Source organism: Thermobia domestica, chromosome 11 (genome assembly GCF_964235325.1).
Source record: "Thermobia domestica chromosome 11, izTheDome1.hap1.1, whole genome shotgun sequence".
NCBI lineage: Eukaryota > Metazoa > Arthropoda > Insecta > Zygentoma > Lepismatidae > Thermobia > Thermobia domestica.
Genome location: NC_137464.1, coordinates 79,691,641 through 79,750,983, shown reverse-complemented (window position 1 = coordinate 79,750,983; position 59,343 = coordinate 79,691,641). Strand labels below are relative to the sequence as shown.

At 36.0% G+C, this 59,343-nt stretch overlaps 1 protein-coding gene across 2 annotated transcripts; it reads left to right on the top strand.

The window, feature by feature from the left end:
• The first annotated feature begins 5,020 nt into the window (after positions 1 to 5,020).
• Positions 5,021 to 56,410, top strand: Fntb (Farnesyl transferase beta subunit). Of its 2 annotated transcripts, XM_081730666.1 has the most exons (10): positions 5,021 to 5,177; positions 14,807 to 14,950; positions 24,859 to 24,971; positions 27,588 to 27,713; positions 32,126 to 32,296; positions 36,403 to 36,532; positions 40,365 to 40,497; positions 42,258 to 42,369; positions 49,649 to 49,757; positions 56,189 to 56,410. In XM_081730666.1, exons 1-10 carry the CDS (start codon positions 5,091 to 5,093, stop codon positions 56,297 to 56,299), a joined length of 1,236 nt encoding a protein of 411 aa, XP_081586792.1. In that variant the 5' UTR covers positions 5,021 to 5,090; the 3' UTR covers positions 56,300 to 56,410. The 2 variants fall into 2 exon arrangements, with proteins under 2 accessions (XP_081586792.1, XP_081586793.1); XM_081730667.1 differs by lacking the exon at positions 56,189 to 56,410 and having other exon boundaries at positions 42,258 to 42,381; positions 49,649 to 49,758.
• Positions 56,411 to 59,343: the final 2,933 nt, after the last annotated feature.

Below are 59,343 nucleotides of genomic sequence, written 5' to 3'. Positions count from 1 at the left end.
TCATCTGCGATCGTGGAATTCAATTTATGTCTCAGATGTGGAAAGACTATTGTGATAAGCATGGTATTACTCATAAACGTGCTTGTAGTTATGCGCCAAACTCGAATGTCATAACAGAGGAGAGCCATAAAGTGTTAGATAGATTATTTCGGTTATAGTGTCACGATGATCAAGCAAATTGGATCCCGTACTTGACGAAAGTACATCTCATAAATAATTCCTATTGTACCAGTATTCAATGTGCTCCGGCATAACGTTTCCTCCGCCATTCTGTGACGGAAACATTTCTCAATTCTTTTCCGTGGAAAAAAGTTTGGAGAAAATAGATAATGATAAGAGATATAGTAGTGTTTGGTGGGAAGAAGAAAGTTGATAGTAATCGGAAAACAGGTCTTGTATTACGTGAAGGAACTTTAATTATGTTGAAAACTCATTCACTATAATCCGTTTTAAAACATGAAACCGCAAAATCGATATAAGTTTATACTGGTCCATTTTTAGTACATGAGATCTAGAGAAACTGTGTTGTTTTACACACCCTAAAATGTGATACTGCTGGAACACATAATTTCCAAAATTTAAAGTTATTTAACTGTACACAAGAAAATCTTGAACAATTACTTAAAGATTATCCAAAGTAATCGCATTAGTGGGTTTCCCAACAAAATTAGAATAAGTTTAGTATGTATGTATGTATGTTATGTAAGATGTTTGATAGTTTACTCTCTTTGTTAATAATTTAGTAGAGATCATTTGGTTAATCATCAGCATCAAATTTTTTCTTTTGTTAGGCCCGAGAACTGTAAATGTTGAGAAGAAATTTTTTCATACCCTCTCCCTTTTCCCACTTTTTCATATAGATTTTTCAGTACTTGTGTACTTAAGGATTTTAAGTTTACATAAAATTGTAATTTTAAACAGTCCATAATCCTGAATAATATATTTAATAAAGTTTAAATAGGTTATGAACTAAAAATAAAGGGCGGTATTCAGAGAGAATTCCTTAATCGAAGGTTAGTCTCAGACTAGTTAGTTATCATACTCACTCTTTACTAAGGAAGGTGCACGTTACGGTATTCAGAGTCTACTTTGAGTACAACTAAAATGATTACTTGGGTATGATTAACTTATATAACCCCAGGTGAGAAAAGTAAATGTGGCTACTACGGAAGGGTAGATGAGCGCATGCGTAGTCTGTAAAAATTAAAATATATGAAATACGAAATGTTGTGTCGCATGCTAAACCGTGAGTAAAAGATTAGCCTCTGCTCTAGATTAATTAATCACATTTGATTAACTTCGTCAAATACTACTTCCTAATCAGAGACTCTGAATACAATTTTGATAACCATCCGTTAGTCAGCCCCGTAGTATGGCGTTAATCAGACGTCAAAACTACTCTGCATAAGGTCCAAAATGTTTTTTAACGGACTATTGAATTTTATTGCATTTAAGCATCAGCGCTTTGCCAAGAAACAGAAATCTCGGTTAATAGCTAAACGAAGAAAGGATGTTGCATCAAATTTTCTTTAATTTTGGGAAACAATGGCTGATTTTATAATTTACAGTATTTTTTACATTTATCAAGCTGAAATAACCAATAGAAAATTTTAACAGTGATTTTTCTTGCGTTGTTTTTTGTTTCTCTTGTCGCACCTGGCAAAGGTGGATGGAAAAGTTGTGACTGGATCAAATTACAGCTTCCAGATATCTAGGAGCTGGAAGGATGAGTTGAAGAAGCGTCTCTTTTTCTGGTGTCGTTTTTGGGTGATAATGAACTACGAGCTTGTCGTAAAAATTTAAGGTTTTAAAGTTTTTGAATAACTACTGCATTGAAAAAATATAAAATTAACATGACTATATAAATATTCAGACTGTAAGAAAGGGAATAGAAGCATTGGGAATATTTTTCAGCCAATAGAATTAAAGAATATTGATACTTCGTTGGTTGAATTAATAGGTAGCCTTCTTGCGAAATTTAGTGAATACAAATAATAATTGCTTGAATATAAGATCTTCTAGTACATTTTCTATCGTTCACAGCTGATTTCTCTATATTAAAATATTTTTTTTGGTTTGAATTAAAATTTAAGATGGTAGAGGGTAGTATTTGCGTGAGGTGTGACAATGTAGCTATGTGAGGCTAAACAAGTTGTAAGTGCTGAAGAATGTAAAAGGTAGTTCGCTATATTATCTTTTTCCACACTAATGTAATTGGTCAATGTGTGTGGACATGCCTATCAATTGGACACGCCAAGTTATATGAAAATGCAAAGTCTAAACTGATTAGATAACCAATTGACAAAGTGCGGCAGCTAAAGGCTCACGTGTTGTGATGAATAAAATTTGGACAAAAAATACTCTGACTAATATTCAATACAGCAAAGTTCTCTTTAGAGCATAAAAGGAAAATTAATAATTACACCAAATACAAATAAATTTCGGTAGAGCAGGAAATGATTGATAAACTTTATTTATCTGAACAAAATGAATAAAACTCTCAGGGTCTGCTTGTGGTTTTAACTCCATCAGTCTTACCAGAATTGGCATATGCAATTATCATTCACAGATATATCAGAATTAAGTTCTGCGTCGAATCTGCCCCTTACGCGATGCTGTAAAAGAAGAAACATGACATGCATATATCAGCACATACCTGTGATATCTCCTGGGATGTTTATGTAAGAAGAAAGTATTCATTTGCAGGGGATTAAACTTTTAATAAACACCATCAAAACAAATCACGAAGCACATGAACAAATACTGATGATATATTTTTATTTACACTCAATCACCATCGAAAAAAAAAATATTTTTTCAAATATTTTCTTAATTTCTGATCTCAAAAGTTAATAGTCACCAGTAGACCCAACTCTTTGAAGACACTTGAGGACTCTATGGGTCATCCTGCAGCTTTAAATGCATTAAATAAGATTAGAATGATTATTTTAGGCAATAATCTTGGCGTACTGGAAACTAATAAAAATACAAATGCTGTAGAAAATTAAGAATTTATTTCAAGCAAATTTCTTTAAAAATGTGGTGTATGTACAGATGAAATGCTGCAGATAATGACCAAAGACAAAGATGTTCTTAAGTGAAGTGTGCAACATTGAGACAAAATCAGCAATGGAAGATGGACTGGCGTATAGTATAGTAGGGTGACTTAAAAAAAAAGTAATCAATGCAATAAAAATGATTCCGCTCATCACTCTTCACTATCATGTATTCAAAATAGAGGTGTAGCCATGGGGTGTTCAATTGGGGCCAACCCCCCCCAGAAGATTCTCTGGACCCTTGAAATGACCAGCTTTTAAAATATCAACTTAATATTACCTTGCTTCAGTCATTTAAAAATAACAAAGTTTACTTACAATTAATAATCGGTATATTATTTACCGATCCTTACTGATTGAAAAGTAATATGGTATCTCTTCCGTGTAAGAAATGACCAAATGAACAGCCAGGGGCGGATCCAGGCCCGCTTCTGGGGGGCGGGGTATTTTCATACTGCTACTTTTAAGGGCTCCAAACTTTGGGATGGGTTTTATTTATATATATAAAATAAGGTTTCCTCTTCTGGGGGGCAATCGCCCCCCTGGATCCGCCCCTGTGCACAGCTTGCTAGCACATCTGCTACAATCGATTGATCTAGTGCTCCTGTGCAGACCATGTTCAATATGAAGGATGAAAAAATTTTATATAGGCCTATTTTAAAATAATTGTCAATCTATACCAATACGAGAATTTGTATGTTTTTTAGTCACGAATAATAAATAAATATTTTTGTCATGAAATCTTAAAGAAATTAAGTGAAATTTGATAGAAAATCAGTCTTATGTAGATTGGTTCTGTGTGCAAAGTCTTAAATTGTAAAATTTATGCACGACATAACGTTTGGTCCAGAGCTGTAGCTCTAGGTTAAGCATAATAAAAACTACCTGGTACATAATATTTATGAAAAATAAACAAAATCAAAAGGTAAAAAATAGTTTTTTTCAGTTTTCCGGAAGGAATCCAAAAATTTCCGGTTTTTTCAGGCTTCAATATCATAACACTTTTTTGCCTTTGTAAATTGTAGCTGCCCTCCCCTCAAAAATGACGGGCCACTCCTATATAAACCTGCTGGCTACACCCATGATTAAAAGATTGTCTCATAGCCATCTCACACAGCCCTCTTAAGAATGTCTTACGTGTGTAAGATATGGAAAAACAGTTTTCATTGTACCATGGAAAAACAGTACGTAAGGGAAAAGATACCATGAAATGTCTGAAAGGAATTACTTGTGGGAGTAATGCTAACGCGAATTCTGAAATAGTGACTACATTTGTGCGAATTAAAACATTTGCCAGAATTAAGTTTTTCAATATTTTGGCAAAACGGAAAACGGTTATGGCTTCTGTTTAAAAAAAAAAGAAAAAAAGAAACTCCCAGGACAAACGAAAGAAAAAGATCAGCAAATTTGCCCAGTAAGGTAAGGTTTCTAACAATAGAATATTATCGTAAAACACAATTATTATAAATTCTTTTTTCGATCAATTTTCTGTGTAGGAAATTACAGATACTTAAGTTTGATTCTGCATGCAGCAACAAAAAAGTATTTTACTATGTAACGTTAATTCAGTATAGGATTTCTCATGCTAAGACCCTCTTCCTTATTCTTAAGCGGGAAAAGAGCAGACGACAAATTTTTTGCGTGCTTCACGGGTCTATGGGTGACGTCATTCCGGGACAGCCTATGACCGTGCAGCATGGATAAGAGGCAACCTGTTCTCTAGTAACCTTGAATCAAGTTCTTGATTCAAAACTGAAAATTACCACGTTGTTCTTCATGTGATAACGTGTTGGAGCAGATTTTGGTCTTATTCCGTATCATTATTTTCAATAATTGGGGAGCGTAACGTAACGGAAAAGATGTAAAAAAATAACTTGCTATGGCTATTATTGAACCGCGCGCAGATTTTATGTTGTCTTGACAAAAATCGTTACGAAATGGGGCCGCTATGTCAGTACGATTTTTTTAAGTAATACCTGTACAGAAAATGATCATAACTGGCTGGCATCACTGGAAAACTGGCGCAGAAATAACATGGCTGCTAAAGTTAGGAATAATGAGGAACTGAAGAGAGAACGAATGAAAGATGAAAATTTATCAACAGTTACATCAGAAGAACAGGTGAGAAACATTTTACAGAATAAATATAATACTCCCTTATAATTAGCCATTACGACGTATTTCTCCTGATTAACTCAATAAACTGAGAAAATTGAAGGGGTTGGGAGATATCAGCGAAATCTAAAAGTTTATTTACAAAATATTTTTCAGTGGGAATACTTAAGATTGACAACGCAGCAAAATTAGTATTTTTGATATATAAACCCTTCTATCCCATTGAATTATCATTTAAGTTGATTGTGGCAAAGTTGAAAACTTGTTAATCACAGCGAATAAATAGACTGACCTGTCAGGGGAGCCGTATTAAAATGAGTATAGCTGACGGGCGTAGTTTCGTTCATATAGAACTACACCCATTACTAGTCAATAAAGGTTGTATGAAGACAAATTTCATACGTCTCAAAATACAGAGTCACATAAAACGGATATCAGCGTACTGTCATCTCGTAGGTAAATGCAAAGGTTGGTGTGTTGTAATTGAATGTTAGAATTTATTATCGGTGCAGATTTTTTGTACGAATCCATACAGAAATTCATTGTATTTATACACTTCGGCAAGTCTTTATTTTGGGCAAGGCAGTGACAGGAACCAATTCATCTGAAACGGTTCCAACAGTTACAGTTCCCAAGAACGAAAGACAGAAAACAACGTGCCCTGCGGGGCTCTTAACGTGCCTTCACTCGCTCACGCTCGCTCGGCAATACTATATGAATCGAACTGCAACGACATCTAGTAAGTAAATATCAAAACTGCATCCATGTGAATTAGGAACAGCAAGGAACCAGTGACAAAATTTGAATAATAGTAAGAGTGACAGAAGAAATCTACTCTGTTTTTTAAACGATCAGTTTTTTGAGTGCAGACTTGCATTTCACTGTGAAAATTCAATATAAGATTGCTTCAGTGTACGTACACAGTAAGAACTATTGTGCAAAAGATACAAACCAGCTTGTATTAGGTGGCCACTGAAAAGCACAAATGCTATCTAACCGATTCAATTCAGGAGTGCAGCGGGGATTCCGAGACTTAAGTATGGGATAAGTCTGTAGGAAGCAGGCGCGTCAGCGACGGTGAGTGAACATATAAACGTGGAGAGCGCAAAACACTGTATATGGCATAAAAAAAACTTGACCTTACGTGTCTGATTTAGATTATGTATTTGTACGTTACTAAGGACGTTACAGGTGATATTCTTTCAGGGTGGATTGATTGATTTAAATCACATGATTTTTTAATTAAAAATCGGTGATTTAAATCGAATTCCGAAATAAATTAATTTAAAATCAAAATAAATAAAATCGCATTTTTGTTCTGTTATTTCGATTATGGAAGATAATAGGCCTACATAATCAGGGTTGGCATAAACCATGGTTTTTATTGAAAAAAACAAATAAAACAGTTTTTTTTTTAATTTAACCTTTTGTTTTTTGTTTAAACCAGGTTTTTTTGGTTTAAATAATTTGCTCTATGTATTTATATCACATATGGACAGAAATAAGCTTGTTTCGCCTTGGTGTTAGTGTGCAACAACCGGGTTATGCTGGAAGGGGCCACATAAGCGTAAAGCGGAATTCAAACCGCTTCTCGGTTTACATCCAAGAGAAATTGTCCTCCATTTGAACTCGAAACGGGACTAATTGGCCACAAATGCGATGTGTTTGCCGACTCACTCACGAAGGACTCCTGATAAAAATACGTTGACTGATCTTTACATATTTGTTAATATAATCGTCAATAGTCATTAGGACAGAAGGACAAAAAGATAAACAATTGCACAAGTGTAACCATAATACAGAATTACACATGGACAATTTCAAAGTACTACAGAGTACAGAAGAACTAATTTAGTCCAAGTCAGTTCACTACGACTTTTATGAGTCCAAGTTAAAGAAATATAATGACTTACTTTGCATATCAGTAAGAAAAGTGAATAAAGATACGAATTATTTGAGTTTACTTTGGCTCTGACCCATTTATACATAAATAGTTACCAAAGATTCTTGTTATTTCAATAATTGCCTCTCGTGGGGTTTGTATGACCCCCTCCCGAAAAAAGTACGGCATTTCGATGTATTTTATCAATAGTAAACGTTATTAAAACGAAACAATGTTTAGAATTTTCCTTTGGTTGCATAACAATAATAACAAACCATAAAAAAATCACAAAAGAAACATCCATAAAGTTACATAAAAAAAAGTTGCTTTTGTAGCATAATCCCTTTGAGTAAAGAATGGGGAATTTAGGTCTGAATATAGTACGAATAATATATGGGAGTGAAACGTGATAACCCACAAATGTGTATTCATCAAGATTTTACGAATAATTACACTTTTACGAACATTTTTCGTTTTTTGGTTTAAAACTTTTTTTTTTTGAAAAAAAAAAAAAAAACAGCTGGTTTAAACCAGCCAACCCTGTACATAATTATAATACAATGAGACTCAAATGTATGTGCAGCACAGTATGAAAACGAGTGTCATGCAGACGATGACTAGTCAAAATCCCGTTTTGAACGGGTGACAGGGTAATCGCACTTTCTCCTCTTCGTGTCTTAGGATTTTTAAATCGTTAAGTATTTTGCCGGGGAAAGCCTTATCGACATTTAAGACGAAATTTCTTATGTGTTCGTGTTGTTTGTTCGCAGATAATAGGGCCGTATTTAGAGAGGTCCGATCTCCTCTCCGAAATTTAAAATTATTTTAGACTTATAACTTTAGGTTAAGTTTATGTATTTTATGTGCATGTCGTGCCGCAAGCTAGTCCCAATTTTTTTAAAAATATGCCCCTACAAAATATCAGTAACCTTTGAAAGAAAAAACGTGGTGATAAATGTTGTACTTTTTTCTTAATTCTTAAGAAACATTGTTTTCGGCGTAAGTAGCCGTGTTAGCCTGTCACTTATAAGGATGTCCTTCGGCGATCAGACTAGCCAAGGAAACAAAAAGAAGGAATCGGCCTGGGACCTAGGCCTATATGTTAGATATCATCACTGCATTTTCCTGGTATCAATGAGGAAAACTTCATTCAGGATGGCTAGCCTTTAAAAGCTTTTACGCTTCGACCGAGTGTTCCCATCGGAAATCGGACCCGAGACCGCTTGCACCAAAGACGAGAGCGTTAGTGACTATGCTAAGGGGGTCATTGTAACACATTACTAACGTCAATTTCAGAAATCAAGAGTGCACTTTGTGCAGAACGTTCATAAGAACCGATTCACCTGAAACGATTTCTTGAAACAGTTAAAAGATCAGTTCCCAAAAACGATTCCATCAATCGGAGCAATCGAAAAATAAATTTTAGACAAGTTTTGGAGATCATCTAATGAGAAATCGTAATCCTAGTGTGCACCAGTAATGCACACATAATGTAAAATTAATACACTGAGTGCATCACAACAGCGACAACTAGTTTGCGATTGCTAACCAAATGATCTACCATACTCACTAAGAATTTACTCTTCAATTGTTACGAATAATGCAAATATCCTTGGGAACTGATACTTAACTATTCCGAGAAATCAATTCAGGTGAAACGGTGAACTATCAATTTTGGGATTTAAATGCCCCCCTCCCCTTCCCCCCCGCTCAAGAACCAGTGAATAAAACATCCAAACCAACAGTAAATAATAAAGTCCGTACTGTAACTCTAACGTAAGAAGGAAACTAATAAATAAAGTAACACTTACCACTAATTACAAATCAATGAAGCACGACGAAGAAACATGAAATACATCTCACCAATAGAAAAAGCGCAAACCTTCTCTTCCATAGATAGTAAGAGAAATGACTTCGGCGCATTCGACCAACATTGAATTTCCGTCTGCCGAACAAACTCTCGTCCACTTCAACTGTCAGTCCAGGATCTCCGATAAGGTCACTAGAATTTTTAACGATTATTTCAAAACACACCTCTCTGCAGAAACACAACCAAACCGAAACAGTGTGCCTACTGAGTTTCGAAGAAATTCCAGAACATTCGTTGATAAGAAAATCAATTAGTAACAAATTTCGCAAACACATTCGACACACTCGACCACATTCAGTACAATTCAACTTATAATATTCAAACAGAGAGTATGATCAGTCAGGAAATACACAACACCCAATGAGCGACATCAACACAATCAAACAAACACAGCACAGGACACGGTATCAGCGCCACCAACCGACAAAAATTAAAACAATATTATCAGGAGGAGCAACAACACCGATTTCGTTACCTGTTATTTGTATTATATTCCTCCAATGCCACATCCAGTAACAAAATTACTTCTTTTGCATAAAGTGCACTCTTGCCGCGTCCTTTCTCTCCGGCACTTCTATGGTTGCGCGTCATGAGTTAGCACACTAGAGTGAAGCCGCGCTAAGAAGGGCTCTGATAACTCTCCCGTGCAATCTAGCGTGGTTGTCACGTTCCTGTAACAGTATAATACAACAACGAGCATTTTTGGTGGAAGAAGAATCACCTATGTATTACATCAAAAATATTATTTAACAGTATGCGTGACGAAATAATAGGTCTTCCATGGACATTATTATGGTTATTATTATATTATCAGTCAAAAGAAACAAACAGAAAGTATTGCGTTAAGATAGTTTACAAAATCATAAAGAAAACAGTCGTTACTTGTAAACACATAATGGTATATATGTTTAATGTCGTTTACTGTAGAAATCCTACTTTGCAGTAATCCGTCAATGCCTGTACATCAGATCTTCCGTGTCTCTATGAATTATCACTCATAGTTTCATCATCTGTTGCGTCTTCGTCACTGCTGTTATTGCTGTCTTGCAGCAAGATCACCAGGTCTTCTACAGTGTTTTCAAGTAAACCTTCCTCCTCGTCGGAGTTCAAAATTATTTGCCAAGTATGATCCACGGCTTTTTTCCACTTTGATAGAGTAATTTCTTTATTCGCTTCCAATATTAAACAGCGAACACTTTGCATGATGAGTGTCTTGTTTCCCGCAACATAACCCTTTAATTGTGCCCAAATCAACTCAGTTGGTTTGTAATGGCAATGATAAGGGGGCAACCTGATAACTTTATGTCCTGCTGTCTTGGCTAATTCATCGATCTCAAAACTTTCCATCGTGTCTTTGTAACGTCGAACAATCTGGAGTAATTCAGCTATGCTCATTAAAGAACAAAAACCAAGATTTCGATTTTCTTCAAGCCATTTTAACACCGCTTCTTTCGTTGTAGACGTGTTAGGCGCTTTATTTACTTTTGCATTGTGAAACGATGGATTGTCCAAAACAATAGTGGAGCGAGGAAAAATATTCGCGAGAAGAGAGTCCTGAAACCACGACTTAAATTTTTCGAATGTCATTTTCTCGTGGTAGTCCATTGTTTTTTCTCGACTGGAAAAGAAGCATGCAATGTGCAAAAAAACCTATTGACCCTGCATGTAAAAGGATGAGGCCTTTTCCTATTGAGGTTTTAGAAGTCCCATGAATTGAGTTGTCTGTCCAACCCCTAGACCTAACGTGTCCTGCAATTACCCATGTTTCATCAACCCCACACTATTTCCTCAACAGGAATACGAGTTATTTGCCTTAAAAACCGAACGCGATGCACCGCTACATCTTCTCTCTCAAGAACAGTTCTGCCGGAAATTTTTTTCCAAGTGAAGCCTAAGTTGGGCAAAATTTTGCTCAGATTACTTTTCCCTCCCTTGAACAGTCTACTTTCTTTCAAAGACACCAGAAGTTTTTTTCTTGTTGGGTATTCTTTCCTCTTATAATAATCGTGGATATGACGCCGAATAGAACCTTTGTCAAAATCATCCAAATTTGTGACTACATGGCCTATTACGCTTTTTTCCCTGGGGTAGATAGTTTCCATCGGTTCAGCGAAGTCTTTCGGACACTTGTCTTTTGTGATTCTTTTCGCAGTTACAGGGCTAATGTGTAAAGCTGAAGCTACTCTTTCAATCACTTTATTCAATGGCAATAAAGGACCGTTGTTGTTACGTTCTTTTTTCGAAATATTCCCTAAGATTAAACACAAATTCTCGTGCCTGACTTGTCAAGGGCACCCCCTTTCCACACTTCTTACGCGCTTCAGCCATTGTGTTCGTAAACACAAGCACACACACACATACACACGCTAGATTCATACGTTAGGTCTATATGAATAATACGAATACAATCTGTGCTCCACTAATAAATAAAAATAATAACCATTACATCACGAAAATAACAACAATTATAATGCACTGAGATGATAGCAGCACTAAAAGTCAAAACAACCTGATAAGAGAAAAACTTTCAGAGTAATGAACAGGTATAAATGCAACAACATTGTTCCGTTACCATGGAGACAACCTAGTGTTTCCAAATGTATGTTTGTGGGTCTAAACCTATCCTCCCCTTCACATATTGATTTAATAAAATAAAAGTCCTCTACGAAAAGACAAACAGCTGGATCTTGTTCGTTACTTTCCAACTATTCAATTTCTAAATCAGTTCTGATGAAAAACTCACTATAACGGTCTCTGTAATATATAGACTGTGTATATTTTTCGGATGTCAACAGCGGAATCCAATATTTCCTACAAAGACCATTAGAAATTCTATAAATATCAGCTTGACATTCCAAATCACGTGTCATTGACCTTGCTCTATAGAAGAGCCATGTACACATTTGTCCTCATCGCTTTCAATTCCACGAAAACCTACTCCCTGCGGCGACAGGGAGGTGGAGCGGTTGTTGTTCCATGTAACCCCCCTTTTATTTCCGTAGTAATCTTGTGAAAAGGACAGAGTTGTATAAATAAGTTGAAAAAAAAAAGTATTCATTACTGTAGCAATAACGTTAGGTCTAGTGGAATTACGTTGTGCTGGAACGTTGAGAAGTAAAGTAAGATTATTAAAAAAAAAAAAAAAATAGTTTGTGAATATTTCAACTTATCAATCACTGATAAAGTAATTCGATTCCTTCATCGTTCTGTCAAGTGTTCACTTTGATTCTTGTTGCAATGACAGTTCGCAACACTGTCCTCAGCTTACACGATGTTTGATCTGTCAGAGCTCAGATTATGATGGCCTTAGAATTACTCCAGATACGTGTTATGATGAGTGACAACCGTACTTTTGGGCCGTGCATTTGCCTACGTCTGTTGAGTTTATGCGTGTTGACGATACCATCTCTTCCAAACGTAGCGTCCTCAGTGAACACTACTGTTACGTGAAACAGCATGATGGTAATGGTCTGCTGAATGATCCACTGGCAGAATGGTTCACGTGGTTGAAATCCGCTTCTTTCAATCCTTATATCCTTTGCAGGTGGTATAGGTACAAGGCATTTTCGTGTAAAGCACGCCACACAGTCATGTGACATGCATTTCACCGCTAAATTTCCTCTTACTCGTATCTGGTTTATTGTCCACAGCTTCTAACATATATTCATCCATAACAAGATTTCGTACACGACGGGGTCGACCAGCATCCACATCGACAGGTATTACGATTCATGTTTCACACACGTGCCGATAAATCACTGCAAACATCCTGTATGTTGGCGTCAGTTAGGAAAACACTCCTGATAGAGTCGTGCTGCTTCACGCCCATTGCCATCTGCACGACCATATATAAATAGCTTGTCGGCCTATTCGCGTTTTGAATAACGCGCCATGTATTAGTCGAGCACTCTCATTTTCCCTATTCAACATTCGTAGCACAGTGACCCACTCCTGTAGTGTAGCGTCTTTGAACACTATCGTCATCTGTGTGTGTGAACTGAACAACTATGTATTGAACACCAGCGTCACCTCTAGGCTTTCTAGACCATCTTTAATGGTTTTCGATATTTACTGCTTCGAACGTATTGTTCTCGCGCTTTCGACCCTTGCTAACTCTGCCAATATGCCCAATGTGCTATATGTTTATAGGACTTTTTTTTTATCTCTGTGTCAGGAATCATTTTTCCATGTTCGTTACATTTGTTAAATTACACCCTGTATATTTAATCACCCATGACAGGTTTTGTATCGAATTTCAACATATTACCTCCATACACTGTGTCTGCCATTTCCATTATAAAGCAAGTGTTGACTCCTAAGCTATTTATTTATTTATTTATTTAACATAAATACTACGTTTATGAATGAAATATTAACTACCATGCAGACATAATGGAGCAGCAACTCGTAGTGAACTTCCGTTCATACATTCAATTGTTACACGTGCATCAAGGAGAGAAAATCATCAATAGTGTCAGTAAACCAGTTTTTCTTTGGATTGTTCGTGCTTCGAGACTTGACCAAAACTTATTGAATGACAGTTGTGGGACTGAAAAACTTAAAATTATGAGGGTACAATCCCATAGATTTTCATTTACAATCCATAAATTTTCATTTATCTTCCTACAGGGTATAGCTGTGGGACATTAAACTTACGATTTCATTCCCATGGCGCAATCTTGGACTAAATTGATAGGTGTTCTATTGAGTGATCGTGGCATCCCAAAGAATTGTAATTCTGAGAGTGTATCACGTTTTCTAAACTGAGACCCAACACTTATTCATTAGTTTGGTCTAGTTTATTTTGATGTCTGTTTACCTTTCTGGAAAGGAAAAATATTCACAGTAAGAATTAACGACCGAATTCGCCTAAGACGATCCTCTAACCACTGGGATACAAGATAGCTTTTTTATAAGTTCTGGTAAAACTGATTTTATTTGATTTTAGTCTTCAAAAAGGCACTGGTGAATGTCCCATTTGGCATTGTTCATTTTGATTATTTTCAGTAGATATTTATAAGTGTTTAATTTTATTGACATTCCTCTTTAACCTAAAGGCATGTACACTCATGTCCAAAATTATTGTCGCATGTCTTTAAATATGTTGTAGGAATATAACTTGATAACGAATTCGCCCGGTATTTCTTATAATGTTTGTATGTGTATAATCGGCAAAGACATGTTTGTAGCAAATGTCGTGTCAAAAGAGCAGTAAATAAGAATAATAAAACGAAAATAAAACTTTCTTTGTCCATTTAACATTTTGTTTTAATCATTCTAATTTTCGTATTTATAATTCTTTTCCTATGATATTTACCACAAATATGCATGTCCCGATTATACACATATCAGTATTAAAACTATCCTGCAATTTCATTATCAAATTATATTCATACAAGAAAACAGTTATAGATATGCGACAATCATTTTGGACATGAGTATACATTAGATATTAAATTGAAGATGTCATAAAAAGGTACTAAGTATATAAATTGAGAACATTTTATATCACATAATCAAGCCGGGTAATTTATTTGTGATAAGAATAGTGAAGTGTGTATAAAATGAAACTGTTAATAGATATTAAAATTAACCTCCTTTAATGGTCCTATTAGCAACATATCGTATGTTTTTTATTAAAATTTTCTTTAAAATCCGTTTAATGAGTTCGAGCGTAAAAGGTAGTAAGAAACTGTAAGGTAGGGAGAAAAGAATGAAAATATATAAGGATAAAATAGTGAGATACATATTTGTTTGCAATACTTTTAAACTCACATAAAATGTTATCGTAAATTTATCGATTCTCAGCGTTTCTATTAGAATAATGAGTAATTATGAGCGTTTGTTTGTTCCTTCTAATCAGTACTTCTTTCTACGAAACAGGTAAATGTGGAAGAATCTGTAGAGGAACTGTTTAACTTGTTTGCTAGAAGAGCTGAAGTTGACCCTGAAGCTCCCTTACTATATAGGTTCCGCCATGCTTCTTTTCTGAAGAAAGCCTTAACATACCTTTCAACACGGTACGAGGTAAGAACTTGCAATATCGATTACCGTTTTATATATAATTTAATGAGTTTTAAGATAGAATTTAAAGGACTGGTAAAGAAAATATCCAAAAATAATAACGAACAATTACACTCAATTTATAGATAATAGAAGTTTTTGTGGGTATAGGACAAATCTGCCAATGACCAAATGCGCCAATCGTAAAAATGGACAAATCTGCCAATTGACAAATCTACCAATTACCAAGTGCGCCAAACGCGAAAATGACCAAATGCGCCACACGCGAAAATGATCAAATGCGCCAATTGTGAAAATGGACAAATCAGCCAATTGACAAATCTGCCATTACCAAATGCGCCAAACGCGAAAATGACCAAATGCGCCAATCGTGAGAATGGACAAATCTGCCAATGGACAAATCCACCAATGGAGAAATCTGCCAATGGATGTCACCGAACTATCATTTTATTTTAGATGTATTCTTCAATCATAATCCCACAATAGTACAAAAAAGAAGAAGAATTATTTATGAAAGAAAGTGGAAAAGGGTACTTTAATTTTAATGTGTGTTACTTTTATAAATTCGCAATTATGTTTGAAAATGAATGTTTACTTATGTTGGTTGTTGGAGTTTAGTATCCCATTGCTGTACTTAGGTTATATGAGACGTGACGTAACCTGCCCTCTCACGTAATTTGAATTTTAATGCCCTTTCACTGGGAATCGAACCCGAAAAGACTAATGTTTGTTGTAATTATTGGATAGCCAACAAATAATTTTCAGATCAAGTTTCTCTTTATGTAGTTAATACATTTAATGTGGATTAAATATGATCCAAGATTAATTGATATAAAAGGAAAATTAGTATAATTGGGTTCACTTTGCATCTATTAGTAAATACACAATAGTAACTAGTGTTTTGTAACTTGTATGCGTAGTGCATAAAATAATTTTGTGATCCTGATAACAGGTTCCTAAAGTGAAAAATATTAACTGTTAACAATCGGATTGTACCTTTTGTTGCTTGATTTCTCTTAACACTGACACACATATTTCGAAGAATGATACACATAGTCGTAACAGTTTTCCAATGACGAGACATATATCATTCCATTGATAATATTGAGGTAAACAAAATGTCATACGTGCGTGTAAAAACCCATGTAAACTTTTCTAGAACATGTAGTAAAATATCCTAATCGTAGATATGAAACTGAATTATATCGTCATTAACCATGCGCGCTGATTTTGGGGATTGGCCTCCCTGGATATCTTTATTCGAATTTGTGACAAGGAAATACACATATTTCAGTGCCTCCCCAAAGTTATACAGAAGTCGTCGTCGCTGTCATTAAAATCTTTATTACACCAATTCTAAGACTACATTACTCAGTTAATGAGATATAGTCCAGAATGCTGATTGATTTTCTTCCTTTAAAAATAGCATTGTCAAACACATTACATATGTATAAATCGATAAATCACATCGAACCAAATAAAATGAGATGCTTGAGTACAAGTTTACATGTTTATATATATATATAAAATATACTGCACTAACAACTGTTATCTTTCGTTGCCAATAATCAGTGACAGCTTTCATTCATTGTCCTGGCAATAGCGAACTAGCAGCTTGCTTGTCTTTTCGTAAGGTGACACACATATACTTTTTCGAACATGCTAGTTGTGGTCGTATTTAATAAGAATCAAGTTAATTAAAAAGTCTTAGTAATAAGACTTTCAAATTGGTTAAAATGAATCCGAACCTGTTTTCGGGACGGGTAATTTGAATAGGGACATCAAAATATAAGCCATCACTTTAGAATCTTTTAAAAGAAAATTACAAAAGTGTTTACTTAAAATATTTTCTTTATTTTTTATTTACAAGGCTATGAAAAAATATTTCACATTCTTTCAAATATTCACAACTTTCACAATTACAAATTAGAATTTCTCACTAAGTACAAGATCGTACAAAAAATAAATACCAAAATTTATAGTTGTAAAACAATTTCTTCTGTTATAACTTTCAGTTTTAAATTTCACGACTGTAAATCAGGTCAAGAGGACAAAAGTTACTTGTAATATGAGCAAAGTTCCTACAATCTAAGAACTCAGCAAATCTGACTCTCAGTGAATTATATGGAAAAAAAATATTCAGAACTTTCTAAATATAGTACTCAAAAAAGATCTCAAGATACGTGTTTGTAAACAAGTCATGATTATACTAACTACTGCTTACTTATTAACGATGTTATTATTGCTATAATAATTGCGTTTCTTCTCACTTTCCTTATCCATTTTCTGTTAAAGATTGTAGCTTCTTGTTGAAGACTTTTTATTATTAACTTATTACCAACTGCATTCTTCTATTTATAATAGGGAATACATATATTGGTTTATTTCGAAAATGTAAAAAAGAAGCTGACATCCGTTTAATGAATTAGGTCAGCCATAGACAGGGCTGCTCGTAGATTTCATGGTTTTCCACACAAATTCTATGCGAGATCCAACCAAACTTGTGAAATCTCCATCCCCGTAAAGGTCGTCAGCACAGTTGCAATTTCGTTTCTGTTGAAATAGTCAAGTAACAATATTTATATGGTTCAAGTCCTTTTGTATTATTTCTTCCACTACTTTTAAATTTGAAAATTGAAAGAGCTTTTGTGTAAAGTGTATCCCTCTCATAGTGGACTACTTACATGATGATGCACCACAGGCACTTCGTCGGTAACTTCAAACTTGAAATACTCATAACCGAATAAACAAAACAAAGAAAAGAAATAAACTGGCTCCCCAAAAATCCGTTTTATTTGTCTCTGTTACCCCCTTTGCGGTCATATTAGTAAAGAAACACAGTTTGTCTTTTACAAGATAATATTTCCTCGACATACATTTACATTATTTTTAAGATTAAATAATATACAATAAGCCAATATATTATTCACACATTTATCTTCATATTCTCTTGTATTTCTTTCATTATAATATATTCATGGGCATGTTCAGTTTGATCTTTTGGAACAAATGCTGTAACTTCAATAAAAGTATCACAAATTGCCTACTTATAATACAGTATATATCTTCTATATATATAAAAGAGAACGCACAAAATCCTTTGTCCGCTCATCACGCTAATACGGCTGAACCGATTTCTTTCATTTTTGGGGGGTTGTTAGGATTTGGACCCTAGATGGTTTTTATCATATCACTTTAATTTTCAATTACCAGTGTCTTGAGATAATTGACCAATCAGGTGTCAATACGTACAAAAAATCCTTTGTCCGCTCATCACGCTAATACGGCTGAACCGATTTCTTTCATTTTTGGGGGGTTGTTAGGATGTGGACCCTAGATGGTTTTTATCATATCACTTTAATTTTCAATTACCAGTGTCTTGAGATAATTGACCATTCAGGTGTCCATACGTACAAATCCTTTGTTATTAGTTCATCATAGGTATAAAAATAAACGTATTTATATGCAACCCGCATGACCCTGTGACTCGGCGGGTTAACATAACTGACAGGCGCTATAAATCACTTGAAAGCGAAAAAGTAAAAATTATCTAAGTAACAAAGTTTATTGCGTTCCGGGGTGACCGCAGCGAAGCGGGGTGAACGCTGCTAGTAAAGTATATATATTCTCTTATTATTTGTATTATTCTTTTACATACAATTTTCACTTTATGGTTTTCAATGAATAAGTTAGGCTCTCTAAAATAACGATGTGTATGACATGTTCCTTTTTCTGTACTTATAAATTTATTTACAAAAACATTTCGGCTCATATTTCTTTGATTTACATAACTACTGTAGTTATATATTTTTCATTAGTCATTTCGATAACCTGAGAATAGATATAAACTATAAATTTACAAAGTAAGTAGTCGTAACTTCGAAATCAACATGTATTATTCTTCCATTTCTCATTCAGTCACCTTCTTTTAGATAAAAAATGTACTTTTTTTTTATTATTATTACAAACATAATATAGAGTCACAATGACAATTTAACACACAAATCCCCAGAGTATCACAGGTGTCACATTGATTTCCTGTTGACCTTATCAAGTTAGTTTCAAATGTTTTACGCAAATAAATACCCATTGTACTTTACAAGCCACACATAAACCTTTGAAGCAAGCTTTGTTTCGTTCCTCTTCTTCAGGTTTTAGCAATTTTATTCAACTTTTTTGTCAGTAGCTGTATGTGGCTCATGGAGTACTCGAGCGCCTTTCAGCTTCCGGATATATTTTATTTATTCCTATGATAAGTAAGTATTCAATTCCCTAATAATTTATTTTCCTTGTATCTAAAAGGGTCAATAATTACTCTGGTAAAATAATAATTGTTCACGCACTAAATTAAAGTTATAAACTACGTCTGTTCCTCGCTGAGTCACAGGTGTCACATTGGTTTTCAATTCATTGAAAAACATTCTTTTGGACATTTCTGTTATCTAAGACCCTCATTGAGCTCCCTCGTGGCTAAGCGGTTCGCGTACGCGCCTTTGGTGTGGAAGACTCGGGTTCGATTCCCGGCGGGAGCTCATGTGGTTCGGATTCCACGTTAATCAGTAGGTCCATTTTCACGATTGGCGCATTTGGTCAGTTTCGCGTTTTGCAGATTTGGTAATTGGCTGATTTGTCCATTCTCACGATTGGTGCATTTGGTCATTTTCGCGTTTGGCAGATTTGGTAATTGGCGGATTTGTCAATTAACATGTTTGTCCATTGGCAGATTTGTCCATTCTCGCGATTGGCGCATTTAGTCATTTTCAGAATTGTCACATTTGGTCATTTTCGCGTTTGGCGCATTTGGTAATTGGCAGATTTGTTATTTGGCGGATTTGTCCGGGTCCCGTTTTTGTTTTGTCACGTACTTTCAGATGGCAGACGTAATAGTTGAGATGAATATATTTGCACGTTCTATTTCGTAATTTTATAATCTACTTATAAATTTAACATGGTATTGATAATTATTTCTGTTGTATATACCTATTTAATACTGTGTAATTGATCGCATTCCTAATTTTCAGAAGGGTTTATTGTCAAGTTAAATAAATTAGATGAAATTAGATGAAATTAGAATAAATTAGAATTGAAAGAACTAATAGTAAGCTTTTTTTTTTTTTAATTCTTGTTGTGAACTGTAGTGGTGGATAAGGTAGTGAACCATCAATAATGATAAACCACAAATAAATTAAGTGTTAGTTGGATGACGCTCATACTGTTTAAATATTGTATTTGAATGATATTTCAAAATTCAATGGAGATTTCGTGATCCGTGTTGAGAGATCTGGTGGTCATTGGTTTTAACTCAACTTACTAGCTGAACCTGCGCTCTCTACACAGCGCATCATTCGCATATGAGCATAAGTCTCCTTCTCATTCCTCACAGCATATGCATGTCCCTTTACAGACACAAGTGAAAGTCGCCTTGATAAAAAATCGGCAAGGGGTGGTATCATAAAAGGGAGATTTTTTCGATTATATTTTCTCAATATCTCGCACCGTTTGCAAGATTTGAGCCTACTTCCGGTTGGAGTTTCTAATTCATGTATGACCAGTGTTTTCTTTCTTCTTGCATGCAGTATGTAATAAGCAAATACATCACATATACAATTAATTATAATGTCAGTTATATATGGTGTTCATTGGACAAAACACTCAAAAAATAAAGATTTATCTTAGACTCGAGAAATGCTTATACTTCCTTTTTCATTATTATTTGGCCATGAAACATACGCCTGAGACATACACAACCCCAATATACAACAATGTGGTGTTGGAATGTAAAACGCGTAGGATATGATGCTTTAGCTTTTTTTTTTTTCAACGCTTCCAGTGTACCCTAAAAATGTAATAAAGAAATAATGCCCATGTCTTTTTTAAATGTTCAATTAGAACTGGACAATCTACGCAAAATTTGTAATCGATCAGTGAAAACGTCATTTTTCTAGAGCCTGTAGTTTCCGAGATCTCATTGTCGAAAGGGTTGGCCGCAAACATATAAATTTCCAGAAACATATAGTTTAAAAGAACTTTAAAGATGACAGCATAGTTCATTTGCATTCATTTTGGAGAAGGCTTATTAAAATACAAAGGTTTTGAACACTAACTTCATATCATAAACTTTATGAAGAAGATATAGTTAACTAATTTAGACTATTTAAAGTATGTAAAATTTAAATACAAGTGTCATAAATAGGGGCCGTGGTGGCCCAGCGGTAGAGCGTTTAGTTCTGATGCGTGGGGCCCCTGGTTCGGTTCAGGTTCGTACCAAGTGGACTTTTGTGAAGGACAAATATCGTATGCGTGAGTTTTCTCGGAATTCTCCCGTTTCTTGTACTTTATTCATTCCACCATTGGATTCATTTCTCATCATCACCGTTTTCTTTAGCTTAACCGGCATAACTGTGGAAAGATTTCATTTCAGATGTCATAAATAGAAATCCATATCTCAGAAATGCAATTTTCAAAACAATTTAAAACCTTTTCAGCATAATACACTGGAGATCTGCTAAAAATAATTGAAACACTTTCCTATTGCAAAAGAAAGTGATTAGAATAATTTTTGGATTACTCACAAAATCGACATGTAAAAAGCTTTTCATAGAAGCAAAAATTTTAACACTCCCCAGCTTATACATCTATAAATCTATTCTTTTTACTGTGAAAAAAGACATATTTTTATCTTTAACAAAAATGTTCATAGCTATAATACAAAACAAGGTAGTGACATATTTGTGGTGCGTCAAAATATGCGTCAATATAAGTAAAACCCTGTACATGAATTGTGTCAGGTTGTATAGTAAACTTCCTCTGTAGTTGAAATTATGACCAATGTTTCCATTCTTGGTAAGACGTTATATAATTTACTTGCTGAAAAGTGCTATTATACCATTAAAGAATATTTAAATGATTCATTAAGTAAAGAGTTGGTAACAGATACTTACTCGTGAGTACATGCCTGGTGTGGTACATACTGTTACCTAATTATGATGTAAATTGTCATGTTTTTATACTTGATATATCCTATTATATGGTTTTGTATTTTAGAAAGATGCATGATGTATACCTCTGGTACTTGACAATATTGTATGTATTTTTTTTTCTGACAACTGTAATGCTTACATGAGAATTTCTCCTGTTTTGTAAGCTAATGAAACAGGCAAATAAATAAAATAAAATGAAAATGGAATTTTCTGGTTTTACGTCCCACAATTTCGGCCTTTAAGCTAAAGAGGAATAATGAATAATGGAAGTTAATGATTATGAAATAATTAGTGGAATGAGAATGTGGGAGATAACAGGAAATCTTGAGAAAACCCACGGAAATGATGTTATCCACCGCAAACTCAAGTGATCTGGAGACTCCGCGCACCAGTGATGAACAGTTTACCACTGAGCTATCGTGCCCCTAAAACATTTATATATAGAGCCATAGTAGCTCAGTGACAGAACACTGATATCTAATACGAGGGTTTCTAGTTTAATTGCTAACCATGTAAATTTGTAGTGGGGAATATAGTATCTGATTTTTTCACAGGTTCTCCGTTTCCTTCCACATTCTCATTCCCTTTTATTAATTACCTGCCTTCTTTTGTTCTGAAAGGCATAATTGTGAACTTTAAACTAAAGATATTCATTTTATTTTAGAACATATATGGCCAACTGAATAATCTGACTTGATTTTCAGTGTAGTGTCCCTTTCAGCAGCGAGGCTGTAAGAGTGGGATCTGGACCACATGAGCTTCCTCTGGGAATCGAACCTAAAGACGCGTACACTGACCACTTAACAACGAGAGAACTCACCAAGTGACTAATGTGTGTGATTCCTTGTTCAATAGGGACTAATAGTGGTTCGAATCCATTTTTGTGCAGTAGTGTCTCAAGTACTCTCACTGCTGACAAGAGATTAAAAAGTAGCTAATTAGAGATGTTAAAGACAGTGATATAACCATGTCAGGTCTGTTAGAACATTTATTGAACAAAAACACGAAATTGGTAAGGTTAGTGCTACACGCAATTTAAATGCAGTCAGGAAGGAATACGTTTAAATCATTTTACGCTAGAGCTAATTCAAAAATTAACTTGTGATACCAAGGCTAGAATTACAGCAATGAAGGTGATACAACATTCTGTATGAATGTTAAACGTGTGCTACAGGAACTGAACATTTCATACAAACCAGACGAGTGGAGATTCTTAATAGACGCATCTGTAACAAATCTTGAAGCTGGCACGTCACATAATTGTAACAAAGATCTTCCATTCCTGTTGCTTATGCAACTCTAAATAAAGAAAATTGTACCATGTATTTATTCTAAATGGTATAAACTACAATAAACATGAATGACTGTACATAGAAATTTCAAAGTTACTGCGATTTTGCTCGATTTGCGATGAAGGTATACAAAGTAATATTAAATCTGCGAGTGGCACAACCAGCAGGAGATATACATTACAAGCAAAAGGACTGGCCGTGACAACGTGCTTAATTGCTTACAAAAAAAATGTTCCTTGCAATCTTCTAGTAGCTCTTGCAAGATTGTACTACTACCGTTGCACACAAAGGTAGGGCTTATAAAAGCATACGTCAAGACTGTGTTCAAGAATGAATCTGCATTTCATTATTTATGCTTAAAGTTTCCATGTCTAAATTCTGCAATCAGACAAAAGATATTCATTGGTGCATATTTACTCCTGTTTTTGGGAGACCAATAATCTGACAAAGTTAGTTTTTTTTTTTTTTTTTTTTTTTTTTTTTTTTACAATTCGATTCCTGAAAATGCTTGTTATCATCAGATGCAGCACCCAAAGAAACCGAGAAAAACAAATTTTTATCGGCAGACCGTAAACAGGGCCGGGGATAAAGGAATCCAAAGTTCGAATACAGGACGCAGAAAGTGCATATAAACATCATGTAATTTTGAAACAAGTGGAGGAATTGAGATCAAATTTGAGGTGTAAGTATCGAATGTGAAGCTCTTCGGAATAGGTATATTGCGCATCATCTGAAAATTGTGCTTAGTGACGAACAACTGGAGCGTTCCATCAGGACATTTTAATAATTGAACACCGATAGAAAGGAAAATGGAATGTTAATATGTTAGGAGATTTTTACTGGAAATGAAATGAAATGAAATCTTTAAGTTTTACGTCCCACGGTTATGCCGGTTAGGCTAAAGGAGACGGTGATGATGAGAGATGAGTGAAATGGTGGAATGAAGAAAGTGGGAGGAAACGGGAGAACTCCGAGAAAACCCACGAGCACGGTGTTTGTCCACCACAAAGTTCACTTGGCGGAGGCTGGGATCGAATCCGGGACCTCAAGCACCAGAGGTGAACGCTCTACCACTGAGCCACCGCGCCCCCCGAGATTTTTACTGGATGCGTTAGAGAGACGCACAGGACGTTTTCCATAACCAACAGACGAAATAAGTACGCATATATACCAGATAAGTTCATCCCACGTTATTCCTACTATTTGGAGATCCATTAATATATGCAAAACATGGAAGTCTGTTTATTAGGAAATTTGAGCTAGGAGAAACAGTTCTCCGTGATTTTCGTTTTCAACGCCGGAAAATCTATGAAGAACAACTAGTTTTGTCTGTGAAAATGTCGTTGTTGAACAGTGTTTCTTTTCGGGGTGAAGCCTCTCGCTTGTAGAAGTGTTGACATAACTTCCTTTGAGGTTCCACTAGTGAGATATGCTGGAAACACACAAAAGAAAATTTATTAGTTAACTATGTACGATTCCCAAGTTTACACTTCAACATACAGTGCAATTAAAAAATATTACTTTATTTATTCTGCAGGAAATAAAGAAATATGGACCACCCTGTACATACATTATATATATATATATATAAATTATGAACATAGTAAGTAACGTTTTTTTTTTAATTATATACTTTCAGTGTCTTGATGCTAGTCGGCCGTGGTTATGTTATTGGATACTTCATTCCTTAGATCTCTTGGATGAAAATCTGCTGCCAGAAGATTCCTCGAAAATAGCACAGTTCTTAGCAAGGTATATAATAAGCTATATCAGTGAAATAACCTTATAATTGGGACCAGGTAGCGTGGTTGACCTCTCTAAGGTATTAGGGCGGCGATTTTGATTAGCGCGTAGGGTATGAGTATTATGTATTGTTCTTTCACCATTGTTTCATTATCGTCATTCATTTCTCATCGTTTCCGTTAGAGTGCAAAAATCTGGGACGTCAAACTCATTTAACTCTGGGTTATAGCCTATTATTGTTTTAATTTTATCAATTCATGCGATGTATCTAATCTAGCGTTTAAATTTAGGACGTTAAATTTAAAATATGATGGAAGTAAAACAACGATGGTAGAGAAATACAGAATTAATGGTATGAATCCTACATTAAGGCAAAATATCCTAATGATCATAGTAAACAGTAATTTCTAAATATCTAGCAAGTAAAGTACCAATGATGGAATAATATATTATGATTAACTTTACTGGTAGAGGCAGAAACTCGATCCCACTAGCTCAAGTATCTTCCCATTTACCTCACGATTTTTGATGTAAATTTAGTTCGAATCTACAAGTATTCTTTGTTATAGTCACCTCTCTCAATCTTTTCATGCCAGAGATGCCCATGGTACTTATCCAGGTTTTACAGTTTTCTTAGAAGCTGTGATGCAAGTTAATCATATAAGCACGCGAAGTATATTTTGGTAGTAATTTTATTTAGTACTTTTACATAAATGGGCGTTGTTTGCAGCCTGAGTTAATACACTAATTAATGTGCTTATGTTTGGGTCACTAACGGACTTTACGGAGCTAATCTTATTTTTACATATAGCTTTATTTTCAACAGTGAGGAGACATCCTGGTGAAAGTTAGGAGTTAGATTTTTAGCTAATTTTGAGACCTGAGGAAAGTTAAATATCACACCACTTTTGTCTGAAATTTTGAAAGAAACATTTGTTTTGGGTTGTGTCTTAACTACCTAATTAATTAACTTCTCACGTTGGTGTTGGAGCTTGTAAATTTGAACTTAAGAATGAACAGGTTCGGTTTATTTCTTTTTAAAATTCTCAGGCAGCCTGTAATGGTAATATGTAGCATTTGTGATTCTAATTTTTTCGATTGTGGAATTTGGATTCTTTTTTAAATCTGACTGATAGTGAAGTCAACTTCGTTATCTTTAGGATTAAGGACCGCAGCCTCTTGAGTACCTGGTGAGTTGTATACTGATATGAATTTCAGTTCCAGCAAAGATTACAAGGATATCAGTCCAGCCATAGTGTCTTTCCACAGGATGAAATGTGGGGAACATATATTTAAAGGAACCCGGTAGACTGACACAGGCATGATCTGTGTCTTCTCGTAAATGTGATTTCTATGAAGTTTCTATGATCATAAGTTGACTGACAGAATGGAAACTTAACACAGGTCTCCACTTTACAATATGCAAACTCTTTCGCTACCGAATTCGCTTCCTGACCAGTCGCGCACTTTCACCTAGTCGTTTAGACCACATGTCCTGTACCACAAATTCTTATGTTTTAAGAAACCAGTGTTACCGTAGTGAACACCTCTGATAGTAGAATTCTGCCAAAATCTGAATATTTATTCAAGTTTAGCATCCCTTTCCAGAAGGCTATATGAGACCTGGACCTACAGTTTAATGTGGGATTGGAATCACCATAACTCAGTCAAAGTTTTTTAATGCTCCCACCGGAAATTCAACTCACGATCACGTGTGTCAAAGGTAATATTCATGAAAAAGAAATTTATTTTCTCTTATTGGTGAAATATCGATTTTTGTGTTACACCGGTAACTTTCTATCATCTCGTATAGTCCTGTACAGTCATAAATTAACGAGCTTATATTATGGAGACATATATATATATGAACTTCAGTTTTTATGAGATGTAATAAAATAATGATTTCAGAAAGATGAATATGAATTATCGTAAAAATATTGTAAATAAGATAAAAATTGTGAAATGCATAAATGCAGAATATCTGTGGCTTTTTGCCTAAATTATGTGTAAAAATAATTTTCTAACAGAGAACCACAGCCGTTTGATAGAAATCAGCACGAACATGGCAACTCTTTATTGCTGTCTTCTACCTGTCTTATATTTTCAAAAAGATAATGAAATAAAGGAAGTACGATGAAAGTAGTATGTTTGCTTTTCATTCCCTTAAAAGTCTTTTCCAAAATTGACCTGGGAAATTGTTCTTCCCTATCGCATCGTTCAACATGGCGCAGTTTTTTTTGTTTGTTTGTTTGTTTGTTTGTTGTGTGTGTGTGTGTGTTTTCGTTTTGCTTATCTAATTGTGATGCATGTACTGTTTATAATCGTAGATCTCAATCTATCTTTTCACTTCAGTTTTGTAATTATATTTTCCGTTATCTTCTTTGAATCACCGAAGAGGGAATAGCCATCATAACCTTGCTCTACTAGCTTAGTGGACCAACTAATTATTGTGTTAGAGGAAATGAGCTACAAGCCTGCTTTTGGACAATACTACAGCAAGTCATGTTCTTGTTTAATTATCCGCAGAATTTCTATAGAGCGAGAAGCATGGTAGTCTATTTTTCTAGTACATTTATGTATAATGTTCAGCGGATAATTATATTAATATCACATTTTATTTTTCAGATGTCAGAATCCAGAAGGAGGCTTCGGTGGTGGACCAGGCCAGTATTCACATTTGGCACCTACTTATGCAGCTGTGAATGCACTTTGTATCTTAGGGACAGAAGAGGCATACAGTGTTATTAATAGGTAACTGAATGAGAAAAAAAAAAGTAAATGTCTTCCATCTACTGCTAATGTAAATAATATATGTAATTACTATTAGTGAAATGTTATGTATAATCGCAAGGAAATAATCTCGAATAGTATATAGTAGTTTCCCAATTTAATTAACTATGATTTTATTCTATGAAAGAGTTTATGTGTAAGAGGAATACTAAGTGCAACGAACACTTTAGAAAGTTATAAGATAACAGAAGTTCATAGAGCAGTTGAGCCATTTCATGTGAGATTAACCAAATTTTCAAGAAAGAAAAAAAAAAAAAAAAAAAAAACACCTCGTCGTCTCAGAATTGGATGAAATATGGTGTACATGTAGGCATCTATGAGAGATAATCATGCAACAAATTTTAGGCCTATACCCCCTGTAGTTTCAGAGTACAGGGTGGTAAAAAATGAACAAATTTTGTTTTTCGTAGAACCTTCTTAGCTTCAATTGGTCATGTCTCCCGTAAATATTGAGCTAGAGAGAAAAATATTATACTATTTTGAAGAGGAAAGAATAAGCTACAAGATATGTCAGAACATTTATTTGGAAATCAAACATTTTCCGGGAAATCCCGAAAAATTTTGAATCAGTAATATCTCAGAAACGCCCATTTGATTTCCTTGAAAGTGAGTACCAAAGTAGTCCCATATGTCTAGCATAAGTGTGCCAAATGTCAACTTTGTCTAAGAATGGGCCTGGAGTCTACAATGATTTTCGTGTGACCATGTTGGGAGAGACACGTGAGGTGCCAATGTAGTAATTTGGTGAAGTAAGGTGTACCTGACCTAGCAGTAATGTTTTTCTGGTGCAATCTGTAATTCAATAATCCTGTTGGGATCTTTGAAACATTCCATTATCAATCGTAGTACATTGCATTGACCTAAATTTGTGAACATTCTAGAAGGTTCTAGAACCGTCTGGAACATGCTAGAACGTTTTAGAATCATCTGCAACATTCTAGAAAGTTTTAGAACTGTCTGGAACATTATGGAAGGTTCGTTAACTGTATAAAAACGGAGGACATTGACATTGGATGCCAGTAAGCTCTTAGCTCTAGACTTAACAAGTCTAGATGCAAGTATCTGTATAGTGTTCAAGCATAGCTAGTGAGATCACAGTGATTATACAGCAGATTACCGAATATCAGTAGTGGATGGTCCCGTGATCCAGGTACAGCATTATGTATAACTGTGTGCATTTTAAAGCTGTATTGCTGCTTAGGTGATTCTACTATGCCAGCATTGCCACGCCTCTACTGTGCCAATCCATTTGGCAGTCGTAGCAGTAAGGTGAGGATTACACTTCGCTCGATGCAAACGTGGATGGCATGACTGGCTCTACAACTCAAAGCTCAGAGTCTGAGGAATGTGTGCAACAAGTGCAGGAAGGAGCTAAGTAGGCGCCGCTCCAGAGCAGCTGACGTACGTAATGGAATGTTCCAAAGATCCCACAGAATTATTGAATTACAGATTGCAGCAGAAAAAACATTACTGCTAGATCAGTTACACCTTACTTCACTAGTACTGGCAAATTGGCAAGTTGCCATATTGACATCCCATGTGTCTCTCCCGACATGGTCACACGAAAATCATTGTAGACTCTAGGCCCATTCTTGGCCTAAGTTGACATTTGGCGCATTTATGCCAGACATATGGAACTACCTTGGTACCCAATTTCAAGGAAATCAAAGGGGCAGTTTCTAAGATATCACTGATCCAAAATTTTCCCGGAAAATATTTGATTTTCAAATAAATGTTCTGACATATCTTGTAGCGTATTCTTTCCTCTTCAAAATGGTATAATATTTTTCTCTCTAGCTTAATATTTACGGGAGATACGACCAATTGACGCTAACAAGGTTCTTAAAAAAAAAAAAAAAACTCTAAATTGTCCATTTTTTACCACCCTGTACTCTGAAACTATATGGGGTACAGGCCAAAATTTGGTGCATGACCATCTCTCATAGGGGCCTACATGTACATCAAGTTTCATCGACGCCGTGATGTTTTGGGCTTGGTTGATTTCACATGGAATGACGCAGTTTTGGTACTAGTGCATTGTTTAATATGTGTCATCTAAGTAAGATGTAACTTGCGTGTTAGGTAAGACTAATACACTCTTAAGTAATTGAATTAGAGGTACTTGGCTAGTATCGTGTAGCACCTCCTTTGCCTAGATGGTGCTGATTCGGCGTGGCATGGACTCTACAGGACACTAGAAGCGTTGAGAGAACCATACTAAACCGTGATCGCTGCACAGCCTCCCATAATCTACGAAGATTGGTCGGAGCATGTTCTAGAGTACGCACACCCCTTTTCAACAACATTCCAGATCTACTCAATGGAATTGAGATCGGGTGCAAGATCTTCACTCCGTGGAGTGCTCATCGAACCAATAAATCACAGTTCGGAAGTGATGACCTATAACATTGTCTTGCTGTATGTACAGGTCACCTGTAAGGTGCTATAGGCGAACACAAGGGTAAACATGATCTGCTAGCAAGTTCCTGTAACTTGCACCGGTGAGATATTTTGTCAGATGTACCAGGGATCCCATTTCATCTTTCTCCATACGAGGATACCACCTCCACTGGCTTGAACTGTATTCTGCTAACAAGAGGGATCCAGTGCCTTATGTGACTGACGACGCACTAGTACCCAGCCATCGGCATGTACCAACTGGTCCCGCAACTCATCTGTCCAAGCGAACTTTCCCATGCCTCGAGCGTTCGTACCTTGACGGATGCTGAGTAGAGGTCTCATCGTGTGACTTGCTTCTGTACGCCATAACGAGAAGTTTGTTCTAGATGGTGTTGCTGCTTACACATCGTTGTTGTTCAGCATTGAATTCATGAGTGATCTCTTTCTCTGTGACCCTTGTATCCTTTCGGATCATCCGAGCTAGCTGACGGCGACTCCTGTCATCAACGTGTCGTACACCACGACACTTAATAGTGGCAGCGGTAGTTTTGCCAGAATCTACGCACTTACAGTACACTCTTGATACAGTGGCCCTTGGAAAGCTCAATGCCAGCATTGCATTGTCGATGACGTGGTTTTGACAGTGGCCGCAATCAAATGCACTGAGGTGTCGTAGTCAACTGTTGCTCATACAGCCCGTACTAAGACCTAACGTCGTCACTGTTACATGCCGCACACTCCTATTACATTCGCGGGGCCGAGCTCAGAGCAATTTCGTCAAAACGACAACTCAATTGCTCATGAGTGTATATCATCATACTCGTTTTTGAAAATGTAGTTCTGGGATGATTCTTTTATTAACAAATACTAACTCTCACGTTACTAATTTCTAATTGGGCTACTCTTGTCAGAAATGTTAAGTTGGAAGTAGCAAGATAAACTTAACTGTTTCCATTGGATAATTTTATAATTTCCTTGTCAATCAAATATAAAGAGTGTCAAAACACGAATCATACTGCAGTTTTATTTGTTAATGCTACATTATGATCAGACATTAATTTTCTTTTGATAAATTATGAAACTATTTAGTACAGATGATTTTCCCTTGTAAGTTTTGGTACTGTGAAGTTTATGTGTGTGCATGTGTGTCATACGGTGAAATTAAAATGGTATTTACCTTCTTCATAACAACCGTGTACAGTCATGTTCAAGAAATACTGGCCAAACGCCTTCATTTAAAACCAAAGTATTCTTAATCGTTCGAAATTTTCAAGCTTCAATCAAAGTTCTGTAGTAGCTAAAGAAGATACGAAAGCTCAGCACAGCAGCATTCACACTGGCAGCAGGTCCAAGAACATTGGATTAATAGTAGACGCCAGCAAAACTTCAAGATCATCGAGATACACCTTTGCTTCATTCATTCCCTCGTATGAGCAAGAGTACAGATGTTTTTGAAGAATGCATTTTTACATAGTGTGGATAATTGACAAAAATAACAGGGAAATATACACCTTTCAATTGATACCTCTCTATCCCTAGGCGGGATATTTTAATACAACGTAGCAAACAAATAATTGCTTTGTTTCGAACCTATCTACAAGTTCAAATACAACACTTGAAAAAAGAGATAGGCATTCGTTTTAAATAAAATCACACACATCATAAAAAAGTGTCTGTCTTAGTGTTTCAACAAATAAGGATGGGGTGAATTCGCGTTACTTTTCTAAAATTAATGACAGATACATAGCTTATTTAGAAAGTACTAGGTACAGTAATTATTTCTCTGCCGATTATGTATAGAATTAATAATGAGTGGTTATACAAATTTACACATTTAAAATAAATAGAAATGTAAGTCAATTAGACAATTTATATTCCAAGACATAAAGTTTAGAGGGTACTTGAATTTTAAATTACATCGATCCTTGCATATATATTGCATCACAATGTACAGTAAATATTTTTGGTTACAGGGAGGCATTGCAGAATTTTTTATGGTCATTACGAACGCCAGAAGGAGCCTTCCAAATGCATGTAGGTGGAGAAGTTGATCTCCGTGGAGTGTATTGTGCGTTAGCGGTTGCAAGGCTTACGAACATTTATACAGATGAAATGTTCGAGAAGTCAGCTGAGTGGATCGTCAGGTAAAAAATAGGAGCTGCATTAGTTGTTTTGATATATTAGCGTAAAACAAGTGTTTTTAAGATAGGAAATAAACTTCTTATCTGACAAAATCGGTGAGAGCCAGGACTGAAACTTCATGTGTATCCTTGTTGTAGCGAGATAATAGGTCTCTGATTTAATGGAAGATCACATCAAAGAATGTGCTTTTCCTTGCATGCAGTTAATTTCTTGTAGAAAACGAGAACATAAAAGAAATACAAATGATAAAATTGATGAAGAAATAAAATTTGTTCTGGTAGCTGTTGGCATAAAATCTTAGCATTCCGCAGAGATTGCTGCAAAGGACGTCCAGAAAGTAAGTCGTTTGCAATTTATGTCGTAAGTGTGGTGCAGTCATAAGAGAGTGTGTGTGTGTGTAATGAATAGTTTGACCCGTTTGCAAATCAGATATTTTCGTTTTAGAGTAGATAGAAGTGCAGACGCTTCGTAGTGACTTGCGACAATGTTCAAGAAAATCGAAACACTCGCCACATGTGAAATGCACTGTCATACGATTTATTTGAGTTAACGGAATATGTCAGCAGCTGGAACTCACTATCGAATTGGTGATGTGTATGGTGAGTAGGTCGTTAGTGCTTCAATGGTATGGAGGCGAGAGCTGTAGTTTAACGAAGCACGAAACGATATACGTACATGATGAGGAACATTTTCAGAGTTTGCTTGCGAAAGAGTTCCTCATCACCCGAATATCCCAGATGTGTCACCCCCTTCTAATTTTAATCTTTTTTGCACCTGAAAGCTCTCATGATGCTGCGACTAACGTGTTCTTACTGTTAGGTTATAATCACAATTGAAATCAGTTTTCGTTATTTCCTCAGTGCACTTCGGTTTTGTCCCATTACATTGTGTGTTTCTTAATTGTCCATCGGAACTTCTTTTCTGGACGATCCCTGTATAATGTAAAGGATTAGTTAACCTTTTCGCTGCGGAATCATATTTTCGGGTGATTCTTGTTTTTTTTTTTTTTATTTTTTTTTTTAATCCGGCAAAAATGAAAATTCTTATCATCTGACACATCTGAGTCAGAATATAGCAAAATTACACCTATCTTACTATCTTTTTTTTCCCGCACGGTATTGTTTTTTTGCTTTAACTTGCTAGCGTCAGACCCGCAAACAGCCTCAATAGAATGAAGCAAGGCTTTCGTAATCATTTGTGTTTTATTGCTTTAGTTCAATGAAGTCACCGCCAGTTGGCATCACCATGCAACACATTATCGCAACCAAATATTCCATATACAATGAGCGGCTGAAGACGAATATCCTAGCGAAATATAAATAAAAGTTGATTTTGTAGACTGAAGTTGAATTTCGCAGCAAGAGGGTTAAAGGAAACTTCGCGGACATCGTAAAATCTTAGGTCAGTAATTTTCACCATTGATAATACTCTGTACCCAGCAGCTTTTTTCTGGCGTCTGTTCAAGAATTCACATACTCTATTTTACTCTTATTTTTTTGAACTTTGCATTTCACGGTTGTGCCGTTTAAGTTAAAGGAAATTATAAAGTGCCAGTATACATCTGTATGCCCTGAGTAAATCACTGCACAGGATACGGATTGTGTAATGTCCTTTCATCATTCACTTCATTATCATCATTCATTACTCATCGTCTCCTTTAACCTAAATGTTAAAACCATTGGGTAAAAAATAACTCTCAAACGTTTGTTTCAAAAACTTTCGGAAGACATAAAATTGAATGGAGACAAATTAAGAGTGCAGTCTAGATACGTAGAATCTCACAATGGAATTTACAGAACCTTGCTTGCCTACTATAGGATCTACTTGATCATGAAAGAGATCATATCTCTCGTTTTTCGTAATCTGGTCTTAGCCTTTGTTTGCTGAGGTTTGCGCCTCTTCCGAGGCTATGAGACGTGTAAGTTTAAAGACCTACAGTTTAAGGTAGAATCCGAACCACCGTAATGCGTTCAGATTTTAATGGTCATCCGCCGGGAATCGAACCCGGGACCACGTGCACCAAGCTGTCACTAGTTTAGCGAGTATGGCCTGTTCTTTGCTGTTCTTGATTGGCAGTAACTTCATATGTTTCTACTGGATGCTTGCATGACACGTTTCTGGGCCATTGTGATGACGACGACCTCGTCCTCTGTCAATACTCTCCTACTCGACAGTTATTCAGATGCTGTTAATCAAACGTACACATGTCGTGTGTTATATCCCTCACTAAAGTTTCGTGGTACCCATGATTAGCTCATCTACTCCAGGTAGCAAGACCCCACCTATTAACTATGTTTTGTGGGAGAAATGTATTGCTAGTGATGGACAGTATCAATAGATAAATGCATTCCATTCCATTCCTATGTGCATTTATGGTATCCTTACATAAAACCAGTTCTATAAGGCAATTCCTCATGTAATGAATATCCTTTCTTCCTGCTTCATCCCCTCCCTTGCACGTCAACGAAAACGCTTATTGTAATTTTACGTTTATTTCTGTGTGATAGTGTTTTTCATCTGAAATGTATTCATTTTCATGTTTGTGTCTGTTTGGGAAATCCTTTGTACCAACTATATATACAAACATTAGGAGACAGATGAAATGTATGGCTGTCCAGAGAGCGAACTGGGTAGCGTAATGATTAACGCATCATCACGGTAAACTGGAAACCCATTTCGATTCGGGTTCAGTAGCGCATTTTTAAAAATCTTTGTATATCGCTGAATTCGCACCTGTAGAGGAATTAGTGTGATATAAAATGTGTTGTTTCTCCATTTGACATAACTAAGATGTGCCATAAGTTTCCTGCCATGCCAGAACATGAACTTTGGTCACCTCTGGGAACGTTAGTGGTTAACAGGAGTAGCAACCAATATGCCAGTGTACAGAGGAATTTATCTCCTTGTATATATTCATTAGTGACCGTTTTTATTCTCGTGGTAGGTGGTCTTCTCATCTGAAATATCGAATAGCAAAGAACACTTATTCGTGAGCTCCTAATGTATGAGTTTCAACTGAGATACACAACCCTTAAAGCAGCACGAAACGTCTGTATGGTGAAAAGGGAACATGCAATGAGTTAGGGGACAGCAAAAATATTGTTCAAAGAACTCAAATAGGGTGATTATGACTTGCCAGAAAAAGACAGTGCAGGAAGATCCCCCACCTTCAACATGGAGACTGTACGCCAAGCCGTAGAGGCAGATCCGAGCACCATCCCCGTATGTTAATTGCCGAGGTGTGTACCTCAAAATCAACCATACAAAGGATATTGGCCACCGTTGACAAGGTGTACAGACGAAGTCGAATTGTCTCCAACGATCTCATTCCTGAGCAGGTACTACGAAGGTTGGAAGTGTGGAAAACACTGAACTGTTGAACAATTCTGTAGATCGTTGTTTCGTGATGTCAGACGAAAATTGAATTTACTGTCGGATTTCAGACATTAGTAATCAATATTTGGACCCAGACCAGGACGCACCACCCCTCGTGAAACAGGGGCTCTTTGAACACAGTCATGCTTTTAGAATATGATGGAATTTTAAAGGTTTCGTGCACTGGGAACTTGTTCCTTATGCTGTGAATGCTGAGCTGTACTGTGAGCAACTGGAACGAAAGTATCAAACTGTATCATAAAATTATCCCCACCAAATCAACCACAAGCATCTGTTGATGCAGCAGGACAATGCTTCCTGCCGTAGATCTCGTGGCACTGAAGAAAAATTCTGTAACTGTGAAGTTGTAGGACTGTTACCACATCCAGGGTACAGTCCTACCGTAGTACTTTCAGATTACCATTTGTTCCATGCAATGGGACACTTCCTTCGTGGTAAAACGTTCATCAATGAGGATGATGTGCGGTGTGGAGTGCAAATGATTATCAACTAGAAGTTCAAGGAGTGGTATACACAGGACATTCGCAGTTTGGCGAAAATGTGAGTATCCACTGTAAAATATAATCGTTCGCATTTTGCAAAGTCAAGTCCCATCTATACCTTTCTCTTGTCTTTTCATTTTCCACCTAGTGTGTGACAGGAAACTTATGGAACACTCTGGTAATATATCGTGTCTATTTTATTCTAACTAAGTATCGAATGGTATTTTCAGCTGTCAGACGTATGAAGGTGGCTTCTCAGGTGTTCCTGGTATGGAAGCTCATGGAGGATATGCCTTTTGTGGTCTTGCAGCATTATCTTTGTTGGGACGAGAGTCCTTATGTGATATTAAATCATTGCTCGTAAGTTTTTTGTTTATTTATTTCTTTATTTAAAGTTACTTTACAAACGAAAAGGAAACAAATAGAAAACTGAATACAATAAGAGAAAATATTTTGCTAAAGTAAAACATTCATCTCACAGCAGTTCATATATTTTATTGTACTATGCCGCTTTCGTCTATGAGTCAAGTAAAGATAAAGTTATGTAGTTGTGAGATCCAACTTATGACTTAACTTTCAGAAAGAGAAAGGAGGGAATATGATCAAATGCACCGAAAATGAACTTGTTAACTTTCCTCATTTCCATGAGTTAATGATTCAAAGATAATTTCGAATGCATAGTCGTTATAGAACATAAATGGATAAATTGAGTTGAGATCCATCTCCCTGTGAAAATCGAAATATCAAATGTTAAATTTGAAAAAAGGAAAATTTCTGTGTAGTCTCCAATATGAGTGAAATATTAAGATATTTTTCTCACAAATGAAAATAGAAAAAGATCTTCCACATAAGACATTAGGGAACAAATAAAATCTATCACTTTTTTATTAACGTAGAAATAAGTCATTCCGCCTCTAAAAGGTTGGCCACTGAACTGTGAGAAATTATGTGAGCCAATTCGATATATTATTCTAGGTCCTACCTACTATACTTATTCTTAATAATTCAATTATAATAATCAGTTTCATATTTTCCAATGCTTATTGATTTCTCTACTTCTTTTAATACTTTATTTTATTTTTATTCGTTGTTGGTGTTCAATTTTGTTTAATTTTCAAAATTAACTTTATTTAAATGTTGTAAGCTCTTCAACATTAAAACATAAATAATAAATTAAAACAATGTGTTCTATGATTCAAGTTGATTAAGTATTTAGTTCAGAAACAAATGGTTGAGTGTAGCATAAACATGTTTTCCATGGAATTTTTGAAACTTGAATTTATAACTCCGGTGGGATATAAAATGGGACATTATATACTATGTCCCACCGGAGGTATCGTACATCAAACATTGCAAAAGTTAGAAAATTTCAAATTTTAAAAATCAAAAATTATAGGAAAAATTGTATCAGGGTACTTTAGCTATAGTAACCATAGTACCATATGGAATTATAATAAAAAAAAATCAACTCTAATATTTCACCTCTTCAATACAAACCTCAGCTTAAAAGTAGAATTTGTTAAATTTCCATACTAAAATACCATTTCACCTATTAGGGTTGTTCAATTAGGCTTTTCATGCTGAGACAAAATTAAAGAGGAGAAAGTGGTGAAGAAAATGATACTTGCTGCAATGTTTTTGAATAGCCCAGTCCTAAGATATACAAATCAATGCTAACGTCTGCAAAGTCACTTATTGGCACGCAGTGCTTAACAAAAATGACCGCTACTTACAAATTGGCTGGGAATAAAACTTCTAAATATTTGACGACGAAAGTGCAAAACCTCGTAACTCATCAAAACCGAGCTTTTCAGAAGCGCAATAAAACTGTTCTGCTTTTACCACATCTTATATGCGATACGAGGTTTTTAAAAGCGAGTTTTTCACGTTTTTATTGGGTTTTCGTTTACGAGCTTTTGCACTTTCGCCGTCGATATATATATATATATATAATGCTCTTGTACAACGAATTTAGCATTATGGCGCTAAATTCGTTGTACAAATCAGGGGAGTGATTCCTGAGAGTAAAACAAACAAAAAAGTTCCTATAAACATAGGGCGAAAACCCCATCGTTTACGTGTTACAGGCTGTCGAAATCATGAAAAAATGAATTCTAAAGGTCCGTAGCTCCAAAACTATGGGACCTACTGTAGTCGGCTCAAGACTTCACTTAGGAACTAGTATGTGCTATATCCAAAAATACATGTTTTAGAATCCTAAGGTACTCACGCAACAATTTTTATGGAGGTAGTCGGAGAGTACTTTATATTATAGGCCCGTAGTCAAACTCCCTCTATAAAAATTGTTGTGCAAGCACCTCAGGATTCTGTCAATTGTTCCAAGGAACCAAAGAGAAGAGTAAATACTGGTCTGAAACGAACGGGACGTACAATTGTACATACGCGAAATCACACCGTGTAAGTGGCGACAACAAGGGCGTCAGCAAGAGACCACAACGAGGGGAGTGTACATACTGTACCAGTGAGCAGAGGTACATTTGCTGCTGTTGAATGAAGCTCTAAATAGGAAACCAATGATATACGCAATATTTGAAGAGAGTGGTTTCCGAATGGCTGCGACAGAAGCGCAGTGGATGGGGAGAACTATGATGAGGGACAATGTACGATGCTATAACAAAACGGAAGAAGGTACTATTGATTGTAACGAAGAAAGACGAACCGAATGTGCTGTTGCCAAAGCATGAAACGAAAGCTTAGGCGCTGCAATCAAGCCATTGGAGAAAGATGAATAAAGAGCTAAAGAATCAGCTTACCTTCTGCGGAGTAAGTCGACGCCCCCTGGCTTTCACAAATGTTCAAAGTGATGTCCCCGAACAGCAATACAGCGATGTATTCACTGTACGTAATTGTGAGCAACAGCTTCCAACTCGGCCACGTTGATGGTCCGAAATGCGGTTGTAATGGGTCTTGCATATTCCAAATTGTAGTTGGTCGGTTGACATACACAAGATCCTTAATTCGACCCCAGAAAAAATAGTCCATACAGGTAAGGTCGGGCGACCGCGGAGGAAACTGTGGATTGGAACCTCTTCCGATCCAGCGTTGCGGAAATAGAACATTTAGCTCTTCCCTACACATGACAGCATTATGGGCTGGACACCCATCTAATTGAAACTACAGCGTCTGAAGTATATGGAGCGGTACGTTTTCCAATAGCGGCTGTAGATGGTGTTGCAAGAAATCACGAAACATTGCACCTGTTAAATGACCAGCAGAAAACCATGGCCCAATTACCTGAGTCCCTACAATGCCACCCCACACATTAATGCGCCATCGGTGTTCCCGATTGACTTTTCTCATCCAGTGAGGGTTCTCCGCTGCCCAGTAATGTGCATTGTGGAGATTCAAATTGCCATCACTGCAGAATGTCGCTTCATCAGTGCATAAGAAGAAGTGAATGAAATTCGGATGTTCTCTCAAGCGATTGATCACCCAGTTGCAGAACAGAAGCCGTAAATTACAGTCCGCATCACTTAGTTCTTGATGCAGAGAGAGTTTGTACGGGTGAAAATGTGATTTCCAAAGAATACGCAGGACGCTACCTTCACTGATACCACGATCTCGTGCGATCTGCCGCGAAGATACATGAGGATTTACTGCAACAGCGGCAAGTACATCAATGGCAACGTCTTCATTTTGTACGACTCTTCTCCGGACACCATAGCGTCCACGCATGTTGCCTGTCTGCCGCAATCGTGCTGCCAATCTCCGCAGCAGATTATGGGAAATAGCTTGTCGCTGTGGATAGCGTTCAGCGTATAATCGAGCTGCAGCCCTATAATTTTCCCGGCATTCCCCTAAAGTCATGAGCATTTGGAATGCCTCCAAATTCGTATACCGCATGAATGTTATTTACTACCGACACTTCCTACTACAATCACTCAAACATCAACACAATCAAAGAGAAAATGAAATTAAATCTTTAAGTTTTACGTCCCAGTTGAGTTGATTTTAGTTTAGCGTCCCGTTCAACAGCGAGGCTATATGAGACGTGGACCTACTGATTAACGTGGAATCCGAACCACATGAGCTCCCGAAGTTTTACGTCCCAGGTTATGCCGGTTTCCCACTGATATAAACTTAGGCGAAGCGTTTCTATGATATTTTTGTAAATACATGTTACTAATGGAAAATGAATATATATATATATAATGTATTTTGTGTTTTCCAGAGGTGGTTAGTAAATCGGCAGATGCGGTTCGAGGGTGGTTTCCAAGGTAGAACAAATAAATTGGTAGATGGCTGCTATTCATTTTGGCAGGGTGGTGCCTTTCCATTGCTTCATACAATATTGACACAGCAAGGTACGTTTATACAATAATGCTTGTAATTCTGCCGACAAGTCTAACGTGGGCTAGTAGCTCTAAATCCAACAGCATTGAGCGATATTGAGTAAATTTGTGTCTGGTCAGATTTTTGAAAATGATTTCCAGGGATTTGTGGTTACACGAGGCAAATGATAAAATGATGACTTAAGTATGTCCTGTACCGTTTCCTTAACTGTCTAAATTTCATTTCCTGTTGATCATTCACAAGTCTTAAAAAGATATACTTATTCCACATTGTATACACAAGTGGGTACTTTACTTTTTATGTGCAAATGGGGAAAAAGAAGAAAATATTGCAACAAAATACAACTTCTGACAATGAAGTTCAGTGAATGATGGAGCTTGTATTTAAATGAATGGTGCGATTTTAAAAATTAATAACATATCTATTTATTACCTAACATGGGTAAAACCTACACCGTAAGCAGTGATAACTTCCTAGTTCAAAAGGGTATAATAATAATAATAATAATAATAATAATAATAATAATAATAATAATAATAATAATAATAATAATAATAATCGGAACAGTTCATGACTCATATTAACAAAAGAGAAACGATTCTGTAGGCTTTTTACGATTAGAAAAACTTTAGACAACAACAAACCAGCGTGTACATATTGTACATGGTGTCGTCTATTTCTTTTATGTACCTAATTATATTGTTCTCTTAATTTTTGAGATCCATTTACCAAACGTAATGCTCACCTCCAAATTTCTCCAAGCACTTCTTAATGGCTACACGTTCGTATATGCTTCCACATAACAATAGTTATTTTCCAAGTATTCTTTGTTATCGTGAGAAAATACCTTTCGTATATAAGGTTCTTCTGGTATTCAAGATGAAAGTCACGTTTTGAGATACAGGAAGACATGATTATCATAGTTGCAAATCGAAATTATAGGTCGTCAAAAAAAAAAAAAAAAATCCTCATTCGACCATGTGTATTAGCCGGAGAGAGGAGGCAATTGTGTGTGGTGTAGCATTGAAAACAACAATTCCTGTTTTGAGCATTCCACTTCTCCGTTCGATATGATACGTCATAATTCTGAAAGTGTATACAAAATAATTGTTTACTTTGTTCCAGTTTCATTCCCATTCTAGCCGGCATAATCGTGGGACGTAAAATCCAAAGATTTCAAAAGCATTCCAGAAAATTTTACACTGTTTTGTAATTATTATTATTATTATTATTATTATTATTATTATTATTATTATTATTATTATTTATTATACATGATTAAGCTTGTCGAATGCAAGTTTAGTAAGACATGAGTCTGTAAAGACAATGTTACGGAGAAAATGAATATTGTAAGAAATTTCGAGGTTGCAACTGCTTCATAAAATCGGATAGTTCGGGGAAGTGGTTATGAATGTATTGCGGAAAATATGGAATCAGTGATGATAACAGCATTTCATAGGACTTCTAATGTGATATATTTCAATAAAATGTACAATTTTAGTTGAAAATCGTAGGATAAGTAAGCAGAATATTTTTTTTGCCAGAATAAACATTTTAAGTAGAAATGTAGCAAGAAATAAGCATTTTGCTTAGAAATCTGGGCTGTAATTACTGTTGTGTACGTCTGTTCCATTCGCTCTGTTAGTAGTTGTTATCATTGCGTTAGATTACATTTTTTTTTAAATCAACTAATAGAGGTATAGTGCACACGATAAGAGCGTTTTTTTTTCTTTTTTTCCCTTCTTTCAATCACTTTTCATGTTTGTTTCAGACATGAGTAATATGAGTATGGAGAGGTGGCTCTTTCAACAGGAAGCACTTCAGGAATATATTTTAATTTGTTGTCAGAATGAGTATGGAGGACTCATTGATAAACCTGGCAAGTAAGTCTCATTGTAAGTAGAACCCTTTGTACTTCAGGTGTTCGTACAGAGAAAGTACGGACGATATTTCAACAATTTTGGGAGTTATTACAATAGGATAAGTGTTGCACTAAACTATTTAGCTTAAGTAAAAGTTTGGATAGCGTTAATTTCACCTGATACCTGAGGAAATTATATCTTAGAGATAGTATGTTTGTAAGTACATAAAGTAATAAATAAATCAAGATCGGTATAATAAACATATATACACTGTCTCGTAGAATGTAGCTACTGTACTTAATTCCACTATCGAGAAAACCCATACACATCAACAATCATCCTTTCTCTTGCAATATACAAGGTACAGCAGAAATATCTGTGATGGTTTTGCAATTGAAGTAACTTTTGTATTTTCGAAAGCAAAAGCATTTTGTGATTGAATTCAGCATATGTTGCCATTATTATTCACACTAGAAAAAAGTTTTAGGAAAGAACGTGTTGCATATGTCCTATTTTTATTTTCATTCATACATTGTTGAAGACTTGCTCTGAAATTAATCATGACATCATGATGTATGTTTAGTGATAGTGCCAAAAATTCACGTTAGAGAGAAAGTTTCAGTTCAGGGAGCGTAGCATCAAGTTCGGTAGGCACAAGGTCACTACGCTACTCGTCAGTCATTTCAGTAACCATGAAGCAGTGGGGTATGGCACATCGCGCCTTTACCGTGAAAACATTTTTCAAAAACAATGATTCCGTTATGTGTATACAACAAGCATTCCGTCGTCATTTAAATATCGGTCGTCATGGTCGAGTACCTTCTCGCAACACAATTTTGATACGAGTGGTTAACTTTAGAGAAACCGCACAAGCAACGAAACGATAACAACCAGGAAGACTATGATCTGTGAGAACACCAGAACACGTCGAAGCATACAACATGCCATTGAAGCTAGTCCTTGCCGTCAGTTCGCGATATTCCACTACTTTCAGACTGAACCTGTCGACGAATTCTACACTTGGATTTGCGTTTTCACCTGTTCAAATTAGTGCGTACACAGGGGTTAAAACTTCGTGATCGTGTGAACTCACGTGCTCTTGCAGAACGGATGTTGAAAACAATGACGGATAACACTATCTTAATCATGTCTGATGAGGCCCATTTCTCTTGGGTTTCATCAATAAACAGAACTGGCGGTATTGGTCTGTAGCGAACTCACGAGAAATTCATGAGCGCCCACTTCCTGACGAGTAACAGTATAACGTGGAGTCATTGGGCTGTTTTCTTTGAACAGGATGGTCAGTGACGGTGACTTCTGATATATATGTTTTGATGTTATGAAACTTCCTCAGATTTTAACTTCGAAGAGTGCAATTGAATAATGTCCAAGTGTGATTTCAGCAGGACGGAGCAACCGTTCATACGCCACGAGTTTTCATAGCTGTGCTTACAAACATGTTTCCACAACGCCAGATTTCACTGCGTGGAGATATCCTCTGGCCGGCACGATCTCACGATATATCTGCGTGTGACTATTTTCTGTAGAGTCGTCGGAAGTCGAGAGCTTTCATTGATAAATCTTTGGACTCGGGGTGGACATGACACGTGAAGTTAGGGCAATACCGATGAACATGCTTCGCAATGTCGTGACAAATATAAGAATAACTCTTCAGCAATGTGTGAATGAAACTGACAATGCTGGATATTCGCAAGATTATATTTTCTAAACCTTTATTTTTTTTTGTGGGAATAATAATGAGAAATTATGCTGAATTCATTGAACAAATGAACACACTTTTATTTTCGAAAATACAAAAGTTATTCTAATTGTAAAACCGTCAGGTGTTCGCGCCACACCCTGGATATTCTCCATTTACACGTAGCCAAACACAAGGCCATCCAAACTCAATCTTTGTCCGATCTTCCTGTGTTTATAGCTTTAAAATCATCCATCCATATTTCTCGTCACTCTTTAGTAAGATATAGGAACAATTCCCATTTCGTCTGCTAACCATCACCTGCAACTTTCTTCCTTCATGGTCTTCCCTACCCCTTTTTTCTTCCTGTAGCCTCACGTAGCGTAGTCGCTAACGCTGTCGCCTTCGGTGCGAGCGGTTCCGGATTCGATTCCCGGTGGGGACACTCTGTCGAAAAAGTTTAAAACGCTTTCTCAGTCCAGCCACCCTGAATGAGATTTTCCTGGGCTTTCATCATTCACACCAGGCAAATGCCGGGATGGTACCTAACTTATAAGACCCAGGCCGCTTCCTTCCTTCCCCAATCCTTTCTTCCTTCCCTTTCTCCGGATAGTGTGCTCGCCGAGAGACGTCATCCCTCAGACGTGACGGGCCAAATGGTCTTAGAAGCCGAAAGTCCAGAAATCTAAAATCCTAAATTATTTTTTTCTTCCTTTCCGTATCAACGATAATAGTGACGGCAAAGGAACTTCTTCGTATTATTATCTTTTTCTAACTTTCTTTATCCATACTTTCTTAATTTCTTTGTTTACTAGTCTTCCATCTATCTTTCGTGCTACTTGCACATTCTTTACAGTTTCTGATTACAGAAGCTATATTTACTTATTTCTTTTCAGTGGCTTTCTGCAAGTTTCCCGCTTTCTGTAATACTCTTGATACCGTCTGATACTTCGACTTGGTCACATGTTCTTCCGTCGTAACATTCTACCATGGTACTCAATATGGATGACAGTGACACAGACATAATGTAAGACTTCTTTGTCTGCTTTCGTCTTTTACACCTTAATAACGATATATTCTTCTTTTAAAGATAAGTGCCTTTATTTGGTTGGGGGGACTAAAATCAAAATTCATGTTAAATAAAAGTTGAGGTAATGTTATTTTCTTATGGTTTTGTGTGGGCAGTTCAGATTGTTTCTGAACGTACTCTGCGAAGAAATCATAGTCCGTTTGGAAGGAATTTTAATTCAAATTTGAATTGCCAACATAGATTACTTTAGGAGAACTACATTATCTGTTTTCAGTTCTTTGGAACATTGAGTTTTTGTTATGTGCCGCGGTTTCTTCAGTGTACTTATGTTCATAATTATTTGTATTTCACCTATATACCTATGGTAATCATAAATGATTCGTCGGCTTCGAAAGAACTGTATTAAAAATTTATATATAACACATACAATAACTAATCATACATGAGAATGTACAGAATCTGCTCCGTTTCATACATACTGTTATAAATGTTTGATGCAACCCTTTTCACCTCATGATAAACATCCATGTGTAGTCTAGTTCACCCACACGTGCACTAGCATATCCCTACTAAGGTCGTAAATGCAGCTGTAATGTGATCCTGAAAGTTGTTGATAGTGTGAGCACATGTATATGCCCCCAAAGGAAAAGCTATCTATGGAATGCATGCTATATGGTAGCAACGGAAAATCTACAGAACTTCAAAACACAATGCTTTCTGGTGCAGAGATACCATTTTGGAAACTAGTCTTTTGCTACCATCTGTTGCCACAAGCCAATATCACGAATATGAGAAATTAAACTTTCTGTTCCTTTCTAATTGATTAAACGAATGTGTCCTTTCATTTAATTTCTCAAACGTTGTAGTAATAGTCATGGACATATTTCACTTTGAAACTTGGTGAATCATTTATAGTCGACCTGTTTTATTTACATGGTAATCATACAATCTGCCAAAATAATGCCAACAAAGACGAACATCAATTTAGTTCAACGGCTTTCCAGAAGACTTAACAATGCAAGAATTTATTTGAATTTCACTTTCACATCAAGCAATCATAAGTCAGTGCAATATTACAGTTACTAGGACTTGGAAGAAAAGTAAAAGTACAGCTTTAACCATACAGCTTATTAAGTATATATTTGAAGTATGGATACACAGATCTTTGATTAACAAAAAAATAGCTGCTTACCAATGAATCCTCCCTTGGAAAGCCTAAGCACTTTTTAGACGTTTTGGAACTCACAGCAGGTTCCTTCCTCAGTGGCAAGGTGAAAGGGATTAAAACGGAAAGGAGATTTCCCAAAAATTTTCCCATATTTTTATTCACTTTTTATCTAGACTTAAATTTTGCCTCTTGACCACACAAACACTACACATTCTGCACTATAACACTATACTAACACTAAAACACTAAACAGATAAAGTTTTTAGCTCCTGGCTTCATCAGAGCTGATTTTTTAAATTTGATACCAAATTTCTTTAATTTTATTTTTATATTTAGTGTGTCACACAAAATTTATCTTTTTCTTTCTTCTTGTCTTTCTTTCCAAACGTTTTCTAAAACATGCCTAGCCAGAGTACTAAATTTTTCTAGTTTTTGTTCTTCTTCTATTATCGTTTTTATGCTATCTTGTTTTAATTCATTCCTTATTTCTTTTATTGTATCGTTTGTTACATATCTGTCGCAATACCAGAAAACATGCTCCGGAGTGTGAAGTTCGCCACAAAAGCATTTATCGTCGTTTCTTAAGTTTAATCTTTTAAAATGTGTTTTAAATGGTCCATCACCTCTCGACTTATATTTCCCATCCTTTCTCTTGTTTTGAAATCTGGTATGATATTTCTAGTCCTGGAACCTTTCCTGGAATTTTTCCATTCTTCTTCCGATTTTGTTCGGATGATTCTTTCAGTATCTTCATCGAAGTTTGGTATTTCTCCTGTGATTTCTACTATCTTCGTCATTTCTTTATTTTGGATCCAGGTCTTGATACACTTTCTTAATATTTGGAGATGTATCGGTTCTTCATATGTAAATAATTGCAGTACTTCGGCTGGGATTGTCTTCATTATGTCATTTACCCTTATTAAAATTAGTCTCTGCACTCTTGTCATTGTTTCTTTTAGTTTAATATTCATAAAAAATCGGTGTCCCCATATGCCCACGCAGTACTGCAAGATTGCCATTAAAATTGTCTTGTTATATAGCTTCCAATCTAAAGTACTTTGTTGCAACTGTTAGTAATTCGTTGGCTACCTTTTTTGCTTTTTCTGTTATTTCTGTTATATGTTTATGAAAGTTTAATTTTTTATCGATCCATACTCCAAGATACTTGAATTTATTTACGTGTTCAATTTTTGTATCATTAATTTTTATTATTGGATCCCTCTTTAAAATTTGACCAAAGACAGTATATTTAGTTTTAGTTGCTGATAAATTTAACTTATTTTCTTTGCACCAATTATCTAATTCTGTTAATACTATTTTCCCTTTTCTTTCTATTTCATTTGGGGATGATGCTGAAAATACAACTGCTAGATCGTCAGCATAACCCACAACACTGATTGTTTCTTGTATATTATTTAGGTGATTTAAACATAGCTCTAGTGTAACATCCCACATTAAGGGCCCGAGTATCGAACCTTGTGGGCAGCCTTTTGTGCTTATTGTTTTAATGGTTTCTTCCGGTTCGTGTAACTTGAGTCTACACGAGTCATGATGTTTCAAGAAATACACAACCGAGTTAACAAATTCACGTTACCCAATCATTGTCTAATTCTTTCCTTCCTTCCCAAGTTCCAGTAAGCATGGAATTTAAAACCGATTCTATATTTTGATTTCATATATTTGACAAGCAATCACACATGCAGCAATATTGTACAGTTCAGTGGTTGACTGTTATGCTATGAGTGTATCAAACCTCAAAATTCTGGCAAGAGTGACAGAGATCAATAAATATAAATTTACACAATGACACTTATATTTAATACTAGACGCCAACATTTTGCTGTGGAATTCAGTTTAATGCAATAACATAAATGACAAAAAGTAGCCTAGCTGTAGTTATAATAATGGTCTGGATCCTACCAACGGGCTTAAGAATGATGTGTGACAGATCTGAATGAGCAATTGACACAACTAATGCATAGAATACTCATGGCGCTAACTGTTCAGGATAGGTTACTTGTTCACTGCTTAATAATAGCATACAAAATTTTTAACGCAACCAAAATGTAAATCATATTCGTTTTGAAGTTATTTATATATTTTTACACTAAATTTCATATAATAAACAGTTATATTTGAACTAAGCAACTTTTCACTTAAATTTCGTTATGAATAATAATAATTATAATAAAAAGGCTTGGAAAAATAATAAGTATTTTCTCTTTAAAATATCATGGTGAAGCTGTAATTTTTGTTTTATTTATTTATTTTTACAGACTTCCTTTAAGGCGGCTAATTATTTCTATGTACCATTGTTTGACTAAAATCATCACGTAATATGTTATATTAACAGAAAGTCGTGCACACATATTTCACGATATACCAGAACCTTGCCTCAGTTTTTAGTCATTAGGATAATTTGTTAAAAGCCCTGAAAGTCTAAAAACAAACACTGGATATCTCAAATTTGCTGCTACCATAAAGTATTGTTGTATTGGAACCTGCCCTGACTCGATCCTCAGACTATCGTCTACACGGACCTATATCATTATATCCGGAAGACCAAGAGAGGACAGTAACCGTCTCTTCACTTATATCAGACCATCACTGGAAGACGCAAATGCATGTATTTCTTGTTTACTAAGATAATACAATAAACATTAGAAACACTTCCCTTTTCTTCTGCTACCGCCTCGGTAGCTTTTCTTAAGCAACAAATTTTCTGTTGACCCAGTTTCTCTTTCCTCAGGACCTCATGATAACAGCTACAACCAGAAAGCAGGAAGAAGCCGAAGCATTAGGCGCCATATGAAAACGTAGTACACCGAGATCAATTATCTCACTTTAGGGCCATAGCCAGTGCCGGATTCTCATTTGTAAGATCTTAGAGAGAGACTAGAAGCAAATTCTTACTTTGAGACTCAAATCTTGGGACTCATAGACTTTGATGTAATCCAAATAGCCAGTACTCCAATGTCGATCACAGGAGACTAATGAGACAGATCTCATTGTCAGGTGTCAAAGCATTTCTCAACCCACTTACCATCTAGTCTCTATCTTTATCTGTTTTCGTATTTAATTTTGGTTTCTGCAACATTTCTATCGCTTTTATTTAAATACTTTATTATGCGACATCCCTCACATTTAAGTTAAGTCTCTGAATTAGTACAGTTAATGACTGTCTGTCAATCTTTCGCATCCCTCTCTTAGAGTAAGGTGTATCTTTGATTCGATCTCCGTATCCAGTATTGGAATATCAGTATGGTATTGGCTGATTTTTAGTACTGGAAAAGTATTATAAACCCGGACGTGACAAAAATTAATTTGTGTTAATAAGAATCATAATTGTTAGATCGTAGATATCACGCTGCCTAATATATCCGTGATTTTCCCTTTCTTTCAGACAGAGAGATATCTACCACACGTGTTATACTTTAAGTGGCCTGTCAGTTGCTCAACATTTTGCTGGGGGTGGTAAGACAACTATTGTTGGAAGCCCAGAAAATGAACTGGTACGTATATCTTCCTCCTTTGTTCTATTGATTATTTTTATTGTATAATAATATAGTGGTGTGAAATATCAGGTTGTCCATAAAGTATTGCAGCTTTGGAGGTCAAAATTGAGAACACATTTATTGTAATGTGAAAATAATGATTATGAAACCACATATTCACCATTTTATTCAGTGACCTTCTGCCACTTTTCCGGCAACACCATTTTTCCGTCACTATAGAACTTTCGTGGTTCCTGGTCAAAAATGTGACATGTGATTTTCACAAGCCTCTTGTGAAACTAACTTAACTCCATTCAGGGAATTCTGTAGAGACCAAAACAAATGGTAGCCTGATATTCCCAGGCCTGGGCTATACGGTGGATGCATTAAAACCGTCTGGCCAAATTCTCTCAATTTCTCACGGATCATTATAAATGTATAGTCTGGCATTGTCAGCGTGGTATACGACATTTTCTCTCGTCCAGTTCCAGCCGTCTCTTTCTGAATTCCTAGGTGCACTCGCTCAGTTGTTGATAGTACAGCTCCGACTTCATCGTTCTACCCGGCGGCAGCAGCCTTTGATGGACAATGCTCTTAAAATCTCACCAAATACACAGCATAAACCTTCCTGGGCCTCAGTATGGACTTGGTCTCAGACTGTGTAGTTTCTCTTCGCTTGGACAACCATCTTCTTTGCAAATTTGTTGTTGTAGGTTATCCACTTTTCATCACTCCTAAGTAACCGCTTCAGAAATGTCTTGAGTTCGTTACGTTTCAATAGAGATTTGCAAATAGCAATTCGATCGAATAAATGTTTTTGAGTCAGATCATGTTGCACCCAACTTTCTTTGTCCAAATGGTTTAAAACTGTTTGGTGATAGATATTTAAGTCTTTGGCTATGTCATCATGTTTACATGCCGGTCTTGGTTGACTTTTACCAGAATATCATCCACTTTTTCTGTGATTGGTCGCCCACTGCAAGGAGCATCTTGTACATCGAGATTTCCAGATCGAAAGCGACTAAACCATCTCCTGGCTATTCCTTTTGATAAACTATCTTGCCTATAAACAGCACAAATTTCTTCACTGGCCTGTCTTGTCAATTCGAAAATCATTTAACTTAAAATTGCGTGAAGTTTAATTAAGGGTCATTCCATATCAAATCATCCACAGAAACAGGCATTCTGCACCCGACCATCTCAGAATTGAATGAAAATTGGTAGACTGATAGATTGTTGGATCCTGATTCCAACGAGCCCAACGGTTTTGAAATCCGTCCACTGGTTCAAAAGTTATTAGCTTTTGAAATTTAAGCTTAAACTGCAAAAAAGCAGTCGCGAATCGCGTTTTTTGCTTCAAGGTCATAGAGGAAAATGGGTATAACTTCCTTTGTAATAAAGATAGAGCCATGATTTTTTTTTTTTTTGATTTTGAACTCATGTAATTTACTTTCAGGTAAAAAAAGATTGAGTTGTAATTCCTTCAATGGAATTTATCATGAGTGCTAATGCACAAAAAAAGGAGAGTTGAAAAAGACTAACATTTTTTAATCTTTAAGTTCCCATAACTCATGAGCCCCACTTCCAATTTTTATGAATTTTTCTTAAAAGATAGCTGACAACATGTACAATAATCTCAATGAAAAAAATTGATGGGATCTCTAAAGGAACACACAGAAAAAAATAAAATTCTCTAAATTCAGAATTCCAATCAGAGAAAAGCCAATAGCATACAAAATCCTTACAATTTTTGCTACCAAAACAGCATGTTTGCAATGTGTGCGAAGAAAATGTTAGAGCATGTCTTAAAGAGGTTCCATTAGGAGAACTGTTCTCCAGGAATAGGTCCCAAATAAAGAAATATGGTGTTAGAAATTAAGCTTATGAGATGTAAATCAATGCTAGACCACCAGTATTATTAATTCATTATTTAAAGCACTACTATTTTAAAAATTCATATTCAGTAAATTCATAACAAACTAATTTTATTATTTCTATTTTCAGGTTGATAAATAATTATTTCATACTTGTGAAAAAGGAAATTGACCATGACACTACCATATGTGTGTAACTACCTTGACCCTAAGTTGTAATTTGACACTAAACAGCTGGTGGTCCAAGAGAATTGATTGGTTGTGTGTGTTGGATGTAGAATACAATTATGGCAAGTGGACAAAGTGATTGCAGTATTGGACAGTTTTTACACGAGAAGTGCAGTGGATGTATCAGAGACATAAATACCTTGACCAGTGAACAGAAGAAACTTATTTTCTGGAGAAGTGAATTTCCTGTTGAGAATACAGACATTGTTATCTGTGATAAGCATAAAAGAAATTTCTTAACCAAGTTTTCTGGACATCAAAAAAAGTGCTGCAACCCTTATAAAACACACACCACTGCCTGTACCACTGATCTTCGTCCAGTTTCTCTCCAGCAAGCACTGTCATTTAAGAAAAAAAATGTGAATGTCATTCCTGGTACTAAAATCTGCACAGCTTGTAGAAAGTTCAAGATTGATGACTCTGAGAAGCCATCAACATCATCAGCACAGGAAGTAGTCCAAGGAACAACCAGTAGTGATTCTAGTAGTGATTCTGAATTTAAAAAGGCAAAAGATAAGCATGATTTAGACACCACCTTAAGTACCCTTTACATTTCACCAGTCAAGTTTCATTCTCGTCATCCATCAACAACAGTAACTTCTGCAAAACGGAAATTAAATCTAGCTCATGCAACACTGAAGAAGAAATTAGCAAGAGTTACTTCAACAGAAGAAATACAACTTGAAGAACCCAGTAAGACATCCAAACCTAGTGATACAGAAAGAGATTTTAAGGAAATCATTGATGCAATGAAGGCAAAAATTCCAACAGTTAGTAGAAATGAAAAAAATCGTATTCTTACCCTGCTACCTTCAACATGGGGAAGAAAGAAAATTGCTAAAGAGTTCAATGTTCCAGAATATATAGCTCGCCGAGCAAAACAAGTGAAAAAGGAGAAAGGTATCTTGGAGCTCCCTGATCTGAGAAGAGGCAAAACACTGCCACAAGAGACTGTAACAGCAATAATTGCATTTTACAGTGATGATGAATTTACCAGAGTAATGCCAGGACAGAAAGATAAAGTCAGTGTTGCAAGAAATGTCTATGAGCAGAAACGTTTGATATTGTGTAACCTTCGTGAACTCTATATCCAGTTTCAGTGGAAACACACTGATTTGAAAGTTGGTTTTTCCAAATTTGCAAGCCTCAGGCCAAAGCAGTGTATTCTTGCCGGTGCTTCAGGGACACATTCTGTTTGTGTTTGCACAATACACCAGAATATCAAGTTGTTGCTGCATGCAATTCAGATGGAGGAAACCTACCATGATTTAATTAAGATGGTGACGTGTGAAGATCAGACACGGAACTGTATGATGAGAGTTTGTGACAAGTGCCCACCATATACAGTGCTAGAAGAGTTTCTGAAATCAAAATTTGAAGAGTTTGATGAAGAAGATACTGTTGAAGTGAAGCAGTGGGTGACAACAGACAGAACTGACTTGGTCACTCAAACAGTTCACTTAGGAGATTTAATAGCAGACATCATCAAGAAAATGGTAAAACTTATTCCGCATGCTCACACAGCAAAAAGTCAAGCTCAATATCTGAAAAATAGAAAAGAATTCTTGCCAGACACTGAGGCACTAATTCTTATGGATTTTAGTGAGAACTATTCATTTGTAGTTCAAGATGAAGCCCAAGGATTTCACTGGATGAATAAATGCTGCACTCTACACACGTGCGTTATTTATTACAAAGAAGACGGAACTCTCAAGCACAAGAATATCTGCATTCTAAGCGATGATTTGGAACATGATGTTCCAATCGTCTTCGAGACACAACGGCTACTCTCAGTGTATATCAGAAATGAACTTCCAAAAGTGGTGGAAGTTGAGTATTTCACAGACGGTTGTGCGGGTCAGTATAAGAACTGCAAATCGTTCTTGAATCTGTGCCATCATGAGGAAGACTTTAATTTGAAAGCAAAGTGGTCATTCTTCGCAGGCAAATCACCTTGCGATGGCATTGGAGGAACTATCAAGCGTTCTGTCACAAAAGCAAGTCTACAAACGACTGTAACTGGACATATCATGAATACAGCAGCCATGTATGAATACTGTCGAGATCACATAGAAGGTGTTCTGTTTTATTACGTAGCAAAAGAATATATGCCTCCCATTCGAGAAAAACTGAAGAAGAGATTCACGGCAGCAAGAACAATTCCTGGCACTAGAAGTCTGCACTATTTTCAACACATTTCAGAGATGAAGATAGGTGCTAAAATGTTAAGCAGTGATGAGAATTTCAGTGTTACATCCAATTTTACATTGTCAGTAGACCTTCCTATGCCAACAGTGTCAGTGAATAGCTATTGCGCATGTGTTTATATGGGTAATTGGTTTATTGGAATCATAACAAAAGTTCAGGAAAATGAAGGAGATGCTGATGTCCTGTTCATGCATCCTCATGGGCCATCTCCTTCTTTTTACTGGCCGTCAAATACGGGCTCATGCCCTGTACTTTTCACCAACATATTAACACCTGTGGATATCACCACCATTACAGGAAAAACATATAAGCTGTCAGATACTTCCAGTAAATTAGTGGCAAAAAAATGGGCAGAATATGTGCAAAGGCATTAGAGTGTAAGTAGCCTACACTTTGAACTTTTTTTTTTTAGCAACATTTGTGTGTTTCTGTTACAAGTTTCTTGCAGTGTGATGTGTAAGTAGTGGACATTGCCAAGAACATTTAGTACAATTTTTAATGCATTATTAACAAGTAATATGGTATTTAGGCCTATTTTACGTTAATTAAGTAGACCTATATTCATCTCATTATCAAAAAATAAGGAATTTTCAGTTTTTATTTTTTTCTGTGTGTTCCCTTAGATATCCCATCAATTTTTTTCATTGAGATTATTGTACATGTTGTCAGCTATCTTTTAAAAAAATTTCATAAAAATTGGAAGTGGGGCTCATGAGTTATGGGAACTTAAAGATTAAAAAACGTTAGTCTTTTTCAACTCTCCTTTTTTTGTGCATTAGCACTCATAATAAATTCCATTGAAGGAATTACAACTCAATCTTTCTTTTACCTGAAAGTAAATTACATGAGTTCAAAATAAAAAAAAAATCATGGCTCTATCTTTATTACAAAGGAAATTATACCCATTTTCCTCTATGAGCTTGAAGCAAAAAACGCGATTCGCGACTGCTTTTTTGCAGTTTAAGCTTAAATTTCAAAAGCTAATAACTTTTGAACCAGTGGACGGATTTCAAAACCGTTGGGCTCGTTGGAATCAGGATCCAACAATCTATCAGCCTACCAATTTTCATTCAATTCTGAGATGGTCGGGTGCAGGGGTGTGGATGAGGTGATGTGGAATGACCCTTAATTAAAACAACTCAGCAGAACGGCTATTGAGGTGATAATGATCAAACGTATGAGGCGTTCGGAAGAGCGTTTAATTGTAATGCAAAAACCAGTAACTATGACGTTCACCAACTTGGGAAATGGAAGGGCCGCTTTGGCTCAATAGTATAGTGCTTACTTCTGGTACATGGGGTACCTGGTTCGATTCCAGCTCGTGCCAAGTGGACTTTATGGTGAACAAACACCATGTGTGTGAGTTTCCTCGGAGTTTTCCGTTTTCCTCTTATTTTCTTCATTCCACCATTTCATACGTCATTATTACCGTCTCCCTTAGTATTGATACAAACTGTGGGACGTTAAAGTAACAGAGTTCATACTAACCTTGAAGTCAGAGATATTAAAATAAATCTGGCAAAAGAAGGGAAATGCTTGAAAATAATTTCTCAGTCGGGAAAATATGCTATATTTTTCGGAAGAGTCAGTTTTTATTAGCTGCCTACAGAAGAGACGAAGAACACCTCGAAGAACCAAGACAGGTTCAGAAAGAAAATGAAAATTATCTTTACAAATAAAGAAGCTCGAGGAGCGTCGAAAAGTATTTAAAAACTTTAAGCTGAAGATTGTGTGTGCGGGGGGGGGGGGGGGAATCAAATGCTAGATAATGCTAGATAAGAAAGAAAGAGACCGTCCCATCATTCCGCAACATTCACTAAACATGCACGCTCTCCGCGGATCGTGACGCTGTAGGTCAGCGCGCTTTCTAGAACGCGTTGGTGCTAGAAGTTCATTTCCTATTTGGTGTATGTAGAGTCACTGTGAGACTTAGAAAAGTTTTCATTTCACTATCTGTTTGATATATTATTTATATGAACTGGCCCTTTGTCTTTTCATACATTCGTGTAAGTAGAATTTTATTCTGGGAGAAGTAGATAGTATAAAATACTTAAATGAAATGTACTATTAATTATGTCATTATGCTATCCAGCTTTAATATGAGACCTTGTTATAATGTTATTTCTTCTTTGTTTGCAGGCCCCGCTTCATCCAGTGTATAACATTGGCGTCGAGGCGCTTCTCAATGCTAAACAATATTTTCAAAGTCTAGCTGTACCCAACAGCGGCTTAAGGTGCCATTTATCATAGGATATACTACTACTTCTATGCATTTGTACATAATTATAGATACATATATACTCACTATATATATTTTTTTATTTATACAAAAAATAAATGTTGCCCAAATAGCTTTGCAAATAGTGTAAACAAGTTTATCTTGTATGCCCCAGCTAATTTAATGACAGTGAATTATTTAGTTATTATTATTAACAACTTTTAAGTTTATAATATTTTGCAGTATGTAGCTCAGATTACGAGTGATAAAGAGTGGGGAGGTTGAGCTAACAAACCGATCCCAGAATTTTAATTACAAATATTCAGAACAACGGTACTGAAATCGGGACCTGGTACGCTTTGTGAAATGATATCCAACACATCGATAGAAAAGCATGTTGTGATGTAGAATGGAAGTAAGAAAAGGGTGAGAGAAAGGATTTGCGTAAAGATGGGAAATATCTATAACAGTACCTTCGATTGTTGGTGGTGATGATTCTCCAACGATGTTCGTCTGCATGGTGATGATAAGTAGATGATTAATGGGCGACGACGGCTATGGCAGGCCAGAAGTCTCACGATGTTTTCTTAAAATAACCAGAAGCGAAAGACCAACTATAACGAAAGTTCCGTATAATTATTGTAAACATGACTGGCTCTCAAAGTTTCATTTTTCTGTGACGATAAATGCGCTGTCTTTTAACTTGGGCAAAATTCGCACGATTACAAAAGGACGAATTACAGAGACAACTTCGAATCTCGAAGAATAGGTACGAACTCCCTTGTGACGATACGTATTCCTTGGTTTTGATCACCATCGCATATCAATGAATTCTCCATTTATTAGTCTGATAACGTGAAATCGGAAAATTACTGTGTAGATGGAACGTCACCACGCGTGTCATTTGGAATGCGGGAAAAAAGGTTAAACAACCTCCCGGTTTATTTCCATTACAATATACAGAACTTGAAAAGAATAAATTGACATTACAAAGAAATCTTCTATGCCTTGATGTAAGACAAATACACAGTATTTAAAGAGAAATGAGAGTTTAAATGCAAACTGATTCTGAATTGAAGTTATAGATATTTCAATGTTTGTCTTCTGAGATTAATAATGTGTCAAATGAATTTCACTATACATATTTCACATTCAGTTCACATTCATTTAAAATTATTGTTATTGGTGGGGCTGACTGCACACTTCACAATATGAAAATAAGTAAGTTATCAAAATGCGTTAGAAATAAGCCGAAAGATCCATGGATTGTTTGGATTGGAGTTTAGCGTCTCTTTCAGCACTGAGCACCTATAAAACATGACCTACGGTTTAAAGTAGGATCAGGACCACAGGAATACGTTCAGATTTTAAGATTTTCCATCAGGAATCGAGCCCGTGACCCTTGCACCAAAGGCGCGCATGCTAATCATACCAGCAGGAAGAGACTCGAAAAATCGAATTAAAAGATTTATGAAGTAATTCACTACTCTAGTTCCAGAACTAATATCAATGAAAGTGATCACATTGAAATTTATAGCTTAAATTATTGAGGACTTCTTTTCATTGTTGGATTTTAAATCATTGACATGATGGATGCAGCTGAAATAAATATTAAGAAAATCTAACATTTTTCATTCTCACAGTTCAGATGTGTTACGCTTGGTAAATTGTGCCGAACTTATTAATAGAGAATATTGGTGATAATATACGCGTCTAACAATGAAGGTAAAGATAAGGAAGATGAGAATTCTAAACTATTTGAACAAAGAGGTAATATCTGAGTTGAAAACTCAAATATCTCGCACAAAAACATAAGGATATTCACATTTCGATTGATATCGTTCATATCACTATCTTCCAAAACTCTCCAATAGTATTGAAAAGTGGAAAAAACTAACCCATACTATCTATAGTTTCGAATTCAATGAAATCTCAAGAGTTAAAAAGAGCAGCTATGCTGGAATTCGAATCAAGTCTGCGGCTTACTGTAGCGGTATGCTAGTCACTGCGGTACCAACTTACTTCTTAGACCAGTCAAACGTGCTCAGATGTTCAAATCACATAAAATGTTGTGCTTGGTCAGTCAATTTATATATATATATATATATATATATATAAAATTATTATTATTATTATGGTTAGATACGTATTACCAATGTATATATCTAACTGAATAGGTTATTTTGGTTGCTCCATCAGCATGTGAACAATCGCTCGATATCGCAATCTCTATTGTAGCAGACTGCTATCCCACTCCTTTCCAAGCTTTCCAGATATGCCACAAATAGTGCGGGAGCTCCCTTGTTATTATATGGTTAGTATACGCGTCTTCGGGGCAGGAGACCTCGGTTCGATTTTAGACTGGAGCTTATGTGATTCGGATCTTTCGTCTCATATAGCGTCGCTGCTGAAAGGGACGATAAACTAATCCAGGGATGCAAACAACCACTCCCCCGGAGCGAGTGGTTCATTTGTGCGGGCGAGTATTTAAGATCATACCGAAGGTAAGTAAATATTTCTATTGTGTGCTGTGGGCTAGTCAAATTTTGTTGCTTATTTGCATCCCTGCTCTAATCCATCCTTCCATTAACCACAAAAAATTCGGAGACGATGATGTTGAGACATAGTTTTAGAATTTCCGAGGTACGAAAATCGATCGGATTGGCTTCAGAACTCTTCACTGGAATGTCAGTAAATGGAATAACACGAATTCTCTGTTTCAGATGTATTTGGTGGTAAAAATAGAGGGATGTTCAAGTGGTAGCTTCATTCCTTTTCGACGAGCATTCATACCTTTGTACTGATTTATCCGTACACACATGGGATATCTATAGAAAAAATGGGAGGGATTGACTGGAACTGCAAGGCATTCATCTTTACATTTTTGTCAACCAATATGGATCACCAACTTCCCAGCATACCCAGATCACTGGGTTTGGGAAAGCTGCCCTTCAATAGGGCAAAGTTGCTGCTCCCCTTTGTTTGGGTATTGTGATAGATAATTGTCCTATTTAACCATTGTAGAATGGTTTAATGTATGCCTTATCTATACATACTTTCACTTGTCACCTGCAAT

Excerpts from the sequence above, each read along its gene's own strand:
- Fntb (XM_081730666.1), top strand. The coding sequence starts at position 5,091 with ATGGCTGCTAAAGTTAGGAATAATGAGGAACTGAAGAGAGAACGAATG. Across the intron at positions 24,972-27,587 it reads ATAGCACAGTTCTTAGCAAG|ATGTCAGAATCCAGAAGGAG; the intron begins GTATATAATAAG and ends TTTATTTTTCAG. Across the intron at positions 49,758-56,188 it reads GAAGCCCAGAAAATGAACTG|GCCCCGCTTCATCCAGTGTA; the intron begins GTACGTATATCT and ends CTTTGTTTGCAG.